The 72089-nt window shown below is 40.6% G+C and overlaps 2 protein-coding genes across 5 annotated transcripts in view; both read left to right on the top strand.

The window, feature by feature from the left end:
* The window catches only part of LOC117868312 (protein argonaute-1), a 29674-nt gene extending 23310 nt beyond the window's left edge, over positions 1 to 6364 (top strand). For both annotated transcript variants that reach the window (XM_034754175.1, XM_034754174.1), the window contains exons 17-18: positions 1154 to 1353; positions 2282 to 6364. In XM_034754175.1, the coding sequence (XP_034610066.1) occupies positions 1154 to 1353; positions 2282 to 2390 (309 nt within the window). In that variant the 3' untranslated portion in view covers positions 2391 to 6364. The remainder of the gene's footprint in view (positions 1 to 1153; positions 1354 to 2281) is intronic.
* An 8808-nt stretch (positions 6365 to 15172) lies between these two features.
* On the top strand, positions 15173 to 71540 carry LOC117868310 (protein argonaute-3). 3 transcript variants are annotated; one of them, XM_034754168.1, is made up of 20 exons: positions 15173 to 15418; positions 30963 to 31134; positions 41566 to 41686; positions 43250 to 43458; positions 44887 to 45023; positions 51674 to 51808; positions 52670 to 52771; positions 54002 to 54089; positions 54249 to 54396; positions 54742 to 54861; positions 56713 to 56835; positions 57077 to 57210; positions 57603 to 57787; positions 58099 to 58258; positions 59809 to 59899; positions 60820 to 61014; positions 61424 to 61558; positions 62309 to 62410; positions 63830 to 64029; positions 65302 to 71540. In XM_034754168.1, exons 1-20 carry the CDS (start codon positions 15400 to 15402, stop codon positions 65408 to 65410), a joined length of 2685 nt encoding a protein of 894 aa, XP_034610059.1. In that variant the 5' UTR covers positions 15173 to 15399; the 3' UTR covers positions 65411 to 71540. The 3 variants fall into 3 exon arrangements, with proteins under 3 accessions (XP_034610059.1, XP_034610061.1, XP_034610062.1); XM_034754171.1 differs by lacking the exon at positions 15173 to 15418 and adding an exon at positions 38297 to 38379 and having other exon boundaries at positions 31048 to 31134; XM_034754170.1 differs by lacking the exon at positions 52670 to 52771 and having other exon boundaries at positions 15175 to 15418.
* The last annotated feature ends 549 nt before the right edge of the window (positions 71541 to 72089 follow it).

Here is a 72089-nt window from a genome sequence, read left to right as displayed (position 1 = left end):
TGTCGTTCTTGGCCTTTGGGATTTCAGTTTATCCACGGGGGCAGAATACTGTGTAGCGGCTGGTTTGCAGTAACCTGCAGCTTCTAGTTCTCCTCTTCCTAGGATGTCCTGGGAAACAGTCAGCCCAAAGTGCCAGCCCCGCTGAAAACGCCTCCGCTGGGTTTCTGTGCTTCCTGGGCTCACTTGGGTTCTCTGGCTCTGAATTCCCGCTGATGCTCCTAATTGTCAGGGGGGACCTGGACACCAGTCCTTGCCTGGACTCTGGGCAGGGAAAGCGCCGTTCCAGCAGCTGCCGAGGCAGAGGGAGTCTGCTCTGCAGCTGTTTTTAAGGGGCCATGAATAGTCTGATGTTGCGTTGGCAGCTGAGAGCACTACAGGCGGCAGGAACTCCGCCGGTGCATACAGCTGCTTCCACAGGGGAGGCTTTTGGGCTTCCTTTCTCTCGCTCCGAGGACAGGAGGCTTCTGGCTACTGAGGAGCTGGGGGAGTCACTGGCCCAACACACGAGGCTACAGCTGCCATTGCGAAGGGTCAGGAGATTATTCCAGCCTGGGCACCACGGCAATGACTTGCCACAGATGCACTGGCTCTGGGGGGGGAGGAGGAGGGGATGGGCTGGCCAGCTGCAGTCAGTGCTTCGCGTTGAGCTTCGTTTACCCAGCGATCACCAAGCACTTCGCTGCCTCTCAAGACCTCGACTCTCCGGCCTGTGAGTCGGGAAGCAGATATTGCAGATGAGACTGAACTTAAGCCGCAGAGGGTGAACTGCCTTGTTCCAGACACTGGCGGTCTCGGGGATAGAACACAGGCGCCCCGACTCCCCTTGGCTTGATCCAGCGCCTAGACTGCGTCGCGTTCTCGTGTGTGTGTAATCTTGCTAAAGAAGCTCTGCCAGGCCTGTAAAGAGAGCACTGATACGGGGGCATCTGTTTCCCCAGCTGGCTTGTCAGCTCTGCAGCTTGTTCCCATGCAAAAAGCCTCTTTCAGCGCAGCCCTTGGATCTGTCTCTCCTGCTCAGACGTTTGGCCAGGTTCCCAGTTAGATCAGGTGGGTGGGAGGGCACGTGTACTTCCTTTCAGCCGCCCACCTCTGGCTCTGATCACGAGACGCTCTCAGACGGTATCACCAACTCCTCCTCCCTCCTCCTTCCCAGGGTACGAGCAGACCTTCCCATTACTACGTCCTCTGGGACGACAACCGGTTTACAGCAGATGAGCTGCAGATCCTTACGTACCAGCTCTGCCACACCTACGTGCGCTGCACCCGCTCCGTCTCCATCCCAGCACCAGCATATTATGCCAGATTGGTGGCATTCAGGGCGCGTTATCACCTAGTGGACAAAGAGCATGACAGGTGAGTGGTGCCGTTGCACAGAGACGCTCACGGGCTGTATGGCACCACCTTAGCCGTCTGCCAGATGGCCTCTAGAGGACCCCTCCAGGGTAGGCAGTGTGGGGAGGGGCCGGAGAAGAGGGCAGCGGTCATAGGTTCAGGCCCGCGCTAGGACAGGCAGCCTGCTGGTCTTTGGGTCTCGGCACGTGTAGACTGGGACGGTACTGGTTTTGCTCTGCAGCAGACCTAGGGGGCACAGAGCTCTCAGCCCCAGGACAGGGGATGCTAAAATGGCTTTAAGTCTTCCTTTGCGCCATGCTGATCCTCAGTTGCTCTGAGGGATGGAGTGGCTGCCAGCTGAATCTAGACAGCCCTGTCAGTTACATCAGCCTTCCTGCTCTGCCCTGGGGGCTTCCGTGCTGCACGCGGTGGGCCCGCCCCTTGACACACCCTACAAAGGGGCTTGTTGAGGGGGTTCTCAGAAGACAGGTACCTGTGCTAGGGGAGTCCCTCCACCAGCTGGAGCCAGAACTTTTAGCTCCTTCTACCCAGTGTAAATGGGCTGAAGAGCACGTTCCTGGGCCCTGACCCCAGGGACAGAGTCCTGCCCTTTCCACTGTGGGATAGGAAATCTCGAGTTCTCCTGCATGGTGATGCATGACTGGGGATCCAGGACTCTCTAAACTATTGATACGCAGCTGGTGAGCTGTGACCAACGCTTGATGCTGATCTTATCCGCCTGAGTTACCTTGTGCTCCCCAGCCCACCGCTCGCTATAGCTGCCAACTCTGGTCACTTACTGACACTCTGAGTCCTCTAGGACAAGGAGGGCTTTCTCTTCCTTAGGGGCCTATAGCACTTAGCACACTGGGCCCTGATCCTTGACGGGCTCTCGACGTTCCCACAGTGCACACGCTAAATGATCCAATTGTGTGTTTTGCCCTTTCAGCGGAGAGGGCAGCCATATATCTGGACAGAGCAACGGCAGAGACCCGCAGGCGCTGGCAAAGGCTGTGCAAGTTCATCAGGACACTTTACGTACCATGTACTTTGCTTGAAAGCCTAACTTTTCTTACCTCACTCAAGAAAGCTTTCAGATTTGTAGGAGCCATACAAAAAAGGAAGCATTGAGACACCTTGTTTGTTCCAATGAGAATCACTCCAGGGCAGGCAGCGTCGCTTGGGGCAGGAGACCAACACCATGTGCAGAAGGAGAGAGACCAGACACCTTCGTAGTACGGGAAGAGACTGATTATTTTTCTGGTTTTGCAAATCTTCACCTGACCAAACCAATGAAGGTGTTTAAAGAAGGGATAAAACGGAAAGAGAAGCAGGTTTTCATTTTAAAATGCAATACACTATCGACTTCCGACTGCAAAACAAAGGAATTGGTCCTCCATTGCCAAACAGATGCTGGTTGGTATTTTGGGGGTGGGGTGGGGGGATTTTTAGAGCCTTAAACAGAAGACTAGATTTATAAACTAATATTTTAGGATACAAGATGCTTTAATGGGTTAAGGAAAGAAACTAGTTTATAGAAAAATTCTAACACTAACATTTCCCCCCAGGTAATGTAAGGCACCCTAGCACTTAGCTCAGAACTGATGAAATCTGTCTTCCTTATGTTAAAAGCTAGTTAGCTGCTGCCATTTGAAGCAACAGTCACAGACTTTTCCTTGGGTGAGTGCCTTACTACGATGCTGCAAAATTTCAACGTTTTTATCTTGTAAGGAAAAAAATATAGGAATCTTGTCTTGGTGGTGGTCCATATTTCCATCCGAAGGAGTTGATTTTATATTCATAAAGTTACAGTTGGTGTTAGATCACAACCTCACAATGGTTAAACTCCATTGAAAGACGTGCACTTTCATATAGGACAAGTTGAATAGCTGCTGACCCGTTTTTGTTCCCAGTGTACTACTTTGTTATTTAAAACTACATTTCTGACAAATGGGGGCATTCATCCCATGAGGACAGAAATCTCCAGATTAGTATTTTTTTCTGAATTTCTATAATGCTGGACACATCGGGATTTTTTTTACTAAGCATTATTTTTATATGATACGAAGTCTGTTGCCAAAATTCACAAGTCATTAACATTGTCAGAGTTTACATCACTGCACTTCCTGAGACTTTGTATGTTCATGCCAGAGATTTATAGAATTTCCTGTCCAATGAGTGTATTACTAACTGCAGTCCATGCAGCTTTGGGGTATTCCTTTGGAGTGTTCTAGTGTATCTCCCATGTGTCAAGTACATCCATTACGTCTTTATGGGCTGTCTGCTTTCTAAATTACTACCTGTCTGACTCCAGCATGTTCAAACTGTCGTGGTAGTTTCCGCTGCTAGGTATTGCTGCTCTTTGTACCACAGATGTTACTGGTTTCATGCACGGGGATTTTAAAGTCTGAAATGCTGCCAGATTGTTCATCATTCTGAAGAATGAAATGAAATTTACTGTCACTGGGAATTTCCTACTGATTTGTGTCCTAATAAGAAAAAAGCGTGGTTCCCCCCCCCCCCCCCCCCCAACAGTAACACGCTGACAGTATTTTAAACTCATTTTGCTGTATGGAATTACCCTTCTGCATGGAAAGCTGCGGTAGCTACTCATTAATTACAGTAAATGGGCAGGTTATCCCAGTCTAATATTTAAGCATGCACCAGAAATTTTCTTCAGGAGAAGGAACGCTTTGTCCATCCAGTTACTGGACTGACAAGGGGAGCAGCTCTTAGGATTTTACTGCCAAAGCGAACCAGTTTTAAAAGCCTAGCAAACACTGTACTCTAGCAATATCCATTACTAGAAACACATTTTGTTTCATACCTTCTGATATTTAAACTTGCCTTGCTAGTAGTCCATAAAATCAATTTAGATCATGTTGACCATCACGCTCTATTCTAAATACAATAAATTATTTGTAACCCCCACCCTTCCAGTTGGGCACCGTGTTTAAGAATTAAAAGATCAGTCTGCTATGCAAACTAACTCTTGAGCCCACCAGTGCCACATTGTGTGAAGAACCTAAATCTAGAACAGTTGTACTTTTCGAGACTACAGTGTTTGGATCATAGTCTCCTTTCCACCTTGTATTGAACTCCACTGCTGTACATCTGCATGGGGCAGAGGCAGGAGGTGTTCATGGTTGGTCGAATACCCAACTCTCTGGGGGGGGTTAGAGAGTAGGGAATGCATCAACACTAAGTGAGAAGCCTACATTCCTTTATAGAAGTGCCTGCATAGTGACACAAACTCAGCACCTCTCGACTCCATTCCCAGAACTCCACTTGGTATTAATTGAAAGGATGATCCCAGAGGGGATAAACCCACCCAATCTTGTAGTAGTACGTTCCTAATTAAGGATAAAAATTGGGTTTCCGTTTAGGTCACACATAGTTGTGTGTCTTTCCACATGTTCTCCACATCTGTGCTTAGGTTGAGGTTCTCTTTGAAACTCAGTTCATTCACCAGCATTACAAGTGAACGTCCCTTGCTGCTGTTGTAAGATCAAAGGTTTTTGGTTTCTAGTTTTATTTTTTGTGAATGTTTTAGTTGGGTCTGGAATGCTGAAATGTCTTTTAGTAGCTGTGGCATAGCACATGCCATTTTTAACCATTTGAAATCGGAGTGTGTGGGCATTTACAGAAACAGTCTGTTGTTCTGTAGCAGTTTTTAACTAAGACTTGAAATGTAAAATGGACCTTAAGATTTGCACTCATTTGTAAGGTGGCTGTTCATAGAGAACCGTGAATGAAGACACACCGATGTAGGACCTGGTTCTAACAACTTTTATAACTACACAAAAGCTTCATAGCTCTGGAAGTGCTCCACTGAAAACTTTGCAGATCATGTTCTGCCCTTATCTCACCCCATGCACGTTGGATTTTAAACCAATAAAAAAAAAGAAATCAGTTTTGTAGTTGCTGTGCTCTCTGAACCATGTTTCCATTTCCAAGACATTTCAATGGGTTAGATTTACCTGCATGTTATGTATATTGGATTATGCACTGTACCTTTAACATGGCTTCAGTATTCTGTATTTCTACCCTTTTGTTGTCTGAAGTATAAAGAAGTAACTGCATGTTGGGGTGCTGTGTGTTTTACTGCCCTGGGCAGATAGGTGTTAACCTATATACATATCACAATTTATAGTTAGGTACAAATCCCATGTAAGCCACTCAAACAGCTCCTGTGACTTTCTGAATATGCACACGTCCCTTGTACAACTGGAAACATTGCCAAGTGCTTGCAGTTCTGTGGGAGACCGAATAACTTCAATTTAACTGTCAGCCGTTTAATGAGCTTGTTTACATTATGCTTATATCTGAACAACTAGGGGTGTCTGAGGGCAGAACATACCTCAAAAGAACTTGGAGGAGGACAGAGAGGGTGTTCTGATATTTGCAAGACTGAGATGCTCTGATACTTAGTATTGAAAAGCTTGAACCTTTATAAGATCAAGTGTTGAACACTGCAAAACTGAAATGTTTTCTTTTTGGAAAATTAGTGCAAATAGAAGAATGGGTTGATTCTTTTTGGGAGGGGAAGCGAGACAGCAGAACAGCAATAAAAAAGTGAAATACATATCTTGCGCTTGTGATTTGCACTTCAAAATTTTTGTGAAAGAAAACTGTTGGGGACTCCAGTGCTTTTGTGTTCAATTTCTAACCCCTTTTGTACCTCCTTATTCAAGCAATTGTTGAACTGTACATAGATGTTCACAAGACACTCGATTTGCTTTGTTTTTTTCTTTTCCTTGTGTTTGTGTGTTTGCTTTAGATTGAACTTTGTATGGTCCATTTGTTAAATAGATATGAACAGTTGATGTACAGTACTTATTAAAAAACAAGCAGCAGCACAACTTATTTTGTAAAGAAAATAATGGCTTATATTTTAAAGGTTGAATATCAATTTTTGTATGAGGGGAATTGAGATTGGTAAAGAGTAATGATATCCTTGGATTAGGCCAAAAGAAAATACATAACCACCTCTTTATTAAAAAAATGAATTAAAGAGTTCCAGAACACTGTATTTATATTTTGCTTTATTGCTTCTGTGGATTTTTTGCCTTGGTTCTGATTTATGCTTGCAATTTTAACTTTGCAATCCCCAGTGTCTGATTCTGTAACTGTTGGCAGAAGACCTAATAAATAAAAGCAATGTTATGTTGGGGTGGCACTTCTGAGTGAAATCCAGGGAGAACCCCCTGGGGAAAACCACATCTACAAAGTGGTAAAAGCATAATCGAGAAGTGCTCAGGTACAAACAAAAATACTCAGCTGTACTTAGATTGCATCTAATACTCCGGGGTCCCCAGTCTCCTTGGTTTCCAGCCTGTTTTTAATTTCATGAGAGGGAAAACAATGCCAATAGTTCTCTTAAAATTTCCTAACTAATTAACTAATCCAAGTTTATTAATAAAAAGTGTCCTCTCTCTGTGTGAATGCTGACTCCAGTTGGACTTGAACTCCTAGTTTATTAGACATCAAACAGCAGTGTACAGCACTGGAAAGGTAACTTGTTCCAGAATTATTTGGCTTGTGATCCCAATATCACTTGATGTTAATGGTTTCCAGACAGGTAACATACAGGCAAATACATGTTCTGTAGATTTTTATGACTTTAATTACAAAACCCAAGTTGGGAAAGCTATCATATTTAAATATGAAGTTGAATATATTTGTTCCTTGGCTCAGGAGTTCCCTTCCATTTGTGTAATTTACATCTTCCCACAGGATTTTTTTTTATTTCTTGTAAGTTCCAGAACAGTACAGTTTGTAAAGTGTACAGTGAAACCTCATTATCCAGCCAGATAGAACAGGGCCATAGATCTTCCTTGGGCAAACAAAGTTTTGGTAGAGGGGGACCTCCAATTTAAGTATGCAGCTAAGACAGAAATTAGCTGCACTGCATTCCATATACTAGATTTATTATCCCACATCACTGGCTCCAAGATGCATTAACAACTGATTTCAGGCTTCCTTGGGGTTTGTATGTGTAATCTCGTTCTCTAGATTTGTGCCATTTCATAATATTTAGCACTTTCCATCTTCAGAATGCTTTCTGAACTACTTAATCCCCTCAACAGCCAAGAGCAATGCACCTTCGTGCTTGGGGTCTGTGAAAGTAGGTAGTTTATCTCTTAATGAGGCGCTTGGCGCTAGTTGTGTTTTGCCCTGTCTATATGTATTGACATAACTTTTAAAACTGAATTTAGTGAGTGAACTGTAATTGTGATTTATTGAATAACATAAGGCCCTTTCTAAAAGAAGGTGTTGATTGATTGCTAATAACCACACAAGCAATTACTTGCTAACTGTCAAGCCATAGCCTCGAGAACAGTTGCTTTACAGTGTATTTTTGAGTGGATGCCTCTGAAGTACTCCTTCAAATCTTTGTCATGCTACTTCCTTGTGCTGTATCTATTTTACTAAGCCATAGCCCAAAATAGGGGTTTATCATGCAATTTCAAAGAGACTATTCATTAGAGTAAGGTTTGCAGGAGTGGGTCCTGTTTAGATGAATGGGTCTAAAATATAGAAAAAATGGACCGGACGCATTCCAGATTCCAAGTGGTAGTTAACATCTGCTATTCTTATTCCTTAAGACCCTGGTTTGTCTTTTGAACTAACCAGCAGTCAGATTAAAGGCCTGGGCTATATATTAAATAAATCTGGTTCCGGAAACACACCATGACCTTGAACTGCTGACACAGAGAAGGGGCATAGGGAGATTGTCTGAAACTTGGGATATTCCAAGGTTTAGTGTGGAGTGAATTTTCAGGGGCTGGGAGCTTCTGAATTATGAGTTGATAGTGAAGATGCTGGTAGGCCACCTTGGTGCTAATACACACTGCTCTTAGCAAACGTTTGAGGGGGATGCCTGTGGTCAGCCAAAATAAATATATTAGAATGTGGAACTATATTGGGTATTAATAGAACCCTCAAACTCAACAGATATAATTAATTGTTGCTTATTACAAAGGGAATTTGTAAAATACTATTATTAAATGTAAACAGTTTTTGGCCATTAGTACTTTCCCTTTCATAAAGGAACAAAATATATTTTGGTCAGGATGATCCTAACTATTAAAATCTCTAAACTCTGCGCTCAGAATTGTGCATTCTTCAGGGGAAAAAAGCCACCTCTTATGCTGAAGAAGTGGATAATGAACAAAATTCAGCTTCAGCTTGTGTCCTTTGTCAGGTGGATGGAAATTAACTTTAGAAAAAAGCTGCAACCTTGTGTTACAAATGGTCTCCCCGTTCTGGTGGCAGTATTCATGTAAATTGCAGAAACTCAAGTGCTTGTATGACTTTAGAATGTGTGCAGGGGCCAAGGCCTGTTCTTCCTCAACTGAATGTACCTGACAGGCTTGTTAGCAATAAGGGTTACTCTGAAACTGAGGGGAGAACAGACTCCTGTCAGGACTTCAGTTAGGGAAACAAATGTTTGCTTTTAGTTTCCAGTTTTTGAGTCATTTTACCATGTAATTCTTGGATTAACCGGTGTGAAGCACAAACTTGATCCAACCAGCTCCAGTGGGGGCAGTTTAGACCCTTAGTACCATGAGCAAAGTCTAGATCTTGTAACTTGTGTTCTCTGAGAGCTACCCCCTGACGCTCCACTCCTTGTGTTTGAGACATTCTCCCATGCTGTAACTGTCTTCCCTAGGAGCTCCACTCACCCAGACTTGCCAGGCAGAGCCGTGTTCAACTGAAAAGCCCTGTTTGAAATGGGCACCTCCTCAATTAAAATTAGGAAATGTGATCCTGTTTCCAAAAAGCAGCTGAGAGGCGCAGAGCTGGTCAGACCTAGAACGAGACTTACCTCAATAATATTGTACAGCAGTTTTCCTACAGCGAATAGCTTTCCAAGGCGAGGATAAAGGCCGCTAATGATGCAACTCTCCCACTGCTTGAGGCAGCAGTAAAGGGCTGTGGAAAAGCTAAAGCACGTTTAGCAGTACATCTTGCTTCCTCTGTTTTGCTGCTGTAGGTGCGAGGGAGTTCCTGCACCAACTCTATAGAGCGCACACACTCTGTGTTCAATAAAAGCTGCGGTCTTCAGTGTGATCTTCCCAGTTATCCACATTCACATCCATTTCTTTGAGGTCTCGCTTGCACACTTCCTTGAAATGCAATTTTGGGCATCCTTTGGGTCTTTTTCCAGATGCCAATTTGCCATAGAGGATGTCCTTTGGGATGCACCCATTATTGATTCAACGCCCATGCCCAAGCCAGCAGAGGTGTCTCTATTTGAGGAGTGTTTGTATGGCCTATTTGAGCACCTAAGTGTTGGTGACACTGTTCCTCCAGGAGATTCCAAAGTTTTGACAAAGGCACTGCACATGAAAGCTGTTGAACCTCTTTCTGATGAGAATATAAGGTCCATGCCTTGCTCCCGTACAAAAGTGTGCTGATAACACATGCACGATACACAGAGATCTTTGTGTGTTCTGTCAGTTTGTTGTTTTGCCATATCCTCTTGCTCAATCTAGATACAGTAGTGGCGGCTTTTCTGATGCAGAGGTTGAGTTCCGTTTCAAGTGAGAGGCTGACTGCAATAGTGGACCGCGGGAATGCAAACTTGTTCTCCACTTCAAGTTGTTGATCTTGGTGGAGAATGCTTCTTCGATGCCTTGAACCGTTGTCTTTTTTTAGGCTTATGGTGAGCCTGAAGTCGTGGCAGGCTTTGGAAAATCTTGCCGGTTGGCTATTAAAAACAGCGTCAAAGGGATGGGCCTTTATCCTTGTCAAATTGATTCCCCAGCCTCTCAGGAGTCTTGCACAAATGGAACAATATGAAGATAACCCAAAAGTCAGCGTTACGGTGGTGTTGTGAAAGCTAAAGACCATCTTTGTCCCTCAAGTTCTTTGGTTGAGGCCAAGCTTGTAGCACAGTTCAGGGATTTGCTTAAAACAGACGAAGGAGCCCATGTAAGCTTAGGGCATAGTCAAAATATTCAGTTGTAGGGGACATCTTGTAATCCTTGGGGTAGTAGCAGCCCCTCGAGGCTGTGGCTACTGATGGCCATGTGGCAGGGGTATAACCTTTTTTAATCCAGACCCATGTTATATCCTAGGGTCCAGAAAACAAAGATCATTCTCTAAACTGCACTACTGCATGGAGTGGTTCTCTGTCTACTGTTGTGGGGGCGTCAGCGTCTCTCTCGCTCTCTAAACTGGACTGCCCCTGCCCTTCCCTCTGCCTCAGTTCCTCTTAGGCTTGGAGCCTCTTCCAGCACTGGCCTTCTGCCTCCACAAAACCTTTCCTGTTCCTCAACTTGTTCCTGTGTGTCTGCTTCCTGCATGCCACAATAACTGTTACCCCTTCATTTATACAACTGATGCCCCTGCCAAGCTTGTTCAAAGGCCTTTAGCTGTAAGTATGCTCCCCATTGTGTATTTGTGGTAGCAAAAACCCAATGGGCTGGCAGAGGGGCTTGGTATCTTAGCCTTATCTACACTAGAGAATTGTATTGTGACTAGCCATCCTGTTTGAGCTGTACCAAGTCCACTGCATCTACACAGAACTACTCCTTGCACCATTGCAGTTTCACTGAGTACATCGCCTGCTTTTCCCAGTAGTTCCTCGTCCACTCTTCTGCCATAAGCACTCAGATTTCACATATTTTATACATATAAAATGTAAATGCTAAGTTTCAAAAGTGAGAGAGCATACGGATTTGAGTGCAGAGCAGGAATACTGGGGTTATTTGTGGGTTTTTGCCAGGCTCAACTAAAATGTCAGTGCTATCTGTGCTGGCACTGCGGAAGTGCAGAGCAATTTGGTGCAGCATGCAAGGGGTGTGAGCCTTGCTTACCCAATTACAATTGCAGCAGCTTTGGCAACTCTTTGAGCTCCAATGCAAGCATTTTGTTTGTACAGATGTGCCAAGTGTTTCCACTGCTGTAACCCTCCGGCATTGGAGAGGCCTTGGAGCAGGGATCTAGCAATGAGGAGTTGGGATAACAGCAGAAGTTGGCTGCAACTATTGCAAAGTAGCGCTGCTACTTAAGTGTTAAACAAGGTTATTTATGCATTGGCTTTTGGGTGCGGATGAAAACCTTAACAGTGAGGTCAATAAGAGGACGGAAGTCACCACTGCTTTTCAGTTGTGAGACATAATAGCATTTCTTTAGAATCCCACTTTAAACTGCCTTGGGCTGGAAGTGGATCATAAACCACAAGCAGCTGTGGTTTACCCTGCTCCAGGAACATTATGTCCTGCTCTGATACTGGGCTGCCTGTGTCAGAAAACGTTTTGGGGTGTTTTTAAGTAGAGGGAGAGTTTAGTTCAGGTATTTGGGGTTTCCCCCTCTTACTGGTGTCATTTATGTGAGCCTATTTTCATGAAGATGGAGGTTTAACCACCTCTCACCCTATTCAAAGCCACAAGGCCTTTATCCATGTTATGGGTTTTTTTGGTATGTGATCCAGTTCTTTATTCCCAACAGCGTCAATGTAAAATCAGGGTATTAATTTCCCTGTCAAGCTGCTGTTTAATAGGGGGGAGGGATAGCTCAGTGGTTTGAGCATTGGCCTGCTAAACCCAGGGTTGTGAGTTCAATCCTTGAGGGGGCCATTTAGGGAACTGGGGTAAAAAAAATCTGACTAGGGATTAGTCCTGCTTTGAGCAGGAGGATGGACTAGATGACCTCCTGAGGTCCCTTCCAGCCCTGATATTCTATGACTCTATACATTGCCCTGGCTATAGCTTTCAATGTGTTTAGCATAGCAGAAAATCTGTTTCTCCTCCCAGGTTTGGCAGTGCAGTAAGCACCAGCTTTAATTCCAAGAACAGCAGTTGGCTTTTGCATATAAAGAAATTTTCAGAAACTTGCCATGTTGCTTTTCCTAGCTCTGGGAGGAAATCATCCTGTCCTAAATCACTGAAGAAACAGGGCAGCTACTGCCAAGCCCCCATTAGTAACAGCTGGGGCTGGCAGCAAGCATTGGGCACAGTTAATTATAGCAGGAAGAGATGGCAACACAGTGCAGATGAGGGGAAACACAAAAATGGCTGCTGACTTTTTTTCCTGCAGCATGCACCATATATGAGAGTCTCAGCTGAACCCTCTTCTACTTCTACCCCTACTTTCTTTTCCAAGAGGTTTATTCCACAAGCATTATTTTCCCACCCTTTAAGTGTGATCCTTACAAGTAATTCATGCTGGTTGTTGGGGGGTGGGGGGAGCCATAGCCATGCAAAGGGTGATAAGTGTGTATCCATTTTCCATTGTGGATTGGTTTGTTTTGAAAAGAAATGAGGAAAAAATACTGTTACTCCTGAGGATTTATTACAGGAACACTCTACACATCTACTAAGGGAATAACATGTCTCTTAGTACATTTCATCCTGCCAGCTTCCAACATTAATAATCTGGACTATAAACTGCACATAGGCATCACTTCATCCACCCTTTAAAGACAGACACCTTCAGATGTGATGCATTTTATGTATATTCTGGAAAATGTCAGGTTACTTCCTCTTGTTTTTGCCAAAGATTTAAAGGTACACAGTTCACTTTATGCCAAAATTTAAATGTGGTAAAAATAAAGATCATAGAAAACTTAAGACCAATATAAATGTGTCCACAGCTTAAGAGACAAGACAGCTATTTTAAAAACACAGAAGCACTGCATCTCAAATGGTACAGCACTGAAAACCTGAAAGGGAACCCAAAAATAAGCAAAAGTGAAACTGACTTTAATTTCATAGATTAAATTGAGACAAATGCAAAGAGGAAATAACAGGTGAAGGTGTTTTTAAAATTCCTTCACTTTGTTTAAACAAGACCAGCAGTGGAAGTACTGTACAATAAAATAAGGGGGCAGAATAAATTCACTGAGCCTAAAAGTTGTCTCTTGTGGGTTAGTACTGTCTCATTTGCCTTATCCAGTTAATCTAGCCTCACATCACTCTTTCCCCCCCCCCCCTTGTTGTTTTCTATTTAAACTCCCTCCTTTCTGGTTTTGAGTCATCATGTTCTGTTTACAAGCTGTGGTGCAACTGCACTAGTACTAGCTGTCACAGATCCTAACAAGCACCTCTTCCCACTAAGACTGCTGTGAGGAGAGAGCATCTAAGGCTATGTCTACAGTACGCAGCTTTTAGCAACACAGCTCTGTTGCTACAGTCGTGCCACCACTAAAAGGCACGCAGTGTAGCCACTGTTTGTCAGCAGGAGAGAGCTTCCACCCCAACAAGCTGCATTTGCTTTGTCAATGCTCCTGTGTTTTGCTTATTGTTGGCATAACTTTTCTTTCGAAGTGTGTGGTTTTTTTAAACCCCTCTGAAAGACAAAAGCTTTATCCTCCAGTTGCCTGTGCAGACAAAGCCTATGCCTCTGTGCTATGGATCCCCAGGGTGTTTCAAGCTCCTGGAGTCTGAATGGAGGTCAGCCACTACCCCAATCTCAGGGGCCCTAGACACACACACGGTGCAGATCTGGCACCCAGCTACCTCGACTCTCTGGGCCCAACCTGAGCCTTCACACTCATGTATTTAAACACAACTTCTCTGCCAAAACTCCATCCAACAGTGTGAAGCTTCTGGTTACAGTTTAACTCTCTCAGGGGCATGCAATAGTTGTGAATCAGTCCACACACACTTTGTTCAATCTACTTTATATTTAATCATGTAAAGCATAGGAGAGTATAGATCATACAAAACAACTGGACAGCTTAACCATAACCTTCCTCAGTAGCTTCCCATTCTTGTGGGAGATCATCTGTGTTCTGTAGGTAGGCAAGATTCTCTGCACCCCCCACCCCCCCCAAATTGCCTCCCTCATCTTCATCTGGGGCAAAACAGCTCATTCCCCTGGGCAGCTCTCTGACCTCCCCTCTCTCAGATCCTTTACAGACTCCAGCTAGCGTCTGCTGCTTCTTTTGTTCTACCTTTGAGTCATTTCCCATTACTCCCCAAACCCCGCTTTCCTTCACAGAGAAGGAGGAAGTGTCTCCTCCCACACTGAGCAAGTCTATTGGCAGCAGACAATTACCGAGCGCTGATCATTCACCATTGGCTCTGGCCTGCCAGAGACGTGACAACTCCGCTAACGCATGGGACCGCCACGTACCTACAGGCTTGCCCTGACCGTCCTTTCATCATCCCGTTAATAACAATCTCCCCAATTCAGAAATGGGGCAGACAGACCCGAACCCCCATTTCTCACACTAGCCACCTCGAGCCAGCAACAGCGCAGCGCGGGCATGTTTGGACCGTCCTGCTAAGCCGGTTTTCTTGCCTCCCTGGTGAAAAGCCTTGTGACCGCCCCCGTGCAAGTGGGGACAACAAACTGGCACCAGACCGGCTCAGCGGAAGTGACGCAGGGGCCCAAAGCCAACCTCTGACTGTAACTGAACGGGTTTTAAAACTGCTCAGACTCCCCCCCCCCCGCTCTGTCAGCCGGTGCCTCCGCCTCGCCTCCGCCTCCCCTTACAGCGCCGCAGCCGAGTGACTGAGCCGGTGCCAAGACCTGAGCCCAGGCAGCCGGACTCCTGCCCGGAACGGAACCCAGGCGTTCGACCGGCCAGAGCTGGGGACACTAGCCACGGAACCCAGGCGTCCGAGGCCCCAGGCTAGTACAAGACACTGACCAGCGGAAGTGCCAACCCCGTCACCCCAGCTCCCCCGCCCTCTGTTTTTACCACTTCCGGGCAGGCCCTTTCGTTACGTCACGGATTAACCGACGGGGGCGGAGCCGGAAGCGGTTCGCCGGAAGTGAGCGCGACCGGCGTGCGGGCGGGGGTGGGTGGAGCTTCCGGCGCGCGGTAGGGCAGAGGCAGACACAGAGAGAGCGAGCGAGCGCGAGCCGGGGCTGCTGGCGGCCACGCAACTTCCGCTCCTGAGCTCCCGCTCCCAGCTCGCGCCGCCTGCGATCGGCTGGCCCCGGCTGAGGGGAGGCCGCCCAGCTGCCGCCTGCCTCACAGCCCCGCTCCCCGGGCCGGCCGGCCGGACCCGGCGCCGCGGGGACGCAGGGGGCAGCGCCCGGCCCTGTGGGGAGAGGCAGGATCCTGATCCCGCAGCCTGAGAACGGCCGCCCCCAGCTCCATGAATGGAAATCGGCAGCGCAGGTGAGGCGCGGGGCGGAGGGGAGCCGAGCCCGGGGGGGGTGAAGCGGGGGCCCAAGAAGCGGGGCGGGGGCAGCGGGCACTCCCAGGGGATGTGGGACCTTAGCGGCCCCGCTGCGGCGCTCGGGGCGGCTGGGGCAGTTCCGAGGGTAAGCGCTGGGGGGGGTCTCGGGGGGCTGTTTACGTGGATCGGGGCTCGGGGGGTGACTCGAAGGCAGGGACCTGGATCGGAGGGGTGGGCGAGGTGCGGGCCCTGGGAAGCACTCGGGGTCCCCAGCGCCTGTGCGGGGGTTGGGGTGAGGAAAGAGCCGCCTGGCTGCTGCCTTGTGACATTACCCCGGAGTGTCTCTCCCTGGGCTGGGGACCCATTGGAGCCATCCCGAGCTACTGACCAAAGTGGGGGCGGACTCGAGAGTCGATCTAAACCTAGATTGCTCTGCTCCGACCCCCAGGAGTGGCTTCGCCTTGGGAACAAGCACCATTGTTATGTGCCGTTGCCAGAAGTTGTTTCAGGCAGCCACTGAGACTGAGGGGGAGTGAGACAATAATATCATGAACCTGCCTGTCAAACCCTGGCTGAAGTTCTTGGGGGAGTTCGACCTCTCTCTGATGGGGTAGCGGTAGCCTTTGCTTTTTACCAGCACTGCCTGATCAACCCAGTCTGGGCTCCGAATTTATTTTCCCTCGATCATGATGATTTTGGGGTTGGGGAAAAGGTATTTTACTGAATATGCATTCTGGGTGAGAAGAATTTTGCAAAGTTTTGCTTACACAATGTTGTGTATGTTGGTTAAGAAATTGTATGATTTCCTGTTTATTTGCAAAAAGAACAGGAGTACTTGTGGCACCTTAGAGACTAACAAATTTATTAGAGCATAAGCTTTCATGGGCTACAGCCCACTTCTTCGGATGCATATAGAGTGGATGCATCCGAAGAAGTGGGCTGTAGTCCACAAAAGCTTATGCCCAAATAAATTTGTTAGTCTCTAAGGTGCCACAAGTACTCCTGTTCTTTTTGCGGATACAGACTAACACGGCTGCTACTCTGAAACCTGTTTATTTGCTTATTAATCTTAATTTGTGTGAATTTGAACAGGACAAGCTTTGTCTGACATTATTTCAGTTTAGTGATGGCTAGTTACTAAACTGAAATAATTGCAGGTACTATTGATAGAACCTTAATCATAGGAAATATAGCAGAATGTTATATTTTGTTCTCTAGAGCTGTCTACACATGGTAAAAAAGAATGGTATATCTCATAACTGAAATTTTCCAGACCAAATAGTGGTTGCTATATTATGCAAACTGGCATGTGATGAGTCCTTTGAGATGTTGTTGCCATGAAAATGGAAGCTGTCCTATGAAATTGATAGTCATTGAGGAAGGGCTCTGTGTAGCTTAAAAGCTTGTCTCTTTTACCAACTTCTGTTGGTGCAATAAAATATTACCTTGGCTCAGTCATTGATAAAGTGAGCACTTGCTAATGTCTATTATATAAAAAAATGAGACACATTATTAACAGTTGTGTAACTGATGGATTCTAGAACCTTTTTAAAAACCTTGTCTAATTGTAGCCTGCTCTGTTCATTGTGTAACCATGCTCACCATGAAATTTATTTAATGTTTTCATTTTATTGCATGATCTTCTTACAAATTATAACTAGTATATAGTTACTCAGCATTTATGCACCATGTATTTCATATAGTCTTTGGCTCCTTCCATGTTATTAAATGTGTATTTTTGATAACAGATTTAAAATCTTTATTAAAGCTAATGTTAAAATTATATAATACACAGGTTGAGAAAAGAGCGTCTGTACATCTGGATATAGTGCTTGAATTATCTACAAATAGAAAATTTGATTTTAAAAGTCATATGGTACATATAGTACATAATCAGCGGTAACCCAAATTTAGGTGAATATATTTAAGACTACAGTTTAGATATTAGCATCCAAGTATTCGGGTACATCACCCATAAAAAGTTGTACAGAGAGTTGGTCGTGGAAAGCAAGATATATAAAGGAGCGAAGATTGTCCCTCAGTAATTGAGAATTAGGGTAGGTTGTCCATTTAGAAAATACAATTCATCAGGGAAGTATTTCAGTTCCTTTCCTTACTGCGCTTCTCATCAGCACTCCAGCTCATTCCCACTGGTATTGCCGATGTCCGGTGATGTGTTCTATGTAGATGTCCCTCGATCATCTCATGGTGTCCTACATCATGAGTTGCCACATCAGCCGAGCTGCAACACTTGCTCATTACTGGGGCCCATTGGCCAGGGCTCCAATGATCAGCATGTGTCTGAACCTGGTAACCCTTAGCTCTCAAGGTGCCAGAGGGGCATATTTCTCCAGCTTTCAAGCTCGGGCATTGCGGAAGGCCAGGGTCCTGTTCTCAAAGGGCACTGTGACGTCCATCATGATGACCTTCTTCCAGCCTCGTTGATGATGACACTGTCCTGTTGCAGTTGTCTGTTAGGTCTGGGGATGGTGGAGTTCACGGCAACCTTCCCTGCGGGTGGCAGGATGGCTCTGATCAGGCAGTCTTGGATGACATGTCGCAGCTGCCAGGCTCTGGAATGGGGCTTGCAGCTACAAAGGACTTGGAGTAGTGTCTTGGCATTGCTGCACTTACTACATCACTTGTCCTGATTCCTGTGGCGGACGGCTCCATTCAGCGGAACGCAGTTGAGCCGGGTCCTGTAGATGAACCTCCAGTCAGCAAATCTGGTGAAGCTTCCAACCGGGCGGAAGTGGTTGCTGGCATCCCACTTACATGTCACCTTGAACACCTTGCCCTGGTCTGGCTTCCGCTTCGGGTTTTCCACATACTGTCAGCGGATGGCATCCTTCAGTGTCCTCTCCAGCATGGTTCTGCCTCTCGGAGTGTGATCTGTGTTCTTCATCTGTGGCACCAGGACTCCCAGCTCCACACCACATCCAGCGGCAGCCGATATGCATCTCCAGTCGTTGTGTAGCATTTGTGGGCACGAGTCCAGAGCGAAAATACTGTCCATTACTTCAGGGTGGATTTGGGTTAAATTAGCAGTCTGATCAAAAGTCTTTGCTGCCCCACTTAGCTTGAAAGCTAGTTTTTGTGATTTAGTAGTATTAGATATAGGATGTGACACTCACTGCTGTCTGAGACTCTCTTGACAATGGAAATTTAGGTTTCAGTGTATTAAAGGATATTACCTCCAAGTGGTTCCCTGCATGAATACTCGCAGGGAAAGCCAGGAGGAAAGTTTTGTCTTAGGCTGTACTTATTCAGCGCATATCAGGTAGCTCGATAACAAATGGAGCTTCAGGAATTTGTTAGGATTGTAATTCTTTTACTTCTAAAAGACACCCACAACTGGTAAACATGAAAATGGGTTTGAACTCTCCTGTGTAAAGAAGCATCTTCATCTCTTTTGCTGTACAGACGCTTACATTTGTGACTGATGCAAGGAGTTAAATTCATGCTGGATTTGGTCCTGGAAAAATTAGTCTGGATGATATTAATTGTAGCCCTGTTTAGTAAGGGATACGACTGAGCCAGAGCCATTTTAGGAGGCCGTGGATTGTATTGATCTGGTGGCATATTATTAAGCCTGAATTTCAACAATCTGAACATAGTTTAAAAAAAACTCCTAGCCAGTTTTTCTGACGACCCTTACCCTCATGTTGAGTACATTATATCATGAGGATATGGAGAATGGGTCCATCAATGGCTATTAGCCAGAATGGCAAAGGGATGCAACACCATGCTCTGAGTGTCCCTAGCCTCTGTTTGCCAGAAGCTGGGAGTGGATGAAAGGGGATGGATAACTCAGTGATTGCCTATTCTGTTCAGTCCCTCTGAATAACCTGACACTGGCCACTGTCGGAAGACAGAATACTGGGCTAGATGGACCATTGGTGTGACCCAGAATGGCCTCTTGTATGTTCTTATAACATAGTTTCCATTTCTTCATAATAAAATCTGGTTTTGGTAAAAGAGGAAATAAAAAATACCCACTTTCTACAAGAGTTTAAATATCAACACCTTAAACTGTACCAACGTCCAAAATAATTTGAGTCTTGTTTCACCTCATGTTGTTTTCAGAAGAGATTGTACTATGTAAATGTCTTGGAAGTTGATTTATTCATTTACCTTAAGGTCAATACAAACTTTGTAATAAAATGTTAATGTTAACCTTGCTTAGCTTCTGTTTTTCAGTTCTATCACATTATCTGTTACAAGGCTACAGTATATTTGCTTGTACCAAAGTGCAAAATTAAGGTAAATGCTCATAATCTAACTAGAACATCACAGTTTTAAAATAACTAAAATAGATGAGAAATCTGAGGTAGGTGTACTGGCATGGAAGTGATAGAACCAAGTGAACTGGGGAATGGGAATATTAGAAAAGCTGAAACGTGGCACCAAGCAGTTGCTTGTAAGTAGTAGATTGATTAATGTTAAGTTTAACACATTTTTGGGTGAAGATGGTGATGCACTTGTGAACTTCTAAGTTAAATATGTTAAGATGCTGTTGCCATGGAGCTGATTGTAGGGACTCGGGTATAAATGAGTCAATCAGCTAATTGTTTATGTCTGGTTCTCATCCAGGGGTCCGGGGCTGCCTAGGGAGCCTTGAGCAGGTTTCAGGGGGGCCTCCAAGCAGGGCCAGCATTAGACTCGATGGGGCCCAGGGCAGAAAGCTGAAGCCCAGGTCCCTGAGCTCAGCCACGTGGGGCTGAAGCCTGAGCAATGTAGGTTCATGGGGGCCCCTGTGCTACCCCCTAACACTAGCCCTGGCTTTTATATGCAGAAAACCAGTTATTGTGGCACAGGTGGGCCGTGGAGTTTTTATAGCATGGGGGGCTCAGAAAATAAATCAGAGGTTCTCATGAACGTTTTTCATCATTTCAAAAATAGTGTTTTGCTGACTTAAAAAAAGTTGTGAACTTAATTTGATTAAATAGGTCAAAAATTGTTTGGACCTACGGTGGTGGAAGAACATTAATTATTAGGCATATTGATATTTTAATTAAGTAAAAATAGGTTTCTAAAATCTTACTGTTTCAGAAAATTTTGTATAGCAGGTTTAAAATGTCATTTAAATTACACAAGAATTAGATTTTTCTCTTCCTCACAGTTCCTGTATTAATGACCAGTAACCTGTTAGGACCACAATAAAAAACAAGCTATATCTTGGGGAGCGGGGGAACAAACTGTCTTAAAAGTTAAACTTTATTCAAGGGCGCTTTGTTACTATGTGAGTTACAATGGAGCTTTCATCTGTTGGAGTGTTGAAACCGGAGCTGTCTGAATCAGAAGTGATATGATTTTTACAAAAAGAAAAGGCCATATTTGATCTTGATTAAAAACTCTTCACTTTAGTAGTGGGGTGGGTGGCAAGTAGGTTATCTCTGGAGTTAAATAAAAATAAGTAATTGGGATTATTATTTGGATTTATAAGAACAAGGACATAAGACTCTGGGTGCCTTTAATATTTTGTTAAAAAACAGACAAATCTAGCACAATATATTCACACTAATGAATAACACAGCTGAAAGAATTACTTCACCCCTTCCCAGTTCACCCCCTTAGACAGCACCCTAAAGATGAGCTTTGCAGCCTGTGTGGAAGATCAGCAAACTTTACCTGTTTCTTGCCAAGGAGAGTGGAAAGATTGAGTTCCAAAGTTGAGGGGCTTCTGCCAATATTTTTCTCTTTAACCCAATGAAGTTCTAGCAGTGTGGCAGGGGGAGAGGTATCTCCAGTAGAAAAGTCCATGGCCATGTAGTGCTTTATAAGTCAAAACTAGTATCTTAAACTTTACCTGAAAACCTGGAGGCAATCAGTGCAGAAGCCAAGAACTGATGTAATATATTTGCAGGGAGAGATGAATTCTCCACCAGCATTAGCTTCCGAGTGAATTTAAGATGATGTCTTAAGATCCTGCAGAGAACACTATTCATTTGGTGGGTTGTGCTTTTGCTAATCACTTCTTAAATGCTGCGTGACTACCATTTAAAGAACTACCATTTACTGTTCTCTGGGTAATGTTATCTGGGAGCTAGACTACAGTATGGCTGTCTTCTTTGGGGTAGCCATATTGATATCAAATCATAGTGAAGACCAAACACAGGTAGTTTTTACTTGGATGTAGTTGGTTAAGGTCAATCCTATACCCCCACGTGTGGTTATCTTGACTAGCTACATCCAGTTTAAAAACTACAGAGGCCCCCCTCGCTCCCTGGATTTTATGAGTTAGCTATTTCAGTATCAACAGACCCTTTTTTGCAGTGAAGACATAGCTTTAGTCTGTGGGAAAACATTTATCACCTAAAGTATCAGGGGGTAGCCGTGTTAGTCTGTATCTACAAAAACAACAAAGAGTCTGGTGGCACCTTAAAGACTAACAGATTTATTTGGGCATGAGCTTTCGTGAGTAAAAACCTCACTTCTTCGGATGCATAGAGTGAAAGCTACAGATGCAGGCATGCATGCTTTCACTCTATGCATCCGAAGAAGTGAGGTTTTTACTCACGAAAGCTCATGCCCAAATAAATCTGTTAGTCTTTAAGGTGCCACCAGACTCTTTGTTATTTATCACCTAAGGGTCACCTGCATGGTCCCCATTAGCTGGTTAGTTCCAAGTGTTACACATATAGTGCTGAATGCAACAGTTTTCTGTGAACTATGCTCACAATTATTTAAAAAAAAATCTGATTTGAATTTGAAGTATCAAGTTGTTCTAATAATCAGTAACATTGAAAGTTATAGCTTAAGGAATCAATGATAATATAATATACCCTAGTGTTACAATCAAATTAAAATTTAATGCACAGTTTATTGCACATTCTGTGGCGGATAGATTAGAGCTTACAATTGTTTTTAAAATAGCAATATAATTTGATCACCTTTGAGAAAACTTTGCAATTTGCTAACATGGCAAAATCCAACAGGGTTCCATATATCCATGATCATAGATTGAATGCTTGATTTTCTGCAGCAGGCTGCCAATTACAAAACTATAACCTAATTTTTCTAGAAAGATTTAGTCCTAGTTGAAAAAAATTGTGTTTGAATCTTGTGTAAAAAATAAAAAGTCCTTCAGCTTTATTAATTAATTTTTCTTTTAATTTGACCTAACTGATCTGTGTTAATGCTATTTGGACAGCTTTCAATGTTTTCGCATATGTCATTGGATGGTCTGAGTATTCAAGTAGTAGATCTAAGATTTATCTCGAACTGTGGAGTGCAAAATGCCAGAACAGAGTGGTGAATTGTTAGGTCGTCAGGAATGTTTCAGTAGTCTATTTTCTCTTGGACTATTTCCACACTCAGCTGGAATAGACCATATAATTTAATAACGATGCAAAGAATTCACCTTTTACTTTAGGAAAGGAAAGGTTAGATATTGACTCACTCGCTTACTCAGTTTTGTTTTTGAGAAATAGTTGAGTGGTAGTTCTTCAGCTCTTATTGTGTGCTATGAAGCATTTTTCTGAAATCAGGAGGAACTAGTTATGTATTTGCTGCTTCATTTATTTCATTCATGTGCAGAGCCTGTTGCGAAGTGTGAGTAAATCAAGAGATTTAATATCCTTTTCAAAAATAAGACTCCAATGACATTTTTGAAGGTTTGAGTTCAGACCTAGTTTATCAAATGGAATTTTTGACATAATGTTCAGTTTAACTTTAAAGTCTCTTTATTTGAATTTTTTCTCAGCTAGTGACAGGCTCTCTGATAGTCAGTTACATTGTCACCATCAGATGGGTAGCCCTGTTAGTCTGGATCTGTAAAAAGCAACAAAGAGTCTTGTGGCACCTTATAGATTAACAGATGTATTGGAGCATAAGCTTTCGTGGGTGAATATCCATTTTGTCAGATGCGACGAAGTGGGTATTCACCCACAAAAGCTTATGCTCCAATACAGCTGTTAGTCTATAAGGTGCCACAAGACTCTTTGTTGCTGTTGTCACCATGTTACTACGTTAAGAGATTATCTAAGTGTCTAGATCACTCGTATAGATACAGGACTTTTAGTCACTAAAGTGGAACAAATCAAGTTTAGTAGCAATAAGGGGCAATTGCCAGCTACTTATATTTGACTCATAAATAGTGATTAAGTGGGAAAAGTACAATTCAGTTTGAATCCCTGAGATTATCAAAGTTAACTTGAACTGATTTTGTTGGGGAACTTGTCAGTTTTCAAAACAGTGAATTTGAGACTTGGTAAATGCAAGTAAATAAATCAAGAACTAAATATTTTTCCTCAAGTTAGTGGGTAGTTAAAGTATATGCAAGTTGTTAGTGAAAATTTCTGTTAAATACAAAATGTGATCTAGTTCACAAAACTAGACTAGAGATTACTTCAGTTTACTTTCTTTCAGTTAGTGGGTGGAAACACTTCAAGAACAAATTAGCTGTGTTGTGTTATGTATGGGCTTGTCATATCGACTAGTATTTCCTCATAGTGTAGGCAGATACAAAACTTTATCAAGTAAAGGTAAACTGCTTGTCTTTAAGTGTTTCTCATACTTCACTTGTAAAAACTATGTTTTTAAAATAAAACTATTCATTTGTAAATACTATGGAGAATTTGAAAGAGATCTCCATAAATTTAGCTGATAATAACACAAACTTGTGCACTGCAGCGTTTACTCTAGCTTGTAGAATCCTATCTGGCACCAATGAGAATAGCATAAATATGTTTATCTGACCAGAACTTGAACCAACACTGCTTTTTATCTGGATACTTTTTAAATAAAAGCAAACGTAACTTTGAGGAGTGTTCAGGAAATATGGATTGTGCTACTTCAGAAATAGTCTAATGTCATCCCAAAGGGTGGCTTTCAGGGAGGGAGGGAAGACACAATTCGTTTTATTGCTTAGGATTTCCAATGTTGGTAAGGAATTAGAAAGCTGAAAATAACTTCTAAAACTGTATTCCCTGTTTCACTTTCACATTTTATTTTAAATTTTCTGTAACCTAGAATGAAGTCATGTTTTTCAGTAGTGATGGGATTTTCTTTGAGTTCTACAGACCGGGCCTCTGAGCCCAAGCAGAGGCCAGGGGCCCTGTGAAAGGGAATCTTTTTCCTTTGGAGAGTTCTCTCCAGTGTGCATGGAACAAGCCCCAGTCTGAGGAGAGTATCTGCTAGACAAATCTGCTTTGTATTATTGAGCTGCAGTTGAATAATATTTTACCTGTTAAAAACCCTGTGTCTTCTCTTTAAAGCTGTTTGAATATCTAATCAGGGATTTAAGGCTGTGCTTTGCAGGCAGACTAAAAAAAATAAAACTCTTCATTATTTTTTTGCTGTACACTTTTTTTATTCTCATTTTATAATTTTGAAATGTGTGGCAAATGGATAATCTTTTGCTGGAAATCAGCTGTTACACTCCCTCTGTGCATATTCAGGTAAGAAAACTCCTAATAGGAGCCGATATCTTGCCTCTTGGAAGTGTACACATTTAATCAAATAAGAGTTGGCCTGTAGTTATTTCAGTCCTATAGGCCAACTCTTTAGTCTTCCCTAGAAGTATTTTCAGTAAATGCCTTTAGGCTGCTGTTTCTGTACCATTCTCACCCATGCTTTTATTTCTGCTATTTTTTCATTTGGTTACCTGATAAATTTCAGTTTGTTGCTCAGAAGCACAGCAGAAGAGTTTGGTGCAGTTTTAATTATATTTCAACGAAAAGCAGTTGCCTAATGGGGGAAACATAATTTGTTACACAATCATGTTTGTGATTTTCCTTGGTGATACTTTAGAAGAGTATCTCTGGGGTTACAGGCCTTATCCCCAAGCTCCTTAAAGCCATTGGGAGTCATTCCATTGACTTCAGTGGGCTTTGGATCAAGTTCTATAAGAACTGAAATTTCTTACCCTCAACAACAAATGTCCATAGTTTGCAAGTTTGGTCAGAGTAGTGTTAGTATAGCCCCAAATGCCAGTTCAGTTATAGTTGGTTGGAATTAGATTTTATTATCCAAACCAAAAGCCATATCTTTAATTCATAAGTCCAACTTTTTAACTCCTTTAAAATCAGAAGGATTTAATTTTGGTATAAGTATTGTCCTGTAACACAAGAATAATTTTAAAAGGTATTAATATTTAGAATTATCAATTGTAATTCATTTTTGACGTATTTTGTTTTGTGACTCAAACCTTCTGAAGACCAGTTTTATCTGTATCTCTTGGAAATGAGTGACCTCACTTAAATACTTACCAAACTTGGACAAATAAAAATTAGCATATTTTCCCATCACTGTGCATTGGACTTACACAGGCAAGTCCCATAAACACTACTGGGAATTACCAGAATACATCCCTATCCGGTGGAGTGTGGACTCAAGATGTATTATCTACTTATTTCGAAATGTGGCAGTAGTGATTCACAGTAGGTCTTGGACTTTTCACGCTTACCAAGAACTGATTTCATATTTGTTTTGAAAGATTATTAGCCAAGATTTTTGTTGCTTGCCATGACTATTTAATAGTTTTAAGAAAAAACGAATTATTCCAAAATTCTTAATGAGTATTTCAGAAATCATTTAGTTTGCTAGTTGTGAGGCTTAATTTGTTAATATTTGTAATATACTTTGAGACACTCAAGTAGAAGAAAATAAAACTTTATTTTAAAGTGATTTATTGTTTAACAAAACATTTAAATCAACAGGAACATAAAAAAATTAATTTATACTTCCTCAACCATTGCCTCTTACTGGCTGCGGGCTCAGAAGCAAGAAGTTCTCATATTGCTGGTCTTCATTTTTTTTGTGTTTCTAGTTTCATTTTCTTCCTTTGGAAGTCATTCTGTGCTTGCGTGTGTGTGTGGTGGTGGGCAGACAGGACTCCCCCCTGTAGTCTGTTTCAGTCATAACTTTTGTTCATAACCTTAAGTTTTCCTATTCTCTATTTCAGCGGTTCCCAAACTTTTTTTTTTCTGAGCCCCTCTTGGGAGATTCCTGTCCATGCACACCCCTTTTTTCTAAGAAATGAGGTGGGGGGTAGGAAGCGGGTGTCTGGTACCCCTGGGAGCCAGCAGCTGGGACCACACAGACCCCCCTCTTGACCCCAGCCCTTCAGCAGGTCCCCGTCAGTTCCTCACACTTCAAGAACCGCTCCTTTGAACAAATTGATTCCCAATGTCTGGTCCTCTGATGTCTTTATGAATATTGTCCCCTGTCAAGCACTGCACTCCCCTCTCCCTCCTCCAGGCTAGCCACATTTGGGTTAAGTTTTTAATGGGATTTTCAGGTACATGTTATGTAATGTATAAACATTGCATAAGGCATTTTTTCAGTGTCTGAAAAATGCAATAGTGCTTACACACCAAAGTCTGTTTTTCTTTCATTTCTTTTACAAGATTTTTAACAGCTGACTGTTTTGCCCTTGTGTAGTTTCTTTGTTTTTTTTTTCTGTTATGATGACCCTGAGTGAATTCTGCTTTGTACTTGTGGCAGTGCTGAAATATTTTTAGAAAGAGATTTAAAAAAACCTCAACTACCTTGTTTACGATTTTTGGTGAGGGAGAGTTAACATTAACTAGCCCTACAAATCATACTCCTACTTCATAGTAGTAGCAGTAAGTAACTCTTGTACTCTAATATTTTTGGTTCTCGTATTTATTTCCACTGGCCTTACAAAATCCTAAGGCATGAGAGTAAGTGACTCATTGATGTGATATAGGAATGTTAGCTGTCATCCAAACACTTCATTCACTTGTTGTTTTACTGGGATTTGAATCACAAGTTACAAGTCAGTGACACAGATTTTTATAATACACAAACAAGTGTCCAAATATTTTTAAAAGCAAACTATTCTAAGTGTATGCAAATTTATTGGGACAGTGGTGGGTGGGAATTAACTGACAGCATACACATAGAAGGTTATAATTTTTAAAGTGACTTGTCTGATGACAACCTACATCTCAAACACCAAAAAGAAGGTAAACACAATTGGAATTTGGCTACAGTTGTTTAAAATTAAATTACACTAAATTACGCTTGTAATTTTACAGTCCTGTGTTTATAATCCGTTATCTGTTGTGATTCTTAATTCCTCAGTTTGTGTCAATTCCAAAGAATGTCACGTATATTCTATACTGCTGTTCAGGAAGAATGCATAGTAGGCATGCACAATTTTCCTGAAGTGCAATATGGGATGCAACTGAATGGGTGGATCTAGGGAAGGAATTTGGCACAGTAGCGGTATTTGTTTCTTCTGCTGCTCAATACTGTTTTGTAGGGGAGCCGAGGCTGGAAACCTATTTTTATAGTCAGCTCTGGATTGGGTGTGCCATTTACAGCACTCCGGATTTTAAAGTGCAGGCCAGCAGCTTGCCTAGTGAAGAGTAACTGAATCTTATTAATTTGTTTTTGTTGTTGTTGTCGTCGTCTCATGCAGCTGAGCATTAGGATTTTGCTAACCTGAACAAAAGAAGTAAATGGATGGGGTACCGTCATTTCCTTCAGCCTTGGCCACATAGGTTAAGATATAAGTCTTATAATGTATTGCTTGGTGGCAGCAGGAGGAGGAGTACTTGGCACAAATATTTGGTTTAACAAAACACTTTCCAGAGAATGTGGTTGCAAGAAAACCCACCATACCATATTTTCTTGCTCTTTCAGCCTCCTTACCCTCTCTTTCTCAGTGCTTGACTATAGTTAAGGAATTGCATCTTCAAGTTGGCCATTTGAGGTGCGCTAACTGGGTTTTGATAAATGCTCTTACAATTTACATTTAATTTTAATCTCGGAAGATTAGCTAATAATTAAGAGGGTTAAGAAGATGCTATGCTCTGATTCCGCCAACTGCAATAGTACTTCATATGTATCAGAGCCTTCCAGAAACTATGGAAAGCATGCTCTTTGTAACCATATTTTTATAAGATATTGGGTCATTTGCATGGAAGATTTTTTTTTCATAGAATAATGTGACCTGGATGTTTTCTAATAGGTATCTTTTGCTCTTATTTATGTCTGTGTTGCTAAAATGAATCTGGAACAGTTAATTCCAGAGCTGCTCTTTCTTATTGGTAGGGCCCTACCAAATTCATGGTCCATTTTGGTCAATTTCACGGTCATGGGATTTTAAAAATCGTAATTTTCATTATTTCAGCTCTTTAAATCTGAAATTTCACAGTGTGGTCATTGTAGGGATCCTGACCCCAAAAGGAGTTTTGTGTGTGTGTGTGTGGGGGGGGGGGGGTGTCACAAGCTTATTGTAGGGAGCGTTGTGGTACTGCTAACCTTACTTCAGCACTGCTGGTGGTGGTGGTGGTGCTGCCTTCAGAGCTGGGCAACTGGAAAGTGGTGGCTGCTGGCCAGGAGCTCAGCTCTGAAGGCAGAGCTGCAGCCAGCAGCAGTGCAGAAGTAAGTACGGCCTGGTATGATATTACTACCCTTATTTCTGCGCTGCTGCCTTCAGAGCTGGATGCCTGGCCAACAGCCGCTGCTCTCCCGCTGCCCCGCTCTTAAGGCAGTGCAGAAGTAAGGGTGGCAATACTTAACCCCCCCTAAAATAACCTTATGACCCCCCCCGCAACTCTTTATGTCAGGGCCCCCAATTTGAGAAACCTGGTCTCCTCTGTGAAATCTGTATAGTATAGGGTAAAAGCACACAAGACCAGATTTCACAGTCTGTGATGCATTTTTCACAGCTGTGAATTTGGTAGGGCCTACTTACTGGATTGGTGTCAAACACTGTAAACCACCCGATCTCTGCTTTGGGAGCAGTAGTTGCCAAAGCATAGTTTGTGGGAACATTTAATGTGGTGCTTGATGTTTCTTGCTTTTACTTTCAGTCTTGTCTTGAGATTTCTGATTTTGTTGGCTTTGGTTTTAGATCTATCTTTCTGTGTAGAACTAGGTACCTTTACAATACAAACTTTGCTTTGTAACTCTTGTTCTCCTCTGTTCCCCAACACACAATTCCCCTCAAAGTAAAGGGAAATGACCATTTCTGGAAGATTATATGAGATTAATCAAATGGCAAATAAGATAGTTTTCCCCAGCACTTGACATTTTAACTCTTGTAAGAAAAGCAAGTGGGCAGGATCTGTACAATCTGCGTCACTGAGTAGGAGTCGAGGGGAGAGTTTTTAACTGACTTAATTGAACGCTGCAAATCATGACATTTGTATGATGAGTAATTTTAAAAACTCCAAAGCAACTCAAAATAAGATTGGGTTTATAGTCTCTTTCTTGACAGGAAAGAATAATCTGCAAGCAAAGATTTCCAGTTGTAATTTTTGGAGACTGTCCGTTCTTAATATTAGCTGTGTGCTTGGTTCTGAGCCAGGCATATGTAGCCCAGTTCCTGTGCTGAGGATCTTAGTCTGAACGATGGACACAGATAATATACTTCGAGAACCTGAAGAAGTATTAACTTAGAATGCTAAATAAATTAGCCAAAGGCATACATTTGTACAGATTTAGAAAGCATCTTTCTTCTCCTATTTCAGATTTTGTTGGTTTTATAAAATAATACCTACAGCTGATTAAGTAATTTAATTTGTTTGTTTAGTAATGAAGCACACGGACATTGCTTGAAACTCTTCAGCTCCACCTCTCTTCTGGGTCACTGAGTTTTGACAAATGCAACTATCTTGCAGCTGGTGCTTTTACTGTTACTCATTCAGCTCTGCTGGCTGAAAATGGATAATCTCTGCCAGGATCATGCCCATCATGTCATTGGTGCCTGCATATTTTACTGTGTAAACAAAGAAATTACATGAGCCTTGGCCTGCATAGACCATCCTGTGATTTCTGTTGCACCTCTGTCCATTACCATTAGGATGGTCTGTAAACAAGCTTTTAAACCTTTCCATATTAATAGTGGCTAAAATGGACTTTCCACAACAATGAACGGTCAAAAGAAAATGCACACTTTTGGTGGTTTAAGAAATTCCCATTTTTGGTCACAGCAATCATAGAAGTTAAAGTGCCCCATTTCCTTTTCTTCGTGGGAAGTTGAGAGGAGAGGTAGGTCTGCTTGCTATCACTAGTTTGAGAGCTGATGACTTAAATAGAAGAAGAGCTTTTGAGTGCCATCCCATGTTGCCTGTTACTTGAGGGTAGATCTATGCTGCTGCTTGAAACCCTTTGTCTTCGTCCAGGAAGCTGATGGGACTGTCGCATGGCTCATTTTTCACTGGTCTGGGTCTTGTGGTGCTGTCTCTTGTTAAACGTTGGCCTCTTCTTGCATTCTATTTCTTGTCTTTTTATTTTCTTACAATTGCTTTACCTCTTCCCCACTAAGTATGAGATGATAGAGATTTAGTTGGGGATTGGTCCTGCTTTGAGCAGGGGGTTGGACTAGATGACCTCCTGAGGTCCCTTCCAACCCTGACGTTCTCAGGACCGTAAACATATCATAGAAGGCTGTTTGCTCTTCAGATATTATTGCATCACCTCCTTTGTTGTTCTGCCCAGTGTATATATACAAATGTAAAGAGCATATGCATTTTAACTGTGCTGTAATAGCACCAAGTAGTAACTTCACCACATAGCTTAACCACTGTGTTCAGCTTGTAAACTGTATTGTTTCCTTTACAGGACCCGTCGGGGCACAGCCCCTTCTTATGGTGCCCAGACGTCCCGGCTATGGCACCATGGGCAAACCTATTAAATTGCTGGCCAACTGCTTCCAAGTTGAAATCCCAAAGATTGATGTCTACCTCTATGAGGTGGATATTAAACCAGATAAGTGTCCTCGCAGGGTGAACAGGTAAGTCGGTCACAGAAGTTGTAATTTAATCTAAACTAGATTGAAATCTTTAAGCAACATAAGATCCTAGTGAAGTAATTAAAAGCTATAAAGTTATTTTGCAGTAGCTTATTTTAAGAGATGTCAGTGACTTCTTCCACTGTATGCTCCCTGAAATTTAGCGAATAGGAATTTGTTCCCAAATGTGTCTGAGTTATTTATAGTATGTATCCCAGTGGTATTGGGATGGGATGGTATCTTGCAGAATCAAAGTAAATAAAGTAGTTGGAATATATTGTGCTGGCTAATAATATCAAAGGCAAATAATAATTTTTTTCCCAGTAATCATTGAGTTTTAAATGAAATAGGCCAGATTTCTCTCACTTATTTCTCGGTGTGCAATTAACCAGGAGTAAAGGATGAAAGATTCAATCCTACATGCATATCTTAAGCCTAATTTATTTTAAATGCAGCATTAGAGATTCACAGTAAAATATAATGCTATGATGCCATCTCTTTCAATGGAATGAGCAGTGGTGCAAATCCAAGCTTTTTTTTCATATTTAAATTGCTGTTCTTGTTCACCCAATTTAGTGTAGCTGAGTTATGTAGAATTCAGTCGGAACTACAGACCAATCAGCTTAACTTCAATACCCAGAAAGATAATGGAACAAATAATTAAGTAATCAGTTTGCAGACATTTAGAAGATAAGTAACAGTCAGCATGAATTTGTCAAGAACAAATCTTGCCAAACCAACCTAATAGCTTTCTTTGACAGGGTAACAAGCCTTGTGGATGGGGCGGGGGAGGGAGAAGCAGTAGATGTGGTATATCTTGACTTTAGTAAGGCTTTTGATACGGTCTCGCATGACTTTGTCATAAACAAACTAGGGAAATAACAACCTAGATCAGCGGTTCCCACAACAAATTTTTTTGGTGGCCTCAGAGAGCAGTCACCGACTTTTGCTGGTGGCTGCTCTAACAATTTTTCCTAAAATACTTAATTACCTTTAGGAAAAACAAATAAATATGCACATATACATGTCCAAATCATTGTAATGTATTTATGTAGGATATTGCAGACTCAATAATAAAAATAATGTAGGGTTGTCTCTATTCTTTACTGGACCTAAACAAAATAGAAACAAACAAGGTGCTTTGCATGTTCTTGTCTTTTTGTTGTTCTTGTTTCTCTCCCTTTTTTGATTTTTTTTTTTACACTTGCTATCTAGTCTGCTTCTGTGACAAGTGATATTTCTGTTTGTTAATATCAGTTTTCATAGGAACAGACTAGCTAGCTGGGAGGCAGTGAAAAGTGATATTAACAAACATACAAATGTTACTTTTCACATAACCAGACTAACTCAGCCCTGGCAAGGCGGGGGACAGGATGGGGAGGGAGGGTAGGAAGGCAGCCGGGGTCCAGAGGGGGTGGGGGACCGGGGGAGGCAGTGGGTGTCTGGGGGGATGGATGGATGGGGACCTGGGGGATGCAGGGGATCCCTGGGGGGATGGGAGTTTGAGCCTGTGGCCAGCACCCACCACCACGTGGCTGGAGCCCAAAGTCCAGTGGTTAGAGTGTGTGGCCAGGGCACAGACTGTGCGGCTAGCACCCACCACCGCACGGCTGGGGTCTGGGGCTGGATCCTGTGGCCAGAGCCCAAACCCCTGCCACTGGGATGGAGCCCACCACCGTGTGGCCCAGGCCCAGAGCCAGAGGAGGCAGTGAGGACCAGGGTGATGGGGAGGTGGTGGTGGTGAGCGTGGGGCTGGGGCCCCGACGCTGTGGGGACTGGGGCCCCTGGGAAGGTGGGAACTCACACCGGCTGCCTGCTCATTTGGCGTTTGTGGCTGTAGAGGGGGGCATGGCCCAACCCTTGGTGGCGGTCCTGGGAGAGGAGCCACTGCTTTGCCCCCTTTCCCAATCACTGGCCAGGAGGCGACAGTCGCACGAGAATCACCTGGTGGCTGCATTTGAGTAACACGGACCTAGATGGAGCTACTATGAGGTGGGTGCTGAATGGGTTGGAAAACCGTTCCCGGAGAGTAGTTATCAGTGCTTCGTGGTCAAGCTGGAAGGACCTATCAAGTGGGGTCCCTCAGGGATCAGTTTTGGGTCCGGTTCTGTTCAATATATTCATCAATGATTTAGCTAATGGCACAGAGCGTACGCTTATAAAGTTTGTGAACAATACCAAGCTGGGAGGGGTTGCAGATGCTTTGGAGGATAGGCTTAAAATTCAAAATCATCTGGACGAACTAGAGAAATGGTCTGAAGTAAATAAGATGAAATTCAGTAAGGACAAATGCAAAGTGCTCCACTTAGGAAGAAACAGTCAGTTGCACACATACAAAATGGGAAATGACTGCCTAGGAAGGAAAGGGATCATAATGGATCACAAGCTAAATTTGATTCAACAGTATAACAGCGTTGCAAAAAAAGCAAACATAATTCTGGGATGTATTAGCAGGAGTGTTGTAAACAAGACACAAGAAGTAATTCTGTTGCTGTACTCTGTGCTGATTAGGCCTCAGCTAGAGTATTGTGTCCAGTTTTGGGTACCACATTTCAGGGAACGATGTGGACAAATTGGAGAAAGTCCAGAGAAGAGCAACAAAAAATGATTAAAGGTCTAGAAAACATGACCTATGAGGGAAGATTGGGGAAAAAAAAAACTGGGTTTGTTTATTCTGGAGAAGAGAAGATCTAGTGGGGGAGGAGGGGAGGGTGTGTGGGGGGGGGGAATGACAACAGTTTTCAAGTAAATAAAAGGTTGTTACAAGGAGGAGGGAGAAAAATTGTTCTTGTAAACCTCTGAGGATAGGACAAGAAGCAATGGGATTAAAACACAGCAAGGGAGGTTTAGGTTGGACATTAAGAAAAACTTCTTAACTGTCAGGGTGGTTAAGTACTGGAATAAATTGCTTAGGTATGCTGGAGTTTAAGAGCAGATTAGACAAACACCTGTCAGGGATGGTCTACATCAGTGGTTCTCAAACTGTGGGTCAGGATCCCAAAGTGAGTCGTGACTCCATTTTAATGGGGTCGCCAGGGCTGGCTTAGACTTGCTGGGGCCTGGGACTGAAGCGGAAGCATGAGTCCCACCGCCAGGGGCCGAAGCTAAAGCTGAAGAGCTTCAGCCGTGGGTGTTGGGGCTCAAGTTACAGGCCCCCTGCCTTGCGCTGCAGGCCTGGGGTTTGGGTTCCCCCACACACCGCCCAGGGTGGTGGGATCAGGCAGGCTCAGGCTTTGGTCCCCTCTCCTGGGGTCATGTAGTAATTTTTGTTGTCAGAAGGGGGTCACAGTGCAATGAAGTTTGAGAGCCCCTGGTCTAGATAATACTTAGTCCTACTTTGTGTGCCTAGAGTGCAGGGGACAGGACTAGAAGATCTATTGAGGTCCCTTTAATAGGCAGCAGGTTTAAACCAAATAAAAGGAAGTATTCCTTCACACAACACACAGTCAACCTGTGGAACTCCTTGCCAGAGGATGTTGTGAAGTCAAAAACTACAACAGGGTTCAAAAAAGAACTAGATAAATTCATGAAGGATAGGTCCATCAATGGCTATTAGTCAAGATGGGCAGGGTTGGTGCCTCTAGCCTGTCTTTGTCAGAAGCTGGGAATGTGTGACAGGATGGATCATTTGATGATTATCTGTTCTGTTCATTCCCTCTAAAGCACCTAGTATTAACCACTGTCAGAAGACAGGATACTGGGCTAGATGGAACTTTGGTCTGACCCAGTATGTCCATTTTTATGTTCTTGCATTATGGTCTTCCAGTCCTACAATTCTATGATTCTTCCCTGGTGTCTCTCAGGTCCTTCCTCTGTCTCTCAAACTGTAACTGATGTTCAACATGATCTTGAATCTGCCATAGCTCACTTTTTCTTTATGTAGAAACTAAAAGACCCATAAGCTGGATAGAATTAGGTTTTGACTTGTTTCAGAAAGGTCAAACTGTACTGACTCTTGTCACATAAATTTGGTGTACATCACAAGCTGAGTTTGTTCATCTGATATAAGAAGACTATCCTAAAATATTGAATTATAAATATAAAATTCTATCCCATTCTGCAGTTGTAGGCTATAGATAAAGATGAGTCTTGTTGCTTGGTCACTGCTGACTTAATTTCAGACTTTACAGAGTCAAATTTGAAACAAGGAATGTGGTGGTAAGTTATTTCATGTAATCTGCATGTCAAGCATACATTTTAATATTATCCTGCATCCTTCCAAAAACTCATTTGTGTGCTTTGTGCAGGTTGTGTGTGTTATAGGTGAAGCTGGCAGCAATATCTATAGTTAAGAGAGTCTAACTTTCCATTTATAAGACCCATCTTCATTATCTTAAGTGGTAGAGATCTTTGCTGTGTATCTAAAAGTTTCAACCCTGCTGATGACCCATATGTTGGTCAATATGGGTCCACATGATGGAATTTTTTCACTTGTGTTTTTGTAAAGTAGGAAACAGATTTTTTTTTTTTTTTTTTTTTTTTAAGTTAAATTTGTCAAGGCTGCAGAGGAAAGCAGGCAGTAGTTCAGTGCCAGAACCAAGGTTGCCTGTACAGCCTAACACATCCCAATTGAGTGCTTGACTCTTGTGGCCTGGAAGTACTTTTAATGTAATTTGTTGTAAGCAATATTTAATTTGTATCTTGTCCTTAATATCATGAGTTTTAGTGCAAAATACATCTCTACAGTTCAGAAGGAATTAGATTGGTCCAAAATGTGCCAATAGAAAAGATGAATCATTTTATAATAATTTGTAAGGAAGATGAATAACTTCATATTTCCTGTCTGCTTCCTCTGAATTGAATAGTTTTGATGGAAAGAGAGTGAGGCACTTTTTTCTTGGTGTCTCATGCAGTGCATTTTGCCAGTTGGCAAGAAGGGTGGTTTCCATAATAATGAAGTAAAAGACCAATTTCTGCAGCCCTGACCTACATAATTTAAAAAAAAGAAAAGAAAAAAATCCTCTCCCCTCATAACTTCCTTGCGATTCAGTGCTGTTTTTCATGTATCTACTGTAGATAACTTGTTGATTCAGCAATTCTACCCCTCTTCCTGGTTTTGATCTGAGGTTCTGATCATCCTAATTGTCAGTATGTTTCAGATGAATATTTTTCAGCTTTGCAGTGTTGTTGTAGCCATATTGGTCCCAGGATCTGAGTGTGACAAGGTGGGTGAGATAATATAGTCTATTGGACCAACTTCTGTTGGTGAAAGAGACAAGCTTTTGAGCTCCATATAGCTTTTAGGAGCACTCTGTGGAGCACGAAAACATCTTTCACCAACAGAAGTTGGTCCAATAGACTACATTATCTCACCCACCTTGTGTCTCCAGTATTTTTCAGCTGATGGTTAAGTGCTGCAATTATGGCACCCTATAAATACTAAAGATAGATAGTATATCACCGAACGGGTTTATAATGGAAGCACCAACACTTGGCAATTGGTTTGATGTGTAAGTTTACTCTTGTGATTTACTGGTTATTGGCATATAGCTTCATCAAATGAAAAGTGTGATAGAATGATAATCTTCAAGATGCAGGAGAAATATTAAGTACTCTAGGCTGACTTTCTCTTAGGTTGATTTCAGATGGCTTCATAGGATTCTGTTAGTGCTTTGTGAAGTGGTAAGTCTGGACACCAGTAACTGCCACTTTGCTAAAAGCTGTAAGTGAGGGCTTCTGCAGTGCAAACTAACAGAGTGCCTTATTATTTATTGCACTGATCTGATCTGGAGGAAAGTACCCAACAAAACACTAACTGTTGGGAAGCTTTTCTTTCAGTTGCCGCCGTATAAGTGCTGAAGTCTCTTGAGAGAACCACATCAAAAAGAGTGCAGCAGCTAACGTTGTGTCTAGTTAATGATCTCACTTAAAAGGTGGGAAATTTTACAGAAGTCTGAGTATCACACATGACTTGAAATAAACTATTGGGTAGTCATATCAAAGTAGAGCACTTCCAAAAACCAGGAGCCCACCACCTTTCATATTCCTGTTTGCTTTTTTAGTGTGGTCTCATTTATTAAAGTATGTTTGCAATGCTGCAGGTGTAAGGGTTTGTGAGAACTTCAATTAATCTTTTATTGGTTATGTACTATAGTTAAGTGCTATGAGTTTTTACAGTAGTCTCAAGCTATGATAGAGAGAATTTGTCAGAATATTTGGTTTGGCTATTTAACATATGTCTTTGACGATCAGTAGAGCTGATAGACACTTCCGATAATAAGACCTTGTTTTCAGTTGCTTGTAACTTTGCCAAACTTTGGCAAATTCAGGCTGAAATCTTTCATGCTGTGTGCCTCCCTTGAGTAAATTTTTGGAAAATTTTGGCCAAAAGGTTTTATTCAATTGCCTATCCTAAAAAAAGGTTGCAGCCTTTTCTTTGAAATGCTCTAGCTTTGGAGCAGGGATTTTAAATTTGCCATGGGGATAGTTTTTGTGTCAGGAATGTCCCTTTTGCTGTCTTCGGAAAAATCCACTCAAATTTGACCTTTGAAAATCGCCATTCGCACGTTCTCAGTAGAGACATCCTAGAGCTTGACAGCTAAAATTTTCAAAGGTTATCCTCACAGAGCATACTCCAGCCTCTCACAGCTCCCCACATGGCTACTCCAGCACATGGCTATGGGGGCTCAGAAGAACTTCACCGTAATGGTTACTCCCAGCAGCTTTGGGCCAGGCACCAGAATTGAGATATAGAACCATAACACTCTCCCTTCTGCTTCCGCTGACTCTCCCACTGCTAGCACCAAGGCAGCATGGAGGAGAAAGCCATTAGATTAGAATGCAGAGGGAACAAAAGCTGAATGAGGGTGAGAGAGAGAAGTAGATTGGGACAGTGTCTGGTGAGACTGGAATTTGGAGGCGGGAGGAGAAACTGGGAATTGGAGGAGGGAGAGTGGGTCCAGTTGGGCAAGGGACCCTGTGGAAAATACAGTATAGGATCATGTTATTAAAGACTGTCATGCGTGTGCACAAGGGGGCTGAATTAAGGTTGCAAAGACCATCTTAATTCTGGCATTTACTAATGTTTGAGTTTGCAACCTTAATGCTCTTTTAATGCTGTTTTTTGTGTATAATAGTAAATCAGAGTTTGGGGGAGGATCATGAATAGTTGATAATATGGACTAATTTTTTGTGTGTTTATATTTTTGGTATCTGATATTTATAGACTCTATTCTTGGTGAAGTTGGAATAGTTCAGATGTTTGCCACCCATGATTTCTGAATTATCACTAAAACTAAGCTACAACTGGTTAGTCAACATTTTATAAACTTTTAAATATGAATATAAGTGTTTGCTGCTTTACATATTAAAATACATTCCCCCTGTTCCAGGCAATTTTCTGGGTACATCTAGCATTTTATGAAGGTCTCAGTCACTATGTATCGATTGAGCAGTGGTAAATTTTAGTGTTTGTAAAATGTTTTGAGGAGCGATTTGAAGCAAGGAGGCTGCTTGGCTAACAAGAAGGGCATACTTTTCCAAGCATAAGAGTCACTGTAGTAAAAGTTGCAAACACAAGTAGAGAAATAGTAATGCTGTGTATTGGGTTCAGCTCCACAAACCTGTTTTGGTTTGATATGCACTTGAATCCAGCCCATGTTTTCTTATGGCCTAAATAATAAAATACCACTTTAATTTTTATTAAGCTCTTAATTTACAGGGGCACTGTAAAGCTCATGTCCCTAAAATATTTTTATCTGGTCACATCATTTAAACGTTTCCTTGAAATGCTGTTGTACTCTGAAATATTATTTTTAAGTGGGTATTGAATGGGTTTCTTTTTTATCTATGATTTCCATCTATCTGCGAATAAGTAGATGTTTTTGGCTGGTCCTTCAAACCCTTCTTGTTATCTGAAAATCAAGTTCATCCATTAGCCATAACTTGGCTTAACTAATGCATTAAAAGTGTAATTAAGGTGCAGTTAGGGGGTCCATCTCTGTATACCTGCATGAAGTTTCTCCGTTTGGAATCTAGTTAAAAATTCTGCTAGTGTGTGGCCCAGTAGAAAAACCATCTCACTTTCCTTCAGCTGTATTGGCTCTTTATTACTTTCTGTATGACTAATGCACTGATTTTGTCACTAAAGTGAGCATATGTGACTCCAGTACATATCAGCAACAACTCTGACTATGAAGATACCTTTTGTAGTCAAATTAGACTATAATCCTATTTGAAAGTCTCAAGAAATTTTATATTTTAAATTGCATCATCAAATTAAATACTAACAGTTACTGTGATTCCTGCTGCAAATGGCAGCATGGAATCTGGTATCTTTGTCGAAATCCTGCATGTGCTTAGTAGATTTGTTTATAATAGGTTACACTAAACTTGCTGTCTGTTTAAAAATGTCACCAGCTGTGTGTATGTGTAAAAAAATAAATATATAAATGTGGCAGGTATTAATTAAAAACACAATTGCTGAAATCTTTAATCTACAGTAAGTGCTACAGATTGCAATAACGAGCCCGATAAAGGGGTATTGTGTCTGCAGAACAAATGAGTGGCCAGAAAATGTACCCTGACTGGGTACCTATTGGGGTCCAGGAAGTGGGCGGGCGTAAGGGAGACAGGCAGCTATGACTTGCACTACATGAGAGTTAATACAATACCAAAATGCCTTTTCCTTTGAAGAACTGTCTTTGGAAATAGACTTCGTGGTATCTTGCCGGCTGTCTCTAGTATTTTGAATGAGAGTATATAAACTGTAGTGTAGTATTCCTCTTCTGTTTCCCTTCTCACTTCTCTTTGCTGTATTCTTCCTTAAATCTTCCCTATTGAGTTAACCAGTGCTGGTCTTTGAAGACGACAGTACAGATAAGTTCAATGGAGCAAAGCTGCAGTTAGAAACTGTTAGATGAGACATAGCTCTGTTAAAAGGGTATAGAAGCTGTCTCCCTCTTTTCCCGCTTTTCCCCACCTCCTTTATCTTTCTCGTTCAGCTCTTGTCACAGTTTGCAAATTGGAATTTATTGAAACATTGACATTGCATAGTTTATAGTCTGTGATGTATGTGGGACATAGTGGAGTGAAGTGGCAGTGCACCAAAGTGTAGGGAGGGGTTTTCAGACAAGAGGGACTTGATTGTGGTGTGCAAGAAGAATCATTAGTAATGGGACACTAAAAAGGTCTTGTTACAGTGCAAGGGCGTGCACGTTTCTAGTGGTTTTTGTTTGTTTTTTAAGATTTGAGTCTGTTACAAAACCCTCAAAATGGAGAGAATTGCAGAGTGGATAACATTTTACTTTTATTTCTTGGCCTTGGAAAAAGTATTGTTTTGGGAAATTTAACTGCTGTTACTAATTTTGCTTAAAAAGGGAAACAAAGTGTTGCAGTCATTTTATGGAAATACTTTGGGTTAACATTATGCATTCAGGAAGGGTCATATAAGTAAACTTTTCTGTTTGGGAACAAAAAAATGCAAATTAAGTATTTTCTCCCACTGTCTATTGTAATTTAAGAATGGGAACACTTAGTATGCTATAGTTAACAAAAATCCTGATTCTTAGCAGAGTAAGAAGGAGCTGCAAGGCCATTGAGAAGATAAGTTGGTTTTAGTTTTTTTACGTTTTTGGTTTTTTTGTAACATTTGATGCCAGCTCTAGTCAGATGGATTGCAAAAGAGGGAAGTCCCTGGACTCCTTATGTACCTACCTGAATCTATTACAATTTGTGTGAGGGATTAAAAGAATGTGGAAATTCCATGGTGGCAGCTTTCTTATAGTATTCAGTGGATGTATTAGGTTATTGTATTTTTTATTTATTAATCTCAACTGCTATTAAAGTCAGAATAAACCATAATCCTACTCAATTTTTGTTATTTGTAATCTTGGCTTTGGGTGGGATTAAAATGTAGGGATTTAAAAACATTTAAGAATTTTTAAAAGGCCAACATTCTTGGGTATTTTTAATACTGAAGCAGCCTGGAGAAGACCGTAACCAACTCCTTGTTGCAGATTGATGTATAGATTAACAAATTTTTGGATGAATTAAAACAGTCAAAATTGTATGGTTTCCAGGAGTGACCATAACCACCAGTTGTAAGGTTAAGCGTGTACATTTTCCATAGTTCCAGCTTGTGTGCTTGAAGGTAAGCTGCTTCCGATGTGTTTGTAGCACAGTGGGGCATCAGTCCTGCTCGAGACTTTGGGGTACTATTGCAATACAAATAAATGATTTGTAAGCAGCTATATTGCTGGTGGTATTGCATATCCTTCAGCATTTCATTATTCAGTATTTTGTCTGAATTTCTTGAACTACTTTATGGAATATCAGTCAGGTGCAGATCAATTAATTTTCTCTAAATTAGCGTACTGAAAACTGCTTGAAGAAAGTGTGTGAAAGATATGAAGGCAGTTGTTTGCAGTGATACAATCTTTCATGACTATTGAATTGTAGATATTTCTGTTCTCTTACAACTGTGCCTTTTTTTAGGGAGGTGGTGGACTCCATGGTGCAGCATTTTAAAGTGACAATATTTGGGGACCGTAGACCAGTTTATGATGGGAAGAGAAGCCTTTATACAGCCAATCCACTCCCTGTAGCAACCACTGGGGTAAGACATATTGGTACTTCTCCATTGTTGCACACAGCTTGTCAGAAAAGAATCTCTTTCTAAAAATGTTAGCTTCAGAAATATTGAAAATACCTTAGTGCGGTGGTCTCCAAAGTGGGGTGCGCAGCAGGAGGAGCCCCCTTCTTTTTTTTGCTTCGTCCGTTCGGGCAGGAGTCCGAGCGGCTCCCCCTCCCACCCCCCCTTCAGCAAAAATGGTAGAGCCGGCGCGGTAGGGGGTGCGTGCTCAAAATTCTTTTACTGATAGGGGTGCGCGATAAAAAAAGTTTGGAGACCACTGCCCTAGAGTATCTGAAATGCAATAAGAACCGCCCTAATATACATCTTGATGATCCATAAACCCCATAATATTCAGAAAATAATAGTCTTTACCATCTTCTCAGTAAATATTTAATAGTATTCAATATTTTTCTATAGTGAGATCTCCTATTAAATACTCAGTTTTACAACATATACTATATAGTATAGTAGTTCTCAAACTTTAGCAACCCAAGGACCCCCAATTGGATTTAAAATATTTCTTGGACTCTCAAGCAAGAGAGCCTGTTCAGCCCCAGGCCCCACCCCCGCTCCACCCCTTCCTCCAAGACCCACCCCTGTGTCATCTCTTCCTGCCCCCACTCCACCCCTCCTCCTCCTCCCCGCCAATATACCCAGATGTACAGACACTCTTTTTCCAACCTATGTATTATATAATTTTTTTAACATTAGCTTTAATAAAAAAATTTAATTTATTAGTAGCCAATATTATTAAACAGTCACAAATAGGCTTTCAAGTTAAAATTTTCTTAAGATAATGAGTTCGCACTTTGTGGCTAGACTGCTAATACATGAACATATGGATCACATAATTAAGGGGACATATGCAGCTTGTTGCATCCAGTTTCCTGGGTTTATCCTCTCTCAGCCCAATCCAAAACCTTGGCTTGTAATCATTTTTGAATCTGTGTTTAATCAGTGTGTTTCACCAGACATGATCACAAACCATGTTCAGAAATAGTGATCTAGGCTGCAGAGGCAAAGAGGAACAAGGGTAGTCTACAGTATGTTCATAGCTGCAGTAGCATAGACGTTTAAAATAAAATCATTTCTCTTCTCTTTCCCCTCCCTTCTGTGGTGCAGGGAAATAATGCTGCAGAGTGTGATAGCTATGCTGGCAGATTGAGAGAGCCACTCTTTTTGAGTAGTTGCTTACATAGCTCAAAACATTAAGTGTTGACAGGATCTTGATCTCTGCTGTTAGTTATTTTATAGGCTAAATCCAAGAGCTGCTGCAAAGTGTCATCACTTTAAACTTCCTTCCACCCACTTTATATGATTCTTCCTCCTTATCTCAGATCTCTCCTTCTACTTTCCCATACCTGCCAAATAAAAGCAAAAGTGTTCCTTCTCCCCAGTTTTGACTTCAGTTTGTGGGTAGGTAGGACAAACATAAGCTAACAGTCCGAAAGAGAAAACAGCACCATTTGTAGTCAAGACCTCTATTTGTATCTCATTTGTCTTTTAAATAACTCTTGTGTTCTGCTCCCCCATTCCCTTCAACAGGTAGATTTGGATGTAACATTACCAGGAGAAGGTGGAAAAGATCGTCCCTTCAAGGTGTCAATAAAGTTTGTTTCTCGGGTGAGCTGGCACTTGCTGCATGAAGTTTTGACAGGAAGAACCTTGCCTGAGCCTCTGGAACTAGACAAACCAATCAGCACTAACCCTGTTCATGCTGTCGATGTGGTGCTACGACACCTACCCTCCATGAAGTAGGTTCTCTAATCTTCGTTCCTTCTCTCCCGTTAGCTTTTTTAAAACTTTGGGGTGAAGTCCTTTCATATTTCTGCACAAACATAGCAGGAGGAAATCGATTAAGCCATTCCCTACTCACAATACGTCTTACTGATGGGCCTGGGGAGATTCCTGGTCTGAGTCAATTGAAGCTAATATTATCTGAGTGTGAATATTTGTGCAGGGAGGTCAGACCCAGAACAGGTAATATCAAAGACTTTCCACAGTGGATTATTCAAGATAGTTTCTTCCCCCAAAAAACTGTTAAGGACTTGTTCTGGATCTTCAAGTCAAGTTTAAGAAATCTGAAACAAAGTAATAAGGGTTACAGTATACTGTAGCACTGCATCTTCTGTGTACTCCAGCTTAGCAGTGGCTCCACATAACTTGGGAAGTTTCTTATCTGAAAGCATGGGCCTTTTTAATTCATTGACATTTCACAAAGCTGCAACTTCATGTTTTGGATAAACAGTTGAGATTAGTTTTTTTTTACCAGTATCTGTTTTTCTCATCTCAGAATTCTGAAATTTCAAAGGAGGCCAGTGTAATTTTGATATACATTTTGTTTTATTCATGTATTGGAGGTTACTTTTATCTTTTAAAGTTTGAGTACTGGTTTGAGGCACAAGGGCAGTTTTCTCTTATACAGGGTGAAATGAAATACATTGGTGAAATGTATCTGTAACTTGCCAAAATGATCTTGTGCTTTATGGAACTGAAATCCTTCAGCTGTCCCAAATTCTAAAGAAACATGAAAGCTAATGGCCTTTATGCTAATGTCATCCACCCCAAGTAGTTGTATTCTGGGAGGTCGTTGCACAACTATTAAATGCCGACATAACTTTCCAAGTTCTTTGCTTACACCAAGCTTTGGGCAATAGAAAGTGAATCAGTGAGCTGGACTAAAAGCACATGGGTTTCGTAAAACATACCCACTTTCATGCTAGTACAAAAGGATATCTTAAAGACTGGAGCCAATGTACACCAGACACTATTCTGTAGAAGCACCCTGCTAGTCAGCATTTGTGCTGCAGTCAAGATCGTGCTTTACTGAAATTAAATCATCCTTTCAGATCTTTAACATTTAGTTTTTAATTTGTTCTAAATATCAAAAATAGATGTCACTTTCAAAAATGGTAATTGCTTTGGCTAAAATTAAAAATACCATCTTAGAAACAGCAACATACAGAATAATAATAATAATTCAAAATCCTAGCTATATCTTGCCATGTTTTGCAAAATGTGACTTTTTGGTACTGATATACATCAATATCCATACAATAATTTATGAAGTGGAATAATAATCCTTGTTACATAAGGCTTTTTAAATACTCTTATGGAAGGCAGTAGCATATACAGATGGGTACTCTTTATTTATTTATTTATTTATTTATTTATTTAAATAGGTATACCCCTGTGGGCCGCTCCTTTTTCTCAGCTCCAGAGGGCTATGATCACCCTTTGGGAGGGGGCAGGGAAGTATGGTTTGGATTCCATCAGTCTGTTCGGCCTGCCATGTGGAAAATGATGCTTAATATTGATGGTAAGTAAAGTATTTGTGTATAACAGAGGTATGGAATGGAGAAGGTTACCTTTTAAGAATAAAAATGTCTGTGCTGTTCAACTAGTTGACTTGTGCATATCTGAATTTCACTATAGAATAGTACATTTTGTTTGTGGGAATAGTTTTTAAAACTTTCGGAACAAAAGGATTTAATTGTGGGAAACTATCAGTTCCAAAATTTAACTTTTCTCTCGACTATAAATTAAGAAATTAAGCTTAAAGTAAATAGCTAATTTCAAGTATTCTTGCATATACTCTAGAAAAATACAAAAATTAATCTCTTGTCTATTTAGTTGCTTTATTTAAATTTAGAGTTGCTACAAGATACATAACCAAATTTGGCTGTCACCTGAAAAGCTATTTCTAAAAGTAAATGGCTCAGTTTGAAGATTCTGCAGCCTTTTATTGTAAAATCATTACATAGAGCACAAATTATTTAATTGATTGAAGACTATATTTTCAATATTGTGACTTGTCTAGAAGACTTCCTTTATAGTTATGTGTTTATAATTATAAATATAAAAAATTACTACCAGGCTTAGTTCCTTTGCAATGGGCTTAATTTAGTCTTTTGGCTTTTCTTGCAAAGGTGATTTAGAAGTCGTAGTATTTGTATATCTGGATTTGCCATCGAAGTGTACACACTTGGCCAAAAGCTAGTTGTCCTAATCGAGAAACAAAAAAAGTGTGTTCAAGATATATGACATGCTCCCTCTACATAAGGGAGACTATCACCAGTACACGGGCAATGAGTTTGTGGGAAAGAATTGTCAGTACCTAGACAAAATGCTTAAGGTGTGTTACCTTACAAACTTCAGTACAAATACCTGATTCAATAGTTGCTGTCAGGTTTGGTGTATTCCATCTAGTTAGATGAAGCGATCACAGTTGTTTGTTTATATTGAGCTAGTTGAGATTGGCAGTTCTGCAGCACAGACTGAAGACCTAACAGCAGGCTTCTGAGAAGAGTTGTTGTACTTGTCAGACAGAATATTCTACAGACTACACGGATGTAAGCATTCATCTCAGGCACATGAATTTAAGGCGTTTTAATGGAACATGCTCTTTCTTTTTGAAGGGATCTGGCTGAAAATGGCTTGTGCTGCTTAATCTGCTTGAAATATTCTGCCAACCTCTTGTGGCCATTGATCAGCATCTCATACAAAACATTTTAATGTCTTCTTCCATGCTGAAGACTTGCCTTGATAATGTCCCCCACACATTCTGAATTCCAGGTTTGACTATTGTAACTTATTTTATACAGGGATGAAGCCACAGGCCTGAAAATGCTCTAAATAGTATAAAATTCAGCAGCCCATCTACTAAGCAACGGATGTGTCTGTACGCATTGCCCAGTCCTCTGTACTGCGAATCCCCACTAGTTAGTACAGTTCAGGGTCTGTCTCCTGATATTTAAAGCCTTCTGGGACTCTTAGCTCTCATGACAGCTACATTTCATTGGAACTATGAAATTGTTGACCAACAGGAAAAAATTCAGGAGTGCGGGAGACAAAACTGTAATAGGAGCTGGACTGAGATTGTGGAACTGTTTATCTTGGGTAGTACGCTGTACTTCAAGACTAGTGCTGTTAGTTTTCTAATAGTTTTAAGTTTTTCACTTCTTAATAGCCACACATAATGTAAACCTTTGACTCCGTTAGCTAGATGCTGCAGTAATTTAAAACAGCAGCTTTATTTCTTACACTTTAATTATGATGATATTGCTTTCGTCATGGCAATAATAATATGATAATGATCATGTCAAATGGGCTATATCAAAAGATTGCAACTAAGTTAAATTAATTTTCCCAACTATGCAAACACAAATTAAAAATCGGAGAAGCGGGGAAAAGGAAAGATACTCTGTTACAGCCAGATGTGGATTGTTGGAGTTATGAGCTGAGACTGAAGCTGGTACCATTTTTTGGGCAGTCAGGAATGCCACAGGTGTTCCATTAGGTTGGAGGCCAGGTCACTTTGATAGATGGTATTTTTTTTTCTTTCCCATTAACAAGATTAGCAAAGGATGCAATAAATGAGCAGGCAGATACCATATTTAGGGTAGCTAGGGTGCAGTGTTAAAATCCAAGAGACCCTGAGGCAAGGTAGACTTGAAAGCCACCAGATGTGCAATTTAGAGCAGAAAATAGCAAAAGAGGAGCAGACACCAAGAAACAAGTTGATAAAAGTCACATCCTTGTGGAATGCCTTTGAGTTTTATATATATTTTTTTTCAACGTATTATGACATTGGAGCAAGTTGTCCCCTATTTCATACTTTTGTAACCATTATGTACCTCTCATGTGCTTCAGAGACAGAAATGAAATACATAATTTTTGCAGCTGAAGATACATTGATCCACCTTGTTTCTGCAGGTTTAGGGAACATGTGACAACTTTCATATCTAGCCATGCTTCCTACACAATTATTTTCTCATGGACAGTAAAAGTAAACAAGACAAACAATCCATTTCTGTAATTTCCATTTAATTCAGAATTTTGCATTTTGTAAGGATCAAAAATATTGTACCAATCAGCAAATCATACCCAGGTTTTTCAGTTAAATGGCCCACTTGTAACACAAGGATATTTGACTGGAAAGGTCATGTAATAATTGGTCCAAGACAGTGGTTTTCAACCTTATTTCATTTGTGGATCCCTACAAAATTTCAAATGGAATGGCGGACCTCTTTGGAAATCTTAGACATAGTTTGAAAACCCCCTGGGGTCCACAGACCACAGGTTGAAAACCACTGGTCCAAGCAAAGTTATTGCATTGTTCACATTAGCTGAGATCTTTCTGAATTTCTAGCTATTTAGTAACTAAGACTTATTACCGAAAATGCCAGTATTTCAAAAGAGAAATGCAATGACTCATGCTTTGCGTCTAAAGCACATCATAATCCTCTCCTACAATTGTTGATGTATAGGAGCAGCTGATATTCTTTAATACCAAGCCAAATACTGTTTAAGTCAAGCTATTTGCAGTGTCTGCAATGGGGAGGAGAATTCTGAGGTTTCATAGTAGAAATACCGAAGTCTATGCTCTTACATACTGAACTTCTTGGAAAATGAGCAATGAAAAATTGATCCTTTTCTTTTCTCAAGTCTGGCAGTAAAAAGAGGGGGTAGTTCTTTGTAAATCCAGTGTACCCAACCAAAACTACCTTTTAAAGCAGTTAACTCTGATGTGGCTATTGGTTAAAAAGCAGTTAAATTTAAATTATTTGAGTTTTATGCTATTACAAGTACTGTAAATTCTCAATAGTATGTATGCTGCATATTGAGGAGAGACTAGTTCGTGTGTTTTTTTTGTTTGTTTGTTTGTTTTTTGCTGTAAAGAAAATAGTCTTAATCCCCACTGACACTGAGTCTTGCCTTTTTGTTGCTTTTTGTAAATTAAGCTTTCCCCATCACTGCGAAATAAGGTCTTGTTAACCAGAAGGTTTGTTGTTTTTATCTTCTTGGTAGAAGTTATTCAATTCTAGAGAAGATTTACAGTGGATGTGCAACAGACTATTACATTAAAGTGAAATTCCTAAATAGAAATCATTTTGATGTTTAACTGCAGATTATGGGAAAATGACTTTGCTAATTTGGTTTGAAATTTAAGATTAAATCTACAATCAGATTATTGGAGTTTGTTTTGATCACTTTCCTCATACAAGGTGCTCTACAAAATTTCTGTTCCTATCAGTTTCACAAATTTTGTTACCATGGAGATGAACCACAGATCCCCAGTTGTTGGAGGCGTAAGCTATTTGTGTTCATTCAGTAATCGACATCTGTAGGTGTCTGCTAGAGTGCGTCATACAAAGTTGGCAGCTTACTGGAGTGACGCATATCTGAAGAATTTTTGTTATTTGTATGGGGGATTTTGGTGTTTTAGTATAAGGGACCTGGGGACTTCATAAACTGTTAATTAATTATTTAATAGTCTAATATTTTTTGCTATTTAAAGACTTTAGTGTCTTGCTCTGTCTTTTTATTTTTGGCCTCAATTGAATGAAGGTATGGACTGAGCTAATAGCACCACCTAAAGTTAAGATTTCCCGATTCTTCCCAGTATAAGTCCCTGTTTTCAGTTGTTTATAACTTTGCCAAACTTCAACCATTTGGGGTGAAATTTTCCATGCACTGAATGAGGCAAGTGTACTGTGGAAAAAATACAACACCAAAATATATAACATATTTGGTCAGAGAAACATGAAGGCATTATTTAAAATCTAAGTGAAAAATAACTTTCTAGACTGCCTCAGAGGAGAAATAAGCACATCCAGAAACCACACAATAATTTTATTGGCAAGTTTGGCAATGGCCTTTTAACTGTGGACTAGTAAGGAGATTTTGAATTTCCTTTGCATTTGGCAATTTGAGCTAGATGACAGTAGCGAACCTATAAAGAAAGTAATGGACATGTGAATAGTTCCAAACTAAGTCATCCAAAAAACAAAAGAAAGAAAAGGAAGATCTTGAAACTAACAACGTTTGCTACTGTCACATAGTTCACTCTGCTTATGTATTCTTCCTCTTTCCCCACCCTGTGTCTGTCTAGTCTATTTAGGGTCAGGGACCATCTACTATTCACCATTTGTACAGTGCCTAGTACTATGAGGCCCCATTCTTGATTGGCCCTTAGGCACTACCACAGTGAACATGATTAATAACTTCTGCTGCGCAGTGTCACTGTTGGCAGCTAGAACAAGATTTGTCCTTTTGGCTTGCTGATCTGTGGGTAGCATTTTTAGTTTTAGTTATGTCTACTTTAAAAGCAGCTTGCCTTGCCTCATCAGGGTTAGTAGAGAACAGAGTGTAACATTAGGACATTGTTCCTTTGTAGTACTGAACCAACTTTGCATGAAAAGTCTCTGGACAGACTTTTGTTTGTTTATAGGCCATTTCAGCGTATCTAAGTGCTAGTTTACACTGGCAATGCTAAAGTGCTAAAAAACCCACCTTCACCCCGAGCCAGAAAGTTACAGCGCTGTAAAGTGCCAGTGTAGACAAGCCCTTAGCTAGGATAGCACGGGTGTCCATCACAAGTCTCCATAACTGGTAATCTTATAAGCTGTCTTACCAGGGTAGTCAAGGACTGAATGGCTTATAGAAACCAAATTACTGTCATATATCTAGAGGTGGTCTTGTCAGGTCAGAAATCAGACACACTGGTTGGGCAGCATGGGTGAAGCGTTCGTAGCCGCTGCACGTGCAGTGCACTCATTGGCACTTTACCAATTTGAGGGGTAAGTATAGGATTTCCACCTCCAGGTATTGTCAGTCGAAGACCTTTCACCAGAACTAAAACTTATGTTGGAAATGTGTATACAAATACTCTTATTCCAGAAAGATTGCACATAATCTCTTAATGCAGAATTTTAATTACCTGTTAAAAGCTCTTGTCAGGCTTGATATTGCCTTTTTTGGTAATTAAAACCATTCATTTGCATTTCTAATCTGCTTCTCTTTAGAAAAGCAGTTAATGTGGAGAGTACATTAACCCTTTGGCTTCTGCACACCTGGCCTTGATTCTCTGCAAAGTCTTAGTGTCTCTATTCATACTGTACATGGTATGGCTTGTGACACTGGGTTGCATTTCCTTGGTGAGAGAGCCTCTTCACAGCAGCAGTTCCCAACCTTTTTGGCAATTCTAATGGACTTGTTTGTGCCACCAACCTGTTGAAATCCTTTGCATCCTAACTAAGGATAAACACAAGTGCCTGTGGCATCAGAGTTCATTAACTCTGAGGGAGATGAAGAATGAGGAAAAGTGGGACAAGAGAGGACCTCCATTTCTGAAATTCCACCATCCCACAACCAAGATAGCTGCTAGCTGCTTCTTCTGGCTACTTGGATGCTATATTAGATAAGAACCCAGAGAGAGAGAAACATTTACTTGGTTTAAATACAGTTTAGGAGTCTTCTGCCTGATGGGGAGAGACTTCAGTAATAATGTAATTGCCTGGACTGACATGAAGTCTCATCTTCTAAGCCTTATATCAGACTCATTTTCCTATTGCTTCATGTACTTGAAAAGTACCTCCTGTTATATACACGCGCTGAATACCACAAGTTAGGTCAAGAAATGTAGGAAAAACTTTTACAGTCTAAACAGTGTTTAAGAACATAGAATCCATTTATCCTAAGTGCAACGTGACTAGGTCACAACACTCTAACTCTCAAAGTGCTTTTGGATCTTTAATGAGCCATTGATTAGTCATAACCTTACTTTTACATTTTATCCAAAAGACAGCATCTTTAGCAGAGGGGTGTCATTACACACCATCCTTTGGTTTTGGTTCCAAACTGTATCCGAAGGAAGGATGTCCTCATTTGGACCACCACCACTTAGTCAAGCACCTTGTGTATATGGGACATCCTTTCAAACCCTGATGAGTCTTCTCAAAAACTAAGCTAGAATTCAGCATGGCAATGTACGGTTGCAGACAGTAATATCTTGATTGCTCAATACTGTCACAAAACTTTCTAATATGTTTTGAAGAAAACTTGAGTGCTACAAAACATGCACTTGGCGCTCACTTTGCATTAAAAGTCAGATGATTTGTCTGATTCTTTGGCTTCCCAAGATGGCTGTTTGCTTCCTTCATGTTTTTTTTTCCCCTCTCTCCCTAGTTTCTGCCACTGCCTTCTACAAAGCACAACCTGTAATTCAGTTCATGTGTGAAGTTCTCGACATTCATAACATTGATGAACAACCGAGACCTCTGACTGATTCTCATCGGGTAAAATTCACCAAAGAGATAAAGGGTGAGTAGAAAGTTATCTCTAATCAGCATGGAACAGATTGTGTTTAATGTGCTCAGAAGGTTAGTTATAACAGACACATTAACTGAAAATCTCAGAATTAATATAACCTGGATCAAAAGTGAGTGTGTCCAAAATAATTGCAATATTTACTGTCTTTAGATCTAAAATTACTACATGAGCTGCATGGCTCTTTAAACTGTCTGCAAAGCCCAACAAAGATGAAATACTAGATAAACTCTGATATTTTAAAGGTCAAATAGTAAGACTGCTTGTTATAATGAATGTACCAAAGCAATCACATTGCTGGATGGCTGACTCTTGTTTAGGAGATAATGTCAGTAGTACACACACTCCTGCTGCTATTTAAATGCTGAGGCAAAGCAAATATATTGGTTTTCAAAGCTGGAGTCATTGATTGTCTGCCAATATTTTATTAATATGACTTTATATCAATTGTGATATAACAGGGATAGCTCAGTGGTATTTGCCAACCTTAGGTGGGGGGACAGATTCTATCTTGAAGAATTGATTTAGTTGGTGGAAGTTTGGGTAGTTTCATTACATACACTACTTTGGTGTCTGCTTTCATGCTTCTTTGCACTCCAATGTATAGAGTAATTTGCAGCAGGGGTAAGACCTTGTTAGGAGGGTTTGAACAAAGTCCTTCCTGAAATTTTTTTCTGTCACTTGCTGCAAGAGTACATGCCATTTAACAACCAATCAGTTTAAAAAGGTAAGGTACAGCCAGTCAGCCCCCTGTGTTTGTAAAATCAAGAAATTCTTTTAAAAACCGTACCTTTAATGGATAAATTATTTTGTAACTGGCTCAAACACAAATCTTTCTGTTTTTAAATCAGTCAGAATGCAGCATGTCTAACTGTACAGTGAGCAGCTGTCACTCTACTTCACCAACACATCTCAGTCATTGTAATAGAAATAGCCACTGTAAGAAAACACTGCAAGGTAAATTAACCTTGGTTGTTAATATTTATTTGTATTATAGTAGTACTTAAGGGCCCCAACTAAGATCAGAGCACTATTGTGCTAAGCACTGTGCATATATATAGCAAGACAGTCCCTGCCCTGAAGAGCTTTCAATCTAAATAGACAACAGAAGGTCCGAGGGGAAACAGTGTGAGAGGTGAAGAGACTTTTCCAGTGACAGAGTAGACCTCTGTGAATAGAACCCAGGCCTCTTGAATCCTAGTCCAATATCTTGTTTATTAGACCATATTGCTGCCTCATCCATTTCTCATGTCCCTGAAGGCAGAGAGAGTGCCTATCCTATGACACTGCCATCACGGTATCATTTTTATGTAAATATCCACTTCGTATTGTTATGAGGAATTAATAGAGTAGAGTTAACTTGGATTACCATATACTTACTAGAATTCCAATGGGATTTCTGTGAATTTACCAGCTGGATACCATGGAATAACATGGATTAATTCGTGCTAACTGTGCAATCAACTCCGATAGCTATGGTGCAAAAGAAGGAGGAAAGCATATAGAATCAGGGTTCTGCTCATGCTTAGAGCATGGACTAGATCTTAACTTCAGCTACTCAAGATTGTACAGAAAACTAATGACAAATCTCTAGAATTTAGAAATCTTGATGTTGCAGTGAAAATAAAGCAAGTTAGTTAAAATACTGATTAAAGCTAATGGATACAAGTAGGGGAAATCACCTAGGAAAGTAATTTTTAAACTATCTTACTTATCCCCTTGGTACAGATATGGTTCCTCAGTCCTAGGGTGCATTGGAATTGGTCACCATGGGCAAAAAGGGCATTGCTGCCCTTTGAGAACCTGAACAGAAAACTATATTTTTGAATCCAGACTTCAGTCTCCATCAGGCTAGTCTCACTTATCTTAAAATTAGTGTAACCGCTTCACCTGGAATTATAAATTACTTTGAATTGCATGTGTTGTAGCTAGGATTTATTTTTAAAAGAAACTCATGATTCTCCACTATTAGAAATATTTTAAAATAACTACCTCTTAAATGAAAGTCAGAAATCAAATAATGCATTAAATGCAGAACATGAGTTTCTAACACTGTTCCATAAGATCATTGTATCTATTTAACACTCAGAGTTCTTGACTGTTGTGTGTACTGTTATAAGAAACTTATGCAAACACTTAACAGGTATATGTTGCATGACATTGTTTTTTCTTGTTGCTTTCATACAGGTCTGAAGGTTGAAGTGACTCACTGTGGAACAATGAGACGGAAATACCGTGTTTGTAATGTAACAAGGAGACCTGCCAGTCATCAAACGTAAGCAGACATTTGTCAGAGTGGAGAATGTGTAGCAGCTTGCCCTAACATCAAATACTTGGAGGGATGGACTGAGAGTTTATTAAAATCATTTTGGAGAATTCTGGTAGTTAAACTTTCAATGCTATTTTGACTAAAATTCTTGTGCTGTCTTTCCAGCTTCCCTTTACAGTTAGAAAACGGCCAGACAGTTGAGAGAACAGTAGCACAGTACTTCAGAGAGAAGTATAACCTCCAGCTGAAATATCCTCATCTTCCTTGTCTACAAGTGGGACAGGAGCAGAAACATACCTACCTGCCTCTAGAAGTAATGATTCTGTTAAATTGGTGTTTTAGTCCAGTAGCATATTTTTGCAGTGTTAATTTATTTCTCATGCAATATAAGCAGTTTAGCATATTTATATATGTTATCATTCTTTTTTTGTTACTGCTTTGGTTTTACTACAAATAGAGAGAAACTTTAAACCAGACAATCTTTTCCTTTTATTAGTATGGATACCAATCAATTCACTATGAAAAATAGATTTAAGTATCAGCTACATGTATATAGAAGATTTGCATGTAGTCACTGCATAATTCCCTGTGTAATATTAGGAGTGCTGCATCTGTAAAGTCTGCAATTGTATCTACCAATTTTTTTTTTTTTTTTAAGGTATGTAACATTGTGGCAGGCCAGCGATGTATCAAGAAGCTAACAGACAATCAGACATCAACTATGATAAAAGCAACAGCAAGATCTGCCCCAGATAGACAAGAGGAAATTAGCAGATTGGTTAGTTCATAACTTCTGTATCAGAGGATGAGCATGTTCATCTTCACTAAACTGCCTTGCACTTGTGAAGGCCATTACATTTCTCTGTATCTGACCTGATCTCTGTCCTTTGCTACGAAAGCCTCGTACTTTATTCTCAGGTACCAAACAGGTTCTGGTGGCCACGTGACATGTGAAGATTATGGAACAGGGAGGCTCCCATGACTCCTCTGATCCCTCCCATTAAATAGAATATCTAGGTCAAGCATTCAGGCTCACCTCCCTGTTCCATAATCTTCACATACCATGTGGCCACCAGAACCTGTTTGGTACCTCCCCTCCAGCATTTGGAACCCTCCTTGATTTTATTAATAAAATCAATTTAATTCGAGATCTCTAATTAAAGGATTAGAGGTATGGTCTGAGCCCAGGACTGAAATGTTAGGGACTCCTGTGTTCTAATCATGGACCTTACACTGGCTACTTTGTACCTGATTCAGCAAAGCACTGAAGCTTGTGCTTAACATTCAGCAGCTGAGGTCTCCCATTGGAGTCAATGGAACTTCAGGTTCTTGCAGTTAAGCATGTGTTGGTGTTTTTGCTGGAATGAGACCTTCATTTTTGACGTTCTCAACAAGCTGAAAAATGAACAGAGTTCTTAACTGCCTTACAGGGATGTTCTGACAATTAATGTATGTAAATTACATACCTACCTCCGGTGTTTATCTGCCCCCTCCCATTCCCATATTATCTGAACACCTCACAATCTAATCTTTTGATATACTCTGAACACTGCTGTGAGGTAGAGAAGTACTATTTATATCTCTATTTTACAGATGGAGGGAGCTAATGTATGGAGACTAAGTAACTTGCCTAAGGTTCTACAGGAAGCCTGTGGCAAACAGGAAGTTGAAACTGTTTCCCATGTCCCAGGCACGCACTCTAACCAATGGGCAATATTCGTCCTCAATATATGCTAAACAGCATCACTTGACAGTCCTGTTTTTTCTCTTTCTGCCTGACCAAGCCAGCCTTTCTAAAACATGTTAACATTTTCCTGACTTGGAACTGTTGGAAATATCTCATTTTATTTGAATAACGTCACAAGAAATTAAAGGATAACTTCTATTCGAAAAAGGTGCTTTTGAACTGCCAACTGAGAATTTGTTTGATAGGAATAAGGCTCTTCTGAAAGATGCTGAAAAGGCTAATTCACGATCTTCTCTTGAGTGCTAATATTCAAAGGGAACTGAAAACAGTTGGGTTTTCATAACCTAGTTTGTCCTTCACACTGAGGGCAGCAAAAAATTTGCTTTGATGAATGCCCTGAATATGCATATTGTGGAGTGTCTAAACATCAAGTGGCCATTTTCACACTGACTTAGTAATATAATAGTAAAATTGAATTTTAGGTAGCTTTTTCAAATAGTATTAAAATTCCGTGTTATACCTGCAAGCAATATACAGAATAGAGATTAATTTTATAATTAATTGGTACTTCTGTACTTTAGCAAGATAACTAGATTTACCTAAAATTTGTTTTGAAGCAGCATTGTCATGCATGCTAGATACTCTTTAATACAATACACTTTTTATGCAAAATATTTGCAGCAGCAAAAATTGAATAAATTGGTGTTTGGGTAACTTAAGGGAATATGAGTAAGATCTCATGTCATGCGGCAAGTGGTTTGAATGAGAGTTTTGGTTAATCAATGGCTGGGTAAATGAGGTTGGACAGTTCTATATGATCCTTAGTTTTTGCTGTTAGTGAAGAGGAAGACACTTATGCAGCTCTGTTATTGGTTGTCTTATTTGTAGATGCAGATTAAAAATGAAGAGTTTTTTTAACATGGAAACTTCTCCTTTCCCCAGGTAAGAAGTGCAAATTATGATGCGGATCCATTTGTTCAAGAGTTTCAGTTTAAAGTTCGTGATGAGATGGCCCATGTGACGGGGCGTGTGCTTCCAGCTCCAATGTTGCAGTATGGAGGACGGGTGAGAATTTTGTTTTTTCCTTTTTTTTTTTTTTTTGTATCTTGCTGTACGATAAACGACAGATGATTCTCCATGTAAAACTGAAAACGTTGGGACAGCTCAGTTCCCTTGTAGTATTGCAGCAGCTCAGAATTTGAGCCACAAGCCTTGCGATTGCGAGGGGTGTTTTCCTAAAATGGTGGGTTTTTTCTCTCACTGTTCCAATCAGTTGAATATCAGCGTATTTCTTCTATCTCCGTAGAATCGAACAGTGGCAACCCCAAGCCATGGCGTATGGGATATGCGAGGGAAACAGTTTCACACTGGTGTTGAGATCAAAATGTGGGCCATAGCTTGCTTTGCAACGCAGAGACAATGCAGAGAAGAAATACTGAAGTAAGGCATGTCTTAATTCAGGCATTGAACCATTCTTTCAGTGAACCCATCAGCTTCAAAATTCTAAGATGGCACTTGCTACATATCCAGTGCCCATTCTAGCCTAGTGTTCAGGCTGGGGTAGGCATTTGATTTGGAATGCAAAACTACTTCTTTTCTTCTGTGCTGCAGCTTGGAAAATCTGCCATCTTTGCAGCTGAAAGTGTACATCGATTCTGTGTGTTAAGTGTTGCTACAATGGGGCATGCTACTTAGTGCGTTTGTCCTAAAGCCCTATAAAGTCTGCCCTCCCTAACCTTTCATAATGGTATTTTAAGACTGTCACCTCCTTATAATCAGAGTACAGTGGATGCTGTTGTTGAAGTTCAGTAAACTCCATTCTGTTTCACTAGGGGTTTTACAGATCAGCTGCGCAAGATTTCGAAGGATGCAGGGATGCCCATCCAAGGCCAGCCATGTTTTTGCAAATATGCACAGGGTGCAGACAGCGTGGAGCCAATGTTCCGACACCTTAAAAACACCTATTCAGGACTCCAGCTCATCATTGTCATCCTGCCAGGGAAAACACCTGTGTATGGTAAGGGAATAACATAAGGGGAGGGTATATGGTTTGGCTCAAGTGTGCTAGCTGGTGTACTTGCTCCTCAGCTTGTAAGAGGCTAAATTCTAGATGATTGTCCTTGTGTCATCCGAAACCAGATGCTTTATCATAGCCTAAAATGAATTGGGAGACAGGTCAAAGCATGCATTTGAATTGGAAGTTGATAGGGCAGAATGTAAATTTAACTAATAGTGGCTTTGGCTGTGTTCTGTTCTCTGCCTGAATTTCAAACAGGCTTAAAAATCTTAATACGTTTAAAAAAATTTAAATTAATGCTTGCTTCTCAGCGGAGGTGAAACGTGTGGGAGATACGCTGTTGGGGATGGCCACGCAGTGCGTTCAAGTCAAGAATGTCATAAAAACATCTCCTCAGACTCTCTCAAACCTGTGCCTAAAGATTAATGTTAAATTAGGAGGAATCAACAACATTCTTGTACCTCATCAACGGTAAGAATCTCTAATGAGGGCCACTTTGGGATTTATTCTTGTGTCTATTTTCAGTTTGATATTTAACATCCAAAATTACCCTTTGGAAAGGGGGTTAAGTGCAAAATGGTATGTTATTTGTGAACCAAAGATGCTGCTCTTGGCATTGCAACATTGCATCTCACAGCACATCCTGGTTCAGCAGTGACCTCCAGGATACTTCCTACCTGATCTGGTAAGTGGAGACTTGGGTCATATTGAAGCTCTCCCCAGTAGGTGTCAAAAAGGCTATTTAGTCTCTGAATCAGAAGGTTGTAAATCAAATCCCCCTTTGAGATGTTGGGCCACTACCCAGTACTTGAGAAGAAATGAATGAGAGGAGATCCTGGCGTTCTAGAGGTGTTGTCTTTGAATGGAAGTATTAAGTTAAGATTCCATCTGTAGAGGCGGACTGGGTAGAAGTGTAGGATACCACAGCGTTCTTCAGAGAAGATCACAGTGCTCAGCCGACTGACAAATTCTGCAGTCCTGTGTGCTGTTAACAGTGGTAGATCATGTACTATGAGTCTTTCACCTCTGCTGTTGCATAAGTCCTCTAGATCATCCTCCTGCTAGTGTATGATGGTTCTGTATGCTGTATTCAAATGCTTTGTCCCAGTCCATTTTAAATGTTTCAAGTGACAAGCCTTCTACTACCTTGCTTATGAGGCCTTTGTTCTAATAGATCTCACTGATTAGAAGCTTCCCCTGATAATGGCTCACTGGCCAGGGTCATTGTACTACTAGTCTAGTCTATATGCATTTCCCTGTCTTAGAACAAACAATCCATTGAGAGCAGAGACCTTAGTATCCACCCTGGAGACTGGGCATTTGGCCACCTTAGCTCCAAGTGTCACTGGAACAGATTTATTCTTGGGGAAAAAGTGGAGTATGCAGAAGGTAATGTGGTGGCCCAGAATAACCTTTTGCAAGTTATCTCTGGAGAATGTTTCTGAAAGCTCTGTGCCCAGGTATCGGTAGCCAAAGTGACATGTGAAGCACATAATCCATTCTCTAGTCCATGAGAATGGATTGCAAGCTTTAACGTACCTCCTTGCTACTCATGCCGCATCACCCAGAACAGTGTGTGTACTCTAGCTACGTTTTTTGCCATTGTACTGTGTACATTGTACAGTGCCTAGCACAATGGAGCTCCATTCTTGATTGTTCTCTAGGTACTACCCTAATCAGCATGATTGATAAGTTTCAGAGTAGTAGATATGTCTTTGTAGGGAATTATTTTTAATGCTAGGTCATGGTTTTTAAACTAATTTCTGTAATAGCATTGTATTAGCAGTAAACAGTGATGTATTTTGGAATGACTATTAGAGTGTTTAGGAAAAGTTCACAACAATATGCCTGACACTGATTGCGTTGGCTAAACATGGTCTTCTGAATGTCTGATAGAAATGTCGTCTTCTTCCCTACCCACACTCAAGTTAAGAAACAAAATTCAGGATTGAGAAGTGTAATTGTAGGTGAATGGTTGGTGCTAGGTTGACTTGTCGCCTTTTTTTTTTTTTTTTTTAAAGACCTTCTGTGTTCCAACAACCAGTGATCTTCTTGGGAGCAGATGTCACTCATCCACCTGCTGGGGATGGAAAGAAGCCTTCCATTGCTGCTGTAAGTCCTATGAAATTGGCTTAGTTGTTTTCATATGTTATGAAAAGGAGAGAATAGAAAATGCAGCTACATTTATGAGAGGACTGAAACGTCATAAATTAATTCATTGACTTTTGATGTGGCTTTCATTTTCCCCTGCATATTCCAGTTCTGTGCATACAGAAATCAGACAGCTTCTTGAAAACAAAAGTACTGCTTAAAATTTCTGATTCATGCTTTTTAGTGTTCTAATATACTTAGTGAAGATGACGTTACGTCAGTGGTGCTACTAAATAATAGTTCTTTGAGAGAACATAACTGAATTGTAAGTGCTCTAAATTCCAAAAGAAACCATGCACCTCTAATAGTTAAACTAACAAAATGCTGCTGTGTTTATATTTAAACAAAGATGACTTTAAGAGACTGGTGTTGGCAGGAAGATCTTCAATAATTTTCTCCTTTTCAGCCTGGGAAGGACAAGCGGGCTGTAAGGTGAGATCTTTAGACACATGGGTACTCATGTTGCTCTTTGCTACATTATCTGCTCTATTTCCCAAAATGGAAGGGGGAATATTCAGAGTTCCTAATGAAGAGGCAATGAACCAGGAGGAGTTTTTGCTTGAATTACTAAAGTGGGGGTAGAAGAGGAAATATTTCATTGCCAACGAAAGAGGAAGAATAATTCCAAGGCAGATATAAAATAGGGGTTTTTGTGGAGGGCTGGTGAAAGGCAAGTTTCAAACACTTTCCTGTAAGAGATTTAAGATTTCTAAACCCACATCTTACAATAAGTTCTGTGCCACTTGCTTAAATGATCTGATTATTCTTTATTCTCTTCTTAAAATAAACCTTTAAATTTAAGACCCCTTCCCTTTTCCCTGGTAAAATACCTTGTATCAATTCCACATGGATCTTTTACATTCTCATTTTTTCCCCCATAGGTTGTAGGTAGTATGGATGCTCATCCAAGCAGGTATTGTGCCACAGTGAGAGTTCAAAGGCCTCGGCAGGAGATTATCCAAGATTTGGCCTCCATGGTAAGAGAACTCCTCATCCAGTTCTACAAATCAACGCGATTCAAACCCACACGTATCATCTTCTACAGGGATGGGGTTTCTGAAGGACAGTTTCGACAGGTTCGTTGCACTTGAATTTTTTACCGTAGCAAGATTTGAATTGAGAAATGTTATAGTTCCGTTTTTCACACTTGCATCTGAGTTAAGATGTAGCACCATAGTGTATTGGCTACACTTCTTACGGAAGTGTGAAATCCCAACTAGGGAATCCCATTAGGTGGAAAATGCTTGGAGTTCCTCAGATTGTGGGCTGAGGAAAGTAATGATATATTATATCAAATAGATGAAAAATGTGTTTCCTGGTTGAGAAGCTGATCATTTAGAGCCATAGATGAGTATAGACTTGCTACAAATTACTAATATTGCATAACAGACATGAAACAAGTGTTAAGTAGAGAGTGCTATTTACTAGACACAATGTGCAGAGTACAATGTAAGAGTAAATTAATCTATTGTTTCTGTACTGTAGGTGTTGTATTATGAGCTGCTAGCAATTAGAGAGGCCTGCATCAGTCTGGAGAAAGATTACCAGCCAGGAATAACCTACATCGTAGTACAGAAACGACACCACACACGATTGTTCTGTGCGGACAGAACTGAAAGGGTAATTCCAGTGTAGTTATGTATGTGAAAAGGTTAATAAAGAAAAAAATGTGCTAGTATTGTTGCTAACTGTATAAATGTACAAACTGTACAAAATCCACTTGATGTATTCCTCACATTCAGAGGAGATGCTCAAGATTGACAGGTGCAAAAAATTGATCCCCAACTTATTTTGTCTTTGAAGATCTTATTTTATTTTATTCTAAATTCAGTTGTAAAACTTCAGCTGATGACCGTGGGCAGTTCTTGTAGAATTACAGGTGTTAATGTGACATTTAGAAGAAATTAAATATCTTGAAATATTATTTGATATAGGCTCTACAAAAATGTTAAATACAAGAGAATGTGAAACCACAAAGCACTTTATTTCAGTCAAGTTTACGTGTTTTTTGAGTGATCTAATGCTGACTGGGCGGGTACACAAACCAAAATATACATAGTTAAATCTTTAGCTACTTCCCCCTTCTGAAGGCAGGTGGAACTGAAAGTGCTGTTGATGTACCATGCTTAACTTTAGAGCAAAGAGGGGAGTGCTTTGTCCAAAGCAAACATCACAGGTCATTATATTTGCTTATTCCAAAGGGGGGAGGGGTTAAGGTGAGGGCTCCATTCACTGAATGCAGTATATTCTAAATAGAACGTTGTGTTTTAAAGTTACGATTGGATGGCATAAGTACATCATAATTTTTTATTGCTTTATTTTCTAAAAAATTGACTAGCTAATATTGCTTTCATCAAAACCCCTCTGTAGGTTGGAAGAAGTGGCAACATTCCAGCTGGAACAACTGTAGATACAGATATTACACACCCATACGAGTTTGATTTTTACCTCTGTAGCCATGCTGGAATACAGGTAAGATACCTTCCTTTATAAACTAATACATATGGCTACAGCAAGTATTCTTTCCCTTTTTTGAAAATATGCATGCGCACACACACACCTGTGTGTTAGACAAACATCTTCTCGTTCTGTTTCCTTAAGAGCTGTGAAACCTGTCTCTAGGACCAGCACTACCAATGACTTACTTAACTGAGCTGTTAGGTACCTTTTATTTTCATAATCTGTTCTGATGTGAGGTCGGTTTATTTGAAGAGAAGTAATGAACCCTCCTCATATAAATTAGGAAAATAGAACACTGTTAAACATCTGTTTAGTTGTAATGAAATGAACATTGTTTACGTTTGAGAACTTGATTCAATTTGAGGATTGAAAGCAGCCTTGAAAATTAGTTGATTTAAGCCTAGACTGATGGTAAACTATAGGATAATGAAACTGAATCTAGCAGTTTGGTGGTATTGCCAGCAGTGCAATGGCGATCCAACTTATTGAGGAAAATTGCATCAAAATATTGAGTTCAGAAGAATGGAAAAAGTTAAACTCTTCAAAGTTTTAAGTTCTGTTCTCTATGAAATCTTTGACCAAACTGCAAGGAATTTTGGTGGAGTGCAGCAAGTATATTCTGGGTTTTTTTGGTTTGAATCACTGATTGCTATAAACAAAGATAGATACACTTCTACCCCGATATAACATGACCCAATATAACACGAATTTGGATATAACGTGGTAAAGCAGCGCTCTGGGTGGGCGGGGCTGCACACTCTGGCGGATCAAAGCAAGTTCGATATAACGCGGTTTCACCTATAACGCAGTAAGATTTTTTTGGCTCCTGAGGACAGCATTATATCGGGGTAGAGGTATACTATGATTGCCCTTCTCCCACCCTCCGGGATTTCACCCATCCTCCATGAGTTCTCAAAAATAATGGTTAATGGTTTCCAAGATTACTTCTGCTAGTACCTTAAGTACCCTAGGATGAATTTCATCAGACCCTGCCTGATGGATTTAGTTTACCCAAAGGAAGTAGGAGGCTGAGTTAATCATGGTTTATAAGTACTGTACCTACATGAGGAGGAGATTTCTGGTAGTGGTGGAGGAGCTGATAAATTTAGCAGCAACATAATAAGATCAAATGGCTCGGAGCTGAAGCTAGATAAATTCAAACTAGAAATAAGGCGCAAATTTTTAAGTGGTAGTAACTAACAATTGGAACAATTTACCTCATGTGGTATGCATTTTGTCACTTGAAGTATTTAAGAGATCTTGTTGTTCAACCAGAAGTTATGGCCTAGATGTAGGAATTGCTAGGTGAAATTCTCTGGCTTGTATTATGCAGGAAGTTAGACTGGATAATCATAATCCTCCTGGTCTTAAAGTCTGACTTGATACATATGAGAGAGCCAGACAAGTGAACTGATATTCCCTTCTCCATAGGGTACCAGCCGTCCCTCACACTATCATGTTTTGTGGGATGATAACTGTTTTACTGCAGATGAACTTCAGCTGCTGACTTACCAGCTATGCCACACATATGTGCGTTGCACACGATCTGTTTCTATACCTGCACCAGCGTATTATGCTCACCTGGTAGCATTCAGAGCACGATACCATCTTGTGGACAAAGAACATGACAGGTAAATGAAAACACAGGTGTTTATATTTATATCCCCTTTCAGCCCTCAACCCAAAACCCTTTCCATATTGTCAGGCTTTAGACTATCTAACTAGATCAGCAGTTCCCAAACATTTTCGTTGCATGACCTCATTTTCACATGTACTGCAATCCCAGACAGCCTGGAGGATGCTGATTAAAAAAGGCATCTTCCATGCAGCGTGGCCTCACACACACCATTTGTGCAAGGTCATGCTGCATGGAGGACGCTATTTTGCTTTACAAAATGGCATTCTCTGCACAATGTGACCTTGCACACATATGGCGTGAGATCACGCTGCATGGACAGGGGTGCTGTTTTTGTAGAGCAAAAAGCATCCTCCGTGCAGCATGACATCGCATGTACAATGCATGTGAGGGCATGTTGTGCAAAAGATGGCATCCTCCGCACACTCAGGATTGCCACAACCCCATCTGCTGATGGTGGAGTGACTCCACTTGGGAACCACTGCTGTAGATGATACGCACTGAGCAGTAGCTTAATTTATCACCTGTGGGACTGGTCTTCAAACACATTTCCTTACTACTACCACTATACATAAGCGTGTAGTGTGGTGTTCGCTTTCTGTTATATAAAGAATTTAAAGTTTAAGAGTTTCCAAAAAAAGTTTTGGTTTAATTAACGTTGCATGGAGATGGGCCAAAAGCAGGGCCAGCTCCAGGCACCAGCCTACCAAGCATGTGCTTGGGGCGGCACCTGGAGGGGTGCGGCGCTCGGGGAGAGCGGGGCCGCGGCTGGGCTCACCGCCCTCCCCTGCCGTGCTCCCCGCCAGGGGGCGGGGGGCGGCGGAAGGCTTTTTTGCCTGGGGCGGCAAAAAAGCCAGAGCCGGCCCTGGCCAAAAGACTCATGTGCATTAAAGTTCTAATCCTGAAACCAGAAATACTGCTGTGAATGAGGTGAGTGGTAATAATGCTTTGCACTTGTCTAATTCCTTTCATTTTAAGGTTTCAAAGTGTTTTACAAACATTAAGCCTCAAAAGCACCAGGCAGGGTAAGAAGTAATATACCTATTTTATGGATGGGCTAGCTGAGCTACAGAGGTGAAGGGGCTTGCCAAAAGCCATGAAGTTGCTGAGAAAGCTGAGTAGAACCCCGGAGCTCTCACCATACTCTGCTCTAAAAAATTGTCACATTCCCTTCTCGAGTGTTGAAATAATGCAGTGCTGGTAAATGATGGCAATTCAAATTGAAAGGGTTTCTGCTAGTTTTAATATTTCTCGCTTTGTCTTGCAGTGCTGAAGGAAGCCATGTTTCAGGACAAAGCAATGGGAGAGACCCACAGGCCCTTGCTAAGGCTGTACAGATTCACCAAGACACCTTACGCACCATGTACTTCGCTTAAATAAATCAATAAAATCGGAGCATACTCACTGAAAGGAAGAACTGAAAAATTAAGCCACATACAATGTATGTTTCCGGTGGGGTCAGTTTATGGGGTGCGCCTCCGATCACGCTGAAGCCGACACTGTGCAGGGGCAAGGGGCTAATCCTTAAATTGACACGTGGAGGATTGTTTACTTCATCGAGGAACACAGCACTATTATGCAATATGAAACCAGCCAACTGCTTTTTTGGGGCGGTCTTCTGTAGGAAGTGCCGTCGTCATCAGTTATTTTTTTTATTTCTTGTAGTCTAACCCTTTTATGCCTTTACCTCAAGTTGCTCGGCAGCACAACTATCTTTGCAAAAAAAGTTAATGATGTAGTTTTAAAAAAAACACAAACAACCTATAGAACAATCACCATGATTGTTGAGGGGGGAAGTGTGCAAAAAATAACCTTTTTGTCTTTACCCCAACGCATTGAGGAGGCTTTCTCTCAATATTGCCATCAGCATTTGAATGGGAACATATCCAAGTACATTTCAATGTACAGCACTAACTAGAAAAAATTAGGGGAAGGGTTTTGCACACATTAGTCCATTAATCTGAACATAATTTAGCCAACTGCTGCCTTTGTGTCTTTCTTCACGGTTTGGAGTCCTCAACTCCAGTAGTTCCCTTTAAAAAAGCTAGTGGTGTCTGCGCAGCAGTAGTGATCCAAACTCTTCTTGCTCCCTGGTGAGTTTACTAAAGCTGCTGTTTTACCTTGTCCAGAAATTTCAACTAATTCTCTATCTGGCAAGTCGTAAATATATTTTGAGCTTCATGCAAGATCAGTTGTTCCTTGTTTTATGGGGTTACACGTAGTAAACACCAGAAACGAAACTTTAGAGTTGAGGTCTTTATTTGCTAGTTTACTTGCTGCCTCTCACACCTTAATGTGATTTCATATATATATGTGTGTTTTTGAAGTTTAGCTTCCTTTTCTTTTATATTTATTAGAATAATAATAATAATGCTTTAATTTAATTATTACAGAACATATGGGCAACATCAATTTTTATTTTTAGAAATGTAACCATGTTTATTTTAAAAAACAAACAAACTGACAACTTGTTTTTGCTATCTTTTAGTGCAATAAGCCGTTCTAAAGGAAAAATGTGTCCGTTTAGCTGTATTAAAGCAGCATTTGTACCACTAACTGTGGGAGAATGGACACCTCCACAATTTTAAAAGGACAAAGTAAAAGCCTTAATTTCAAAAGGAAAGTTTTGTAGTCATCAGGAGTCATGCATGTTCCTTTTCTAAATCAAACCAGCTAAGAACAGCAAAACCTATGCTTCTAGGATTCTGCAAGCTTTAATATTGGCAATCAATGCAGTATTTTGATTTAACAAAGGAATTGTGTACATTTTGGGGTTTAAGAGACTGAAGTTATTTGAACTCAAGTGAAGACTTTTCATTGAAGATCCAGGTTTTCAGATGCTGTCTTTAATGTAGCTGACATTAATCATAAAAATGTCTTAAGAAGTTAATGAAGTTCTTAAGCATTTTTGCTTATTTCATTATAAGTGGCTTTCCTTTTAAAATTAAGGTGTTGGTGGCTTCATTTCACTTTACAAATACATTAAGAGGGCTGGGATAATTTTAACAAGTTAAATCACTGAAATGTGAAACAAAACATTAATGGGACTTTTGTTCATTCCACTTTAAAGTTAAAACAAGTATTTTAAAGATGATAGAGATGAGCATGTATTCAGTACATCTGGGCATCGGGGAGTTTTGCACTTTGTAACCTCGTGAACTGCATTTTTGACTGTTTTATTTGCACTGGTTCATAGTATATATGCATATATATATACTGCAGATTGTTTATATGGGCATTGCTGTTATCCCAGCCCTTCTGAACTCCACCTTGCTCTTCACACGAAAACCAATGGGTTGGTTTAAGTATCTCATTTGTTTCTTGTCATTCTCATGTAATCCACTATATTTGCCAATTTACTGTATTTTGAGCCTAAAATCTGAGCCCGTTTTGCTTCAATAGGCATGCATTTCCCCCATTTCTGCCAGAAAACTAAGTACTGTATTTTGTGCATTTGTACATTGTATTGAAATGTATGTAGTGCTGTTCACAACACTGTCTCAAAGCGCTTTACTAAATAGTTGGTGTATATACATATATATTTTTCTCCCAATATCAAGAAACATAATGCAAAGAAACTATTTTTTTGCAGAGTTAAAATTGCACTGGAAATAGTCATGCTGGTAGGCAGTGTTCCTAGTGGCTCAGGAGAAAAGGGGACTATTCTAACAGATCTCTATGTAGCCAATCAGCTCTTAAGAGTCTCTCTCATTGTTAGTGGGATTATATTCATTCATCAGTGGAACTGCAGATTCCTAACTGAAGTGTCCCAGTTTTCTCTGGCTGCTTCATGCACTTATCTTTCAGCTCCTTTGAATAAAACTGCTGCAGGGAGGCCAATATAATGAAATGATTGGAGCAAGATTGTTTCCAAACAAATCTCTCTCTTTTATTCTGTAACTGTCAGTTTCCTCTTAGAAGAGCTCTAGCTAGTATACCCATTTATAAAAGGCCCAGGTTTGGCTTTTTACATAAGATTAATTTTTTTTAAAACCGAAGGGGCTTTTTTAGAAAAACCTGCTTTACAAGGACTTTTTGTGAACTGGCATTTTGATGAAAAGCCCTTTTTTAAAAAAAAAAATTGGCCTTTAACTCTTCTTTTAAAGACACTATACAGTTTCCAATCTGATTTGAAATTACTTTGCTTGCTGCTTTCACCAAAAACTTAAAAAATATATATATATAAAAAAATCCATTGGGGAAATGACTTCAAAAATGTTTGCTTAGCAGGCCAGTGTAACTGGTTTTCATGTGAAGAGAAGTTGGGAGTTTTAATCTCTATATTCTTAGTTTTGCAAATGTCTACAAAAGTGCCGATACGTATATTTGTATTACAATATCAAGTTACTGGCGTTGTGAGGGCCACACGTTTATGATACTGTAGCTGCTATATTTATTTAAATGGAGACGGACAATTACTGCACTAGGAAACGAGGAGATGAGCAGGGACCAAGGCTTAGAGTTAGAGGCGGTATCTCGTTTTTCAGAAGAAAATTAACAGTGTGAAATATCAAGTGTAACAAAGGGTGCTGTCATTTTAATTGAGATTCAATAGCCAGATATTCTTCCTTTGTCTAAAGACTTATATATATTTTGATGTTTGCAGTTTAGGGGGTGGGGGGATAAATGGTACCTCATCTGTGGTGGCAGTTTCCAGTATATTTTCACAGGAGTATATGGATTTTTTATTTTTGTACCTGCTCTCCTTTAAAGAAAAGTTTTCTCAAGTTTTATGTGCTTTTTAGAGAAATCTCGAGTGCAACACGCATTATCCCTTTATCTTTCCAGGAGCACTCTGTATATAGCCCAAACAGGGATATGGGCAAAGGCTGGCGGTTCCATTTTGCGGAAACATTGGCCTCATTTGTGCATACATCTGTCTAAAACAGTGGTTCCCAATCTTCTCAGACACTGTACCAGTTTACCAAACTAAGACCTTACCTTGTACTAACAAGTGCCACTAACCTCCCAAACAATGGGGGCATACACTTGGGCACCCAGCACAAAATTTGAGATGGGCAGCCAAGGATACTAACGACACATACCTGAAATAACCATACTGGTACATGTACCAATGTTTAGGAACCACTGTCCTAGAAATGGCAGTGCTTCTCTGAAGCTGAACAGAAGGGTTTTTGATAATGGCAGTTACTTTAAATATGTGATCTAGTGATTAGTGGGTCCAACGTTGGAAAGAAAGGTTGAGAATTTTTAGTAGTTTGAATCGTTAAACTCTTGCAGCATTTGCTAACAGCACAACTGACAACTCCACTCAAACAAAGCAGCTTTGATTTGTGGGGCACTTCCACTGTGGCCATTTTACTCAGGATTGTTAGATGGCTGTCAAATGTTAAACCATTTAGTTGAAATTATGCAAAGGTTATTTCCCTAGGATTCATTTTGGGATGCTTTTTGAAGGTAGTTTAGCCCTTTTAACAGCTTTCAAGTTGAAATGGATTCCTGAAGGTTGTCAGTCAAATTCTTTCAAGATGCCATTGGTCCTAAATTGTTTCCATTTCTTCTTTTTGTGCAGATACTTGTCCGATCAATGTTTAGGCACAGGACGTTAGATGAATAATCACGCTCTGTACACATTCTAGCTGCTTGTTTGTTTTCTACTAGTGCTCAATAGTGTGAAATTTCAATTTCAAAAGGATGAGGCCTTTCTGGATTTACATTTTACTCGTACCTTGAGACTTGTCCGCCTTTGATATGTTCTCAGTTTTGTCAGCTGATGGGATATAACCTTTCTCAAAGCACTTTTCGTAACCGAGGAATCAAAGAAGCTCTGATCATATACATTGAAACTCTAACTTTTCATTTCCAAACGGTCGTCTTGAAGTTTCTTTTCATGCCAGACAAATGCTCCGTCAGCTGCAGTGTTGTGGAGTAAACGTGGCTGCCACTGGCCAGTTAATTTTATCAGATAGAAAATCCATGTAGATGTCAAAGGGACAAATATTCCTGGCTTACTTTCCTACCCAAAGATAGTACTTGAATTTGACATTGTGTATGAGATACCATTTGTGTTTTGGCACATCTTTTAATTATAAAAACTTCGCTTAGCCAATTCACTCAGATATATATTATTTTTGTAAAAATGAAAAAGATTATTAAGGTTAAGGTGAGCGCTAATCTCAGTGTTTTCTGCTAGTAGAAAATCTTCGTAACTTTACAATAGTTGTGAAGTGTGAATCTGATGTGTACAGGACCCTATGTTTTACCTATCTAGCAGAGTCCCAAGAATACAATCACTAAAACAGAGGTTTAAAATTAGTTTGTGGCCTGAGCAGCCAGAGGCACCCATGGGAAGCAGTGGGGGTGGAGGGTAGGTGAAGGTTTGCAAAGAAGCAAACCAACGTAGCATCACTGTTACAGAAACGAGGGAGTTGGTGGAGAGACTCCATACCAATCACCTTTCCAGCCATGTGCCCCTGACTGTTAGAATTCTGTCTGAGATCCCCTCATCCTAACATGGGTTGTTCATTGTAGTGTCCTGTTAAAGCAAAGCAGTTCCACTGTTAAAACTTGGAGCAATTTTTTTTTTTTTTTTTAAAGCTAGACAGTCCTCAGAAAGTGCCTTTTCAGAAGACGGTGCTGTAGATTTTTATTTTCAAATTGTAAATGGCTGAAAATTTGAGAAAATTTTTTGAAAATGCCAAGTGTTTGGTATCATTTTATGTACCTTCAAGCAGCAGTTTCTGAGTCAGGGCCAAGAATAACCAAGGAAGGGTGTATTCAGAAGGAGGGAAAGGTATTGAGGAACAATCACCAAATTCAACTTGTAGGCTTGAAGTAGTTTGGATTTTATTTAATGTAACTAACCACTTCCTATTTTAGGAGGGTGCATGGGGTGGGGTGGAGGAAAGGGGGAGAAATAGCACAGGACACTTCAGGCAGTGGTATAGTTAATATTTAAATGGGATCATAGATGATCAAAGGACATGTCCTCATTTTTGGAGGTGAAGCAGGTTCACAGAGATGAAGTAAAATTCTCTGGGGGCTTATAATGAGATAATATATCCTACTTTGAGCAGACTTCACACAACCTGTATTTTAAGAGAGTAATGTTTACATGCTAATTGAACTTCTGATGACTTAATAGGGACTTTTGATAATGTAAGTGGTAAACATGTTTGGATGATTGTTGGTGCCCTGTTTTCACTGTGCTAAAAGATGTTGTGGAGCCGCTGATGACTTTGGTGAGCATTCCTCCAGTCAGGAAGAGTTGTAGACTAGACTAATAAACACTGCACCTCAGTAACCTTGTAATGCTGCATAAAGTAATAATAATAGCAAAGTTCTGCCTTGATTTCACTGTAATGTGCTTACACATGCCTGCAAAAATATACACACAACTTTCATTTTGTAATGCCTTAATAGCAGTTAAAATATTTTTTTTAAAGATGAGGTTTGTCCTTTATTGTGGTGTTTCCTTATATTTATTGGTAATTTGTGTGCAGCTTGTAGTTTCATGTTTGGCTTGAATGTTGCTTTTTAACACCTTTTTTTAGGGAGTTGTTTCTGGGTGTCTTTTTCTTTGTGAAAAGAACTTTAACTTTACTAATGATTGAGGAGAAACTGAATGAAATGAAGTGATCAGGACATAAAACAGACTACATTGGTAGCTGGATTTGATTTAGAATTCTAACGAGCCCTTTTCTGTGTTCAGTTTATTACTGTAAATCCAGTACTGGTCTTTAATAACATGTAAAACATATTTCTAGATCATCTGATGATGATAATGGTCTCTTGATGATATTAAGCAAGATGTTTTCAGGAGTCAGAAACATTAACATGAGACTCCCACTTCTACTGATAAATGGCAGATTTGCTGGAATTGGTTTATTCAGTAAGTCTACCAATATTTCTAGTATGTTTAAGCAGTGTCAGCACCTTTATTTTACATATTAATTTGGAATTGCTCACTTAAGTTCAAGTAATTAGGCTATTCAAATCGTAAAGTGGGGATAGTGATCCTTGCTTGAACTTTTAGGTCTTTAGGGAAAAAGAGCACTGTCAGGTTTATCCATAATTAAAAATACTTGCTTATTA

The sequence above is a fragment of the Trachemys scripta genome, chromosome 20 (assembly GCF_013100865.1).
Source record: "Trachemys scripta elegans isolate TJP31775 chromosome 20, CAS_Tse_1.0, whole genome shotgun sequence".
NCBI lineage: Eukaryota > Metazoa > Chordata > Testudines > Emydidae > Trachemys > Trachemys scripta.
Note: the sequence above shows the minus strand (reverse complement) of the source record. Positions and strands in the feature narration are given on the sequence as shown.

What these genes read in the sequence shown, in the direction of transcription:
- LOC117868310 (XM_034754168.1), top strand. An exon ending in TCCCTGTAGCAACCACTGGG is followed by an intron (nt 41,687 to 43,249) that starts GTAAGACATATT and finishes TCCCTTCAACAG; the next exon opens with GTAGATTTGGATGTAACATT. An exon ending in AGGGAAAACACCTGTGTATG is followed by an intron (nt 57,788 to 58,098) that starts GTAAGGGAATAA and finishes CTTGCTTCTCAG; the next exon opens with CGGAGGTGAAACGTGTGGGA.